Source organism: Ochotona curzoniae, unplaced genomic scaffold (genome assembly GCF_017591425.1).
Source record: "Ochotona curzoniae isolate NIBS_2020 unplaced genomic scaffold, NIBS_Ocur_1.0 scaffold_3835, whole genome shotgun sequence".
Classification (NCBI taxonomy): Eukaryota; Metazoa; Chordata; class Mammalia; order Lagomorpha; family Ochotonidae; genus Ochotona; species Ochotona curzoniae.
In genome coordinates, this window is record NW_024467114.1 from 9573658 (window position 1) to 9645746 (window position 72089).

A 72089-nucleotide genomic window follows, 5' to 3' on the forward strand; every position below is an offset into this window, starting at 1 on the left:
GAGTTACATTTTCCTCCTGTTTTGCGAATAGCAGCAAACGTGAGGTCAGTTATAACCTGACTTCTGATTAGCACTGCTGAATCTGCCTGGAAAAGCCAGATCTGGTGAAGCGGGTGGAAGGCAGTTAATGAACTTCGATGGAGTCTTTTAATTACCAGTCTTAAGTTCATCTTTTACTGCTAAATAGCACCCAAGGGCAAGAGGTAATCTGCTTTATAAACCTTGGAGTGATTCGCTTTATAAGTCCTGGAGTTTAGGAAAGTGGAAAACTTTTTTTAAGAGAGCATTTTCTTCCACAAAGAATGACATTTTTGGCAGTTTTGTGAAAAATTTAGTGATGGATTCTTGGTGACCTCTCTGTGTAATATACGCAACCCAAGCACACGCCACATGAGACCAGCTCCTTAGAGCAGTCGGGGCCCGTCCAGCGGACAGGCTGTCTAGAGCTGAGCCGAGCACCTAACGCCACCAGCACATCGCGTGAGTGTCTTCCTGTCACTGAGAGCATGGCATCTCCCTGCCAGTCGCAGGTCTCTTTCCCCACATGCTTAGTCCTCTTGGTATCAGAAAGCCACTTGGTGTGAGGTCATTTCATTTGTACAGTTTCCATGGTACAGATGGTAGAACACCTCAATACATCAGAATCAAGTGAAATAAAAAGCTTAAAAATCCAGATCCATAGCCAAATACAGAAAGTCTAATTCAAAATCTAGAGTTTAAAAAGAAAGTGATATTGACAGTGATTTTGAACTTTTCAAAAGTATAAATGGCTCAAGATTAACAAGGAGCACCCTATGGCTGAACTAGATGAAGCTGCAGTTTTCTTGGATACCTTGCTTGCACGACTAGGCCTTGGCATCTCCGGCTCGGATGAAGGATGGAGTTCACAAGTTGCAATGGGAGACTCCGTTCCCAGACGATCTCCCAAAGCAGTAGTACCAAGAATCACTCTCTCCAGATTCACTATGGACAAATTCACTGAATAACTCTTCACAAATGATATGCTCAGCTCCTGGGAGGGTGGGGAGTCACTTGGAAACGCATGGTCTGTCTTTCCCCCCCAGGGAATGAAGGCTCAGTGCTCACGAGGCCGCCGCGGCGGCGTGGTTCAAGCGGATGACTCTTGCTCGATGGCGTGCAGCGGGATGATCTCGGCACCCTCGTCGCCTGCGTGGTAGGCCGGGTCGGGCTGGGGCTCCTGATGGCAGATGTAAACAGGGAGGCTGCCCTCCTCGGCTGCCAAAGTGGCTGTGCGTGACACGGTGCGGTGGGTGGGACGCCGTCCCCAGCGCTGCTGCCATTGGGTTTTAAATTGTGTCCAGTGGCGCTTCACGGTGGTCTGGACCTGGGAGGGAGGGAAATGAGTTAGGTGTGATGGCTGCAAATGACCTACGTGAACAGTATGAGCACGCTCTTGACAGCTGCCATAGGCTAAATGAGGCTGACTTGTAATCTTGAGTCCCAGGGCTGTGCTGTGGGTGCCTTAGCCTGGCACAGCAGCCACTGGGAAGACGACTTCGCCAGGGACAGCACTGGGGCCCTTGCTGAGTTGGCACGGGTAGCGTCATTTGGTATTTTTGAGCACAGGATGCTTTAGATCTTAGCTCCAAAGCATGAGAGTTGGTTTGGTTTCCTAACGTGGCATTTCTGTCTGATCAGGCAGGAGGGTGTGGGAACCAGTCTGAAGGACCGAGTACCCACCAGTTACTCCCATCTGAATCCAGTGTTGGTCATGAAGCACACGTGGATGGCACAGCTCTGCGTGCTACGGTAAGGGTTCACCCTGTGGATTTTCTTTTTCAGTGATGTAGTGTGCCAGGTAACTCTGTAACAACAAAATCTATCTCTAAAAAAAGATTTCTAGCCCATAAGCATATTTACTTGTCCTGTAAATATGGAAAGCTACACATCAAACACAAGAAGTGATGATGCTAAAGTCAGGAAACTCTGAAATGCAGACAATCACAGCTGCATTTCTGCTCAGATGTAAGTGGAAACAGCAATGAGAACACTTGTGTATTTCAGAGTTTCTAACATGTTCATATCATTTCCATAGTTTATTTCTGCTGTCAAACAGTTCCCTGTAAGGGATTCTGGGAGGAAAAGAGGTAAGTTATGTGACTAATTGTAGGAAACCATTGTATATGATATTGCATGCATCAAAAAAGAGAAATGAGAGGAAAAACTATAGGTGCCATAAAACTGCTTAATGTAAGGCTGAATGTTTCTGTGACAAATAGACTTTTTTCTGTAGAGAGTGGGGTGGAATTGTTTCTGGTCAGTTTTAAAGGTCTTAGGGGAAAGCAAGTCAGGAGGCTTGGGGTTTGCTGTTAGACGGTGTAGAGTAAGACTTAAGATGGCAATCTTGGTCTGCATAATCTGGCAGATGAACATGAGCAGTTTCAGACTCAACCTGCGGTACTGTAGGAGATATTTGCTCAAATTTATATCTGTTGGAGTGTGTTACAAACAGATTGTCATCCCGTGAACCTTTCTGTAGAAGTAACCGGGAAATGACAAGAGGCTCTTCACCGTTCAGACAACTTCCATGTGTAAGTCAGTAAGGAAATGCAACACAAAATGGTTTTTTCACTTTGGGAAACTAGAAGCCTGTTAAGCCCTGCTAATTAGATGCTAAGGGATGTTTTGACTGCAATCTGGAATTGTACCTCATTTTATTTAAGAGACAAAGACAAGGAGTGTCAGTGGTAAGCAGTGAGGTAGGTCCTGCAGCTGAACTTGGCATTGACCTCATAGAAGAACAAAGAATGGCTTGAAGTTCAGGTATAACATGCCGATTATGGTATACCTTGTACAAGCACTGGGTTTGCATAGTCCTAAACGGACTATCTCCACCATGTCTAGCAAGACTGTTCTCATATCTAACGTTTGCACAGGTATTTAGAATACCCAGGGTTGACAGTGAGTTTAGAGTTCTCAGAAGTACTCAGTAGGTGAATTTCTATTTCTCACATGTCTTTTCAAAGTGGTTCCCACCAGAAGATGTGGACATGTTAATCCTGAGTACAAACGGTGAGGCGCCTATGGTAGATTCCCAGTTACTTTAACAGAAAGTGTCATAGGCTTCTTTAATTGCATTCCAAAATTACAACCCATCTTTTTGTGTGGGGATGACAATCTGTTTCCATTTATAGCATGCTCTTTCTTACAAAACCAGAGGTTGAGCCTGAAAGTGCTTAGGTGACAACAGGAAGGGCACTGCATTTACTGGACAAAGTGCCAGGGAGATGTCCGATGGGATAGGAATAATACACAGTGATGTTCACCTTATAAGCACCTATAGTTATGCACCACTCAATGGAAGATAGTTTATCCGAGGAGATTTCAGCTAATGAAAACGTGTAAGTCTTGCTGCTGCTTCACCTCACTTTCTGCCAGCAGTATTCCAGAGACTTGGTGCAATCTGGGTTTAATTTAAAAATAATTTTAAAATAATTTTTAAAAAGTACTCTACCATTAAATGAGTTTAGACTCTTGAAAACTAGATGCTAAGAGATTTTGGAGTATTTACAAAATTGTTATTTTTCACCTTTAGGTGAAAAAATACCAGCAAAATCCCTACTGCTCTTGTTTTAGGGAACTTATATGCTCTGTAATTTGTAGTGGAGGAGTATGTAAAACAGGCTTTTGATTCCTTTTTATTACCTAGCTTTCCATAGTTATTCTGAGAAATAAGTAAAATGTTAAAATTTGTACACAGATCATTTTAATCCTAATATTTCTCTGGACCTGCCCCATTAGGTGAAGATCATTAATTGCTTGAAAATGTTGGATTCTATATAGAAAAATGGTCTTTTAAAGTGTTGGGTCTAGACCAACAGCATGCATACTACTTTGGGAACTGGTTGGAAATGCTAATCTTCAAGCCCCATCCCACACCTGATGTGTTTTGGGTTTTAACAAACCATTCGGGTGAATCTGGCACGCACTTGAAGTTTGAGAGTACTCATCTAGAACAAAAAATATTGTTTGGGTTTGTCTATGAAAAACAATATGAAGGCTCTCTATGCATATGTATTAAAAGGCTCACTGATCTGCAAATTGAATTTCACTAAAATCCAGGATACAGAGAACGGGTATGGTGTGACTTAGGTACAGTGTTACATACAGGAAAGGGAAGTGAGACCACAGAGCCCTTCTGGTCCAGAGAGAAAGAAGGCAGGGAAATGGACATGACCTGGCATTTCTCACGAAGTACCAGGGAACGTGAAAACAAGTCATCTACTTATTTATCCCATTGGAGCAGATTCTCAAAGCCCAGCAAAGAAGCCTGTTAGTGTCCCTGGCTCTAAGTCCAACGTGGTTCCCAAGCAATGGAGGGAGACCATATTCATAGAGACTGCATGGAAGAAAGAAATGAACGGAGTTTCCAGGATCTCCTGGTGGTATGTGGAAAAGAACTTGGGAACTGGGAGAAGACAGTGACATAGTCAAAGAGGCTACAGAATTAGGGGATACTGACATTAATATTTTGTAATATATATAACATAGTGGCTCAATGGCTTCCGAAGTAGCTTTGTATTTACTTTTGTTGCAGAGATTGTCAAACACCAGAGGCTGGTAGACTGGGGGCCCTGAAAGTAAGAAAGCTTTCAAATTGTGTCCCATGAAAACTTGGAAGAGTTTCTCAACTATACACAGTTCTATCTTGAACACCTGCAATTCCACAAATTGGGTTTCCAGGTAAGATTTCAAGGATATTGGTGGTTACAAGTACCAGGAGAACACTGGAAACAATCTCTAGTGTCTATTACTCAGAATCCTTGGAGTCTTACTTTTAGGTCCATTCTCAGGACCTTAGAACCCAGCAACTCAAATGCCAAACCATAAACAAACCAACTGGATCTTGGCCCTGCCCTAGCAATCATGTAAGTCTGTTAAAGGGAATTTGGGACATGCCTGCTCTTTCAAAGGGGAATGCCAAATAGCTTTCATGATTGCTCTTAGGGGTGCTGACCAGTTCAAGATGTTAGCTGCCTGTCTGGATAAGATTAGCTCAGAGTGGTGGAGAAAATACACGGCCCTCACATCAATGGCAGGGCTGAGACAAAGGTGTACAGCAGTCCCTTGGGAACCGTACAATGCCAATTTCACATTAAGTTCTTTTCCACATAACACCTGGAGGTACTGGAAACTCAGCCCATTTCTTCACACCCTGCAGACCCAGTGAATGTGGTCACTCCATTGCTTGGAGTAACAGTGTGACTCGGAGCGATTCCTTACCTCATTGTTGCAGAAGCAGTAGATAGTGGCCACGAAGAATCCCTAAAGGAAAAATAGAATCAGTCCTTTCTTTATGTACTAGGTTGTTCAATAATCATTAGACGTAGATTACCTGGCTAGGATCATCTCCCACTGCAACAGCAAGTCAAAGCTTGATGAAATACAAAGACAAGGGGAGGATGCTTACTGCTGGTAGTCAGCAATGCATCGCAACAAAATTCCTTTCTAGATGTTTGTATTGTTAGAATCCTGCTTGGCTGTGAGGACAGTTCTTACCTGGCTGATTACTGTTCCCTTTAACAGGAAGATTTATAATGGAATATGCTGACTACAGTGGATTATATACTGAAGAACTTGCAAGATTGAGATCCTATAGAGATCAGCAGAGAAGGATTTATGAGCAAAAATATCACCACAGGTGACTAGGGGCCAGAATGTCCCAGCGTGTCATGGTGGGCTACAGCAGTCCTGTAGCCATGTCCATGTTAAAGACATGGATGAAGTAATCCTGGAGGTCCTCCATCACCATCTAGAAGGCTTCACATGTCCCTGCTTAAATGATGGGTAAAATGTGGGGCTGGAGTGGTGGCCTAGCATGCTGATTATCCAGCTGCAGTGCTGGCCTACCACATAGCCACCGGTTCTAGTCCAGATGCTCCAGCCCGGGAAAGCAGTGGAAGATGGCCTGAAGCCTGTGCTTCCGGGTTTGGAGTACCCCAGCTCTGGTGGTTGTGGCCATTTAGGGAATGAGCCAGTGATGGAAGCACTCTCTCCCTCTGTAACTCTTTCAAGTAGAAACTTTTAAAAAATATTAGAATAATAGGTTAGATTATTAAAAACAGATCTCAGATTTTCCTTTTAGAACTGCATTTTTATCACCTTCTCATATTAGTGGAAAATAAGACTAGTAAGACATTTGAAATTGAGTCAGCAAAACTTTGTAGCAGAGGTGATTCTGCTATAAGCTCTGAGGCCAGGCCCCAGCCACCGGCTTTCAGCAGGGCGTTGTATTTTGGAGACTGCACAGGCATGGAGCAGCCATTCGACTCTGCAAGCGAGAAGACGCCAGCTGGCCCAGCACAGCACCTGACGGCCCGCCCACTCCTACTTGAGGACAAATCTGGGGCCAGTGTTCTTCTCCAGGCACTGGATGGACTAAGACAGCTCTGGGCGGGTTCATTCTCCTTATCAGAGCCACTGCTGATTTATGAAAAGGTTTGACAATCCCTGTGTGGGTAATAAGATCACTAAATAAAGTGTCTCAACAAAATCTGGTGTGCTTTGGACTGCTGCCTGGGCCTGCTGCATTGGAGGCTGTAAAGTACTGCAGCATGTAAGGTCGCGGGCTGCAGAAATCAATTGGCAATACAAGAGTCAATAGTGAGTGCAGCCCTACCTGGAAGTGAATCAGGGAGTGCATGAGGTAATCGTAGATCTTCCCAAGAATCTTGTTGGAGGGTCTCCAGGGGAAGACGACGAACTGGATGCCCAGCAGGGGCACCAGGATCATGGTGGCCTTCACGGCCTTCAGGTACATGTGCGACTCGGCCTCGTGGGTCTCCCTCATCTTGGTCACTAGCACCCGGACGATGTTGAGCAGAAAGAAGAAATTGACCTGCCAAGGGGTGGGATGATAAGCCAGTCAGGCGAGCTGCACCATACTCATGTTTAGCCAGTGTCTGGGGGCAGAGCTGGCAGGGACCAGCTGTCTGCCAGCGACACAGCTCGCTCAGCAATCCTGCACCTCACCTGATGGGGAGCCACTCTCTCTCCAGCCCTGGACTCTTACCTTCTTAAAGAAAATATTTTTCCTGTACTGTGAATACACTAGGTTGGGGTATATTCCTTCTCTTGATTACTTTTACAAAGGAGCCTAACACATGCTTTTTGTTAGCAAGGCTTTTCCTCTGGGGATGAGTTAACTGGCACAGAAATGAAAACTGACAAAAAGTAACTTTGGTACAAAACAAATTCCATCTATATGTGGAATCTTTAAAGAGTTCATTAAAATGTATGTCATGGAAAATGCATTGATTTATAAACATTTCACATTAAATACTATTAAACAATGTATATATTTGCTTATTGATTTTCTTGATGGAAATTGAGGTTCTTTCTGTATTTTGTTACAAATAAGAGTGCTACAGACATGTTTAGACAGCCAAGTCTTGGGGTTCTATCCATTTCTTCTGAATAAATGCCCAAGTGAAATTACCTGTTTACATGGGTCTTCCTCGCATCTCTCTACTTGCCAGCCTCTTACTATTCTTTGACTTTGGGCAAGATCACCACAATCTTTGGGTATAATTTCCCTACATAGTTAAACCTCCTGATGGTAGAGGGTGGCCGTCAGGAACACAGGGAGAAGTTCAGGAGCTGGCTGACCAGTGGCCCATGGAGCAAAGCTGGTTTAGGTTTGCAGGACCAGGGGAATAATGCATGATGATAGCCATAGCTCTATGGTGTCCTGATTTTTTTTTCCTTTTTATCAGCAATACCTTTTATAATTCCTTTAGCCTTGGGTCTTCACCTTTAAGAATCTAGTCAAAGATTTTTAAAAACTAGCTGCAGAACTGTTGTACTGTGGCTACAATTGAATTTACGGTAACCTAACCACCCACATGTGAATTAGACATCTTTCAAATAAAAGATATTTTTTTAAAGACTCTAAAATCAAGTCATTTTTCTTAGTATAGAATACTTCTAATAGAACATCATTGAATTCACTAAGTTCTAAGACATAATGCTATACAGAGAAGTCCCAACCAAGGGACAAGGTTAGCAGTAAGGAAATCCAGAAGCGGTTCTCACCACCAGAGCTGCCATCACTGGGCCGTGGATGATGTAAAGCAGGTGGGTCTCCACACTCATCCAGCAGCTGGAAACAGAAGGGGACACAATGCAGGTATCTTCCTCTGCCAAAGATGCTGACTTAGGGACCACAAGGATACTTACTTGTCATTGAAGTAGAGTGCTCGAGTAATGGCATGGATCGTGGTTGGCACCAGTGGGAACCCTGGAAACAAACAATACGTGTCACACTTGGTCTCTAGGTCACAAGTTGTACTTACAGTTACATGGAACATGGCAGGGTACTTGCAAAAAGGGTCGCCCACTCAATGTTTCTCCCCAGACTGTTGTTTGGCACAAATTTTCTTTCCCCAAGACAGATGATGCTGTTCCCGGTTAGAAGACTGTGGGCTTTCAGGGTCTGGTGAAGAACATCCAATTTAAAAGCCTTTACCACGTGACCCAGCGGAGCAGTTGCTGTCTTCCTCTCCCTATGATGTTGACCATGGTTGTGATGCCCATGATAAAGACCGAGGTGATGAATATATGGAGCTAAAACCAGAGCATCTTTCTGCTGTGGAAGAACATGGCTTTGCCCTCAAGAGAAGCTGGGGACCTCCAGATGGGTGATTTGGAACAGCAGAGGGAGCCACAGGCTGTGGCCCCTATGCCTTGGTTATTTTTCACATGATTCTGGCCTTTTGACTTTTGCTTCTTTCACATGCATGAGTCCTGTTTCTTTGTAATTCAGATGCTGCAGAGCAGCCAGGGTCTTCCTCACTGTGTCATTCTGCCTACTGAAACGCTGTGGAGGCGTCTAGCTTAGTGTCCCCTTCCCTGCCCGACCCAGAGGCACCTTAAAAAATCAGCTCTGAATTAGGAACTTGAACAACACAAGAGCTACTAGCAGTGTAGCCTGTCCAATGATTACTTTTTAAAAATCAGTTATTCTATCAATGTAACCTACAGTTGTAATTTTCATAAAAAGATCCCCCTTGCTACTCAGATGTGCCTTTGTCGAACTGAATATGGTCTGATTGCTCCACCTGCAGAAAGATTTGGTTATTGTTATCAGATTAGGAAATCCCGAAGAAAGCCAAACCTGTATGCTTTGCTAAAAACTGGGAAAAGGCTTCAATAGCTAGAGTTTTTAACCTAAGAATAACTACAGCTTTAATTTATATATATTTTTTGAAAGTCAGATATACTGCACTGATCCAAAGCCAGGAGCTTCTTCTGGGTCTCCCACATGGGTGCAGGGTCCCAAGGCTTTGGGCACTGCTTGACTGTCTTCCCAGATCACAAGCAGGGATCTGGATGGGAAGCGGGGCTGTTGGGATTAGAACCAGTGCTCATATGGGATCCTGGTGCTTGCAAGGTGAGGACTTTAGCCACTAGGCTACCACGCTGGGCCCTAACCACAGCTTTTAAATTCACCAAGGTATAGCCTACGATACCTTCAGAGTCTGTTCACATAAAGCAGTTGTGTGGTCCACAACGCTTCTAAAATACCACTTCTTCAATTCAGAAATAAACTCTGCAGTTACTCTGAAAGTCATACTTGGGAATGAGATGGCAAGAGGCATATAGAACTCTCAAGCCCACCTTGTAGTTTTGTCAGAGGGAAGTTCTGTTACTCTTCAGGGAGAGGAGCGGAGACCTGTGTGTGATGACTGTGATGAGGGGTGGGGGCAGGCAGTGCACAAGCCTTTGCTTCCTTCCACCTCTTTGCAACGGTTTGCTTTCTTCATCTTTTCCCTACAGGCCCCAAGGCCAAAGGAGTCTGTTTCAGACAGATGAGACCAGTTCTGTCTGTTCAATGTAAATGTTCATGGGGGAATTTCCTGCCTTTTGGAACAAGGAGGAAAATGGCAAAGTGGAGCATCAATCTGAAGGCAGCTCTAAGAATCAGTGATGTTTCTAAAGCTGCTGCAGTTGTAGAGATCAGCTACTGCGTGGTGCCCTGAAGACTCAGAAGGAAAAACAGCCATGGAGAGAGGCATTCTTTCATTCTGTTTCACTCACAATGTGAGGTTTACGATGCCTCATAATTCTTGGCAATTCTTACCAGACCCTGGAATTGGTAGTTACAGCTAACATTGGTAGCCCTGGGGGGGGGTGTTGGAAATTGCAGAGTCTAAGGGATCTCCACCCCCTCCAATGTGGACAGAGCATCCACAGCCTGGACATCTCAACACCTGGCTTCTTACTGCTCGCCAGGTAGGATGCTGACAGCAAGTCTTGCCAGGAAGTGCCAACGGCTACACTTGTCCACCAGACTCTCCTCCCTGGCCTCTCATTGGGCCGCCCTGCTGCTGCAGCTACAGCAAATAACAGCCTCACATGGGTAGTAGGGCCAAGGTCAAGGAAGCCTGTTGTCCACACAGTGAGATTCTCCCAAGCTGCACAAATGGGTGACCCTCGCTCCCTCGGGCCTGTGTCCATCCGTCATCTGGGTTCCTTGGCTGAAGACACTCTCGTAGTCACATCTTCCCTTCTCTGTGCTGACCCTCAAGTTCCTTGTGGCTTGATGGAGACTGACCCCCTAGCAGTATCCACATAGGATCATCCCTTGGAGATGCAGAGCATGATCAACACTGGACCCACACAGACAGAAGCTAACGTGGCTCAGAGATCAGCCAGCCTAGGGACTTACCCCAGCCCAGGAGATAGTACCAGCGCAGGTGCCGCTGCTTGGCAAACACAGCCACCACGATCAGCGTGTGCAGGTAGATCCCTTCGCAGAGCATCCAGAAATAATTGCACGACATCATGTACTGGTGGAAAAAGTGCAAAACCTTGCAGCTCACCTGGCAGAAAGAAAGGAAGATGCTCAGTGGAAGACACAAGTGAAGCACTGGCAGTGAACGAGGGTCAGGCGTCTTCATTAGGCTGGCAGGGCCAGTTCCTCCAACTGGCCAACCTGTGTCTGCATGTCAGCACAAGAGTGCGTAAGCCAAACAGAAGCCCGGTCCAAAAATGTTCTTTCCCCATTATATTCTGGGGATTAATGTTGAGTATGCAAGGTCGTTTTCTGCAATGCAATTTTAAATTTAGAGGATAACTGGTGAGTTGTCACATGATTTTTAATGGCCCCTTTCTGTCATTGTGATAATGAATATGCAAGACTTCTTGAACACTGGTCCTGAAGTGCAGTGCTCTGTTGATGAAGTCTCCTTAGCAACAAAAAACCAAATCAGGCAATACATTTCTCATCTGTGGACCAGGAGCTTTGCTACTAAACCTAGCTGCTGAAGCTCATGGTTTTATTTTGCTGTTTGAGTCTTGGCTTATGCATCAGAATAAAAGTGTTTGTCAAGTCCTCTCTAGGCACTGGGGTTTATTAAGCTCAAGCACTTAGCAAAGATGTGGGAGCTAGCCTCCCCCTCCCACCCCGAAATCAGAGTAACAACATATTGTCTTCTATACAGAGTTATTCAAATGGCCTAACAGAGTGTCCAATATTCTGTGACACTCATTTGAAGTCTTCTGTTTTTTGTTGGGTTGTTTTAGTAAGCACATGCGGCCAAATCTAAAATGCAAATCCTCCGTGATGCTGGCAGTCATTTTACATTATGCCATGCTTTTGGAACGATTTGCCATCATGTAGTTAGGAGGTCAGCCAAAGACCAGACTTTCTGAGACTTGTCCCCTTAACTTCTATAATTACCCTACATTCTGCCTTCTGTTCATTAAATTGAGTAAAACTAAGGATTTTTGATCAGAATTTTGGATATCATAGAAAGGGGGCAATTGCAATTAATCAATGGAACTCCATCCTCAGCTGCCATTGTCAGGCGTTCTCTTCCTCCCAGGATATAGCTGTCTTGCACTACTATTCATTTTTAAAAAATATTTATTTCATTTTTAATTAGAAAGTCAGAATTACAGAGAGAAGCAGAGACAGAAAGATCTTCCATCTGCTGGTTCACTCCCCAAGTGGCTGCAATGGCCAGAGCTGAGCAGATCCAAAGCCAGGAGCTTCTTCCGGGTCTCCCATACAGGTGCAGGTTAATAAGGCCTTGGACCATCCTCTACTGCTTTACCAGGCCACAAGGGATCGCTGTGTGTGCAAAGTGAGGATTTAGCTAGGTCCGTGCTAGTATTCATTTGATAAATAATATATGAGGAATAACCAAGTGGTTTTTAATTTTCATAGCTGTAAGAATAGTCCTTCTACCATCTAAGGAATAATCATTTGTTTCCCAGTCACTTGTCATTTTTCATTTCTGAGAACATGTCAGGTTTTCATGTCTTGCAGATCATTGGAATATGTGTCTGGTGCTGCCATAAAGTTCAAATAAAATATTTAAAAATATAGTGCAGGTGGATTAATTTTTAAAACATACTTTTTTTCACATTCAAACAGTGGCTTCCATTTTCCTGGTTATTTACATTCTATGCAAATCAGCCAGAACTTCTCAAAGCTCTTGAACTTATTACATGTAAAGTTCATAATCACGTTCTTTCTCATGGAGGAGAGATGTGAGGCTTATTTGTCAGTGGAATTCAATCACATGTGACATGAAGATGGATGGCTTCCACTGAAGGACTAGTTACATGTTTGTTCTACCCTGGCCAAGTTTAGTGCAGGTTTCTTGGAAAACACGCCTTCTTGCTTTTCTTATTTCAATCAAAAGAAAACAAGCTTTTGTTTGGATCAGATATGGTGGCTCCCATTCCCCACCTTCCCAAAGTATATCTCTTTCGAAACAGGAAAAATGCTAGAGAAAACTGCCCTAAAACAATTACTAACGAAGGTCTGACTTCAGGGAATCATCAGTTACTGACCTCCCCTGTTCTTCCCCTGCCTGTGAGATTTTTGTTTTCAGGATAGTTTTAAGATGTTATTGGAGAATAGAATATTTTGGCATTAGTTTTTATTTATACACACAGTGAGATGCACTCACGGAGTCTATGGGTGTTTGCCACATGGAAGTGTGAGTATGCCATTCATTATAAAATCACTGATGCCAGCTACAGGTCAACGATTAAATGGAGTTGTTGTCTAGAAAGAAACCATCTAGCAATAGCAACTAATGAGACCCCTTAGAGTAATGACAAGAACTACAGATTTGCTGAAACCAAGTACAAGGACCTAGGGAATTAGCCATAGGCAGAGATTTAGGCGCAGCCTCATGGAAAATGGTTTGCAATAGTATGCCCTTGGGAAATGTTAAGTGTTATGTTACTTATGGACTTCAGACAACGCTGTGGAAGTGAGCAGAGCAGTTTTTGTTATTCTCATTTGATGGGTTTAAAATGGCTCCTAAGATTTAGTAGCAAATTCAAAACCTCAGTGCAGCCTGTTTCCTGAAGTCCAAGTTTGTGCAGGATCTCCCTGTGGGCTATAGCAGAAGCAAGCTCGAAGCATCAGAAACGTAATGCCTTCAACAAGAATGGGAGAGACGCTTTTTAAAAGACTTAGGGAGGGAAAGAAGGGTAGTGGGGAAGCCCTATACCTGCAAAACTATTTAATGAAATAATAATAATAATAATAATAATAATAATAATAAGGCATTCACAGTACTTCCTCATGACATTTGTTTGATCCTGGCGGCAGCTTATCTAATACCTAGCGTGCCGTTTCGTGACTTACTTCTACAGATAGTTACTTTCTCAGGATTTCCTCCCTTGATGGAAAACAGAAAACCAACACCTGATTATTCTCCACCATGACATGCTTAGTGAACCTCTGAGAGACCTGTTTTAAACTCTGTTGGATCAACCTCCCCACTGTAGTGTGCCTGGCCCCCAGGGACAGTCACCACTTTGCAATGGCTGAGCCTGGTTAAGAACACATCTTCCGGAGGCAGCCAAGATAACCGATGGCACCCTGTGGGACAGAAAGGAGAGGCTGGCTTGTGTGTGACATGGCTGGGTGACAATCCCAGCTCTACTTATCTGCCAGCACTCAACCTCCATTTTCTTCATTTTAAACTCCCTGGGATAATATCTACCTGAGCTGAGTTTTGTGAGGTTCAAATTTAACATAAAAATGCCAATTTGTCAAGGTGAGCCCATCGGAGTCATTATTGTGCATCTAAGACCAGCCTTTGCCTCTGAGAGCAAGCATCCTGATTTTAAGATGGATTACGATGTCTTTGTGGACATAATCACACTGCAAAGATATTAACACTGTGGATCCATCACAAGCCAACTGAAGCTGCTTTCTCATGCCATGCCAGTGTCACGCAGAAAGCATGCTCTGGGCAGATTCCACGCATTTTTGTCACTGAGTTGGCAGAATTGTCAGGTGTCAGTTTTGAAAGATGAGGCTATCTACAGATGCTTGCACAACACAGCTGAGCAGAGAAACAAACAAAAAAGCTATCCCTTGGCCAGTCACTATGAGAGCTTCTGTTGTGCTTTTGGGTGCACTGCCAACTACCTCACTTCCACTGCCTGGGCCCAGAGAGACATATCTGCCCGTCTCCACAGAGCTTCCCTGTCCTTCAGCTTCTGGTTGCACCTGGTTAACGAAGCCCATCAGTAGAGATGGAAGGATGGATGTGAGGGTACAGCATGGCATTTATTTCTGCACTTACTATGGTGGGGCTGCAGGAGGCTTCCAGTGTCTCGAGCCCTGAGTTTCTAAGGACAATTCTCACCACAGCACCCAAGAAAGCACTTTCTGGCACAGGTCCTACTGCCTGCAAAGTCCTTCGCAATCCTTTGGGAGAGGATGCATCTCTTGTCAGGTGTGTGGACATACAGCAAGACATTTATGCACCTCATTAGAGGAGGTCCATAGCTGTTCACTGCTGCGGTGACTGGCCCAATCCCAGCCTGGCCCTGGAGCACCAAGTTCAACATTCAGGCACACCACAGACACTGGGGCCACAGCACAGTGCTTCTTAGACACATCGTGTTGTCCATGTCCGTGATGTGCTCAGTACACATTTTCATAGATGTTGCTAAATTATAAGTTAGTCATAAAAACTCATAGTTTTGGGTTGGTGCGTGGCACTGCAGGCTAATCACCTGCTGGCCACACTGGCATCCCTTGCGTGCACCAGTTAAAGTTTGGGGTGTTCTACTTCTGATTCAGCTTTTTGCTAATGGCTTGGGAAAGCAGCTGAGGATGATAAGGCCCTGGGTCCCTGGATCCACACAAGAAGCTCCTGGCTTCAGACCAGTACAGTACTGGCTGTTGCAGCCATCTGGGAAGTGAACCAGAGGATGGAAGATCTTTCTCTCCTTCTCTCTCTCTCATCCAAATAAAGTGAATCTTTTAAAGAAAAGCCTAAGTTATCACTTTCATTTTTATCATGATTCTAATATTCCCAGGCTTTTACCAAAGGAAGTAACAATTACTTTCAAGAATTACTAGGAAATGGAAGATTTGGCTTACTACAAACTTCCACCGTGACAGTCAGCATAATCACACAGCTAATCAAATCCAACAGGAACATCATTGTCACTATCTAGATATGACATTCTTCAAAAACCTTAAAGACAAAACCACGCATGGCTTACCGGGTCCCTTCGCACCAGCTCTCCGTTGGGCACAACCTCCACCAGGTGGATAATGATAATCATCGAGTTCAGAATGTAGGTCAGAAACATGTTCTTGTGCAGGGTCACTCGCTGACAACCAAGGCTCCTGCGACCAAGAGAAACAGGATTAGTCCCTGCCCAGATGCTGATGCCTTTGGTAGAAAGCCATTGTAGTAGTAATCTTTCTTATATTTTCCTCAGCAACAGATAAGGGAACGTATGTATTGATGCATGGGAAATATGAATTAGGAATCATTTCCTATAACTGACATGAACCCAAGTCATAGCCTCCCACTGTAACGTTTTGAGATTTCCTTTGTCTAGGCATCATACCTCGTTCACAAGGGAAATGGAAACTGAGGAAAGGGGATGATGAAAGGGACTAAATATACAATAAACTGCATTAGCACTGCTGCAGATATTCACAACACAGCCTATGTTCTATCTTTCCTATTGGAAAGGGACTGCAAACCTTCAGACTGAGCACAAAATACAAAATGATTAGCCTCAAGGAATTTTCTTAATTTCTATTTCTTTTCCTCTGACCACGATGGACAGTTATCTTTTGTCAATAGGAAGTTAGAACAAAGGCTGCCATTTTTTGACACAACTAATTTAGCAGGTTCCCTGGAAGAACAGAAAAGCAGTCAGAGATATGAAATGGGGGATTCAACACCACCTGTTCCTTCAGTGTGAAACCAGGACTGAATGGAACACTGATGGGGATGTGGAAGACTCTAGATGCCCTGCTTGAAGCCCTCTTCTGTAACCTCCAAGATTACTTTGAGGTTTGCCAATACATGTTTTTGCAACTTTCACATATGAGTAAATGGGTATTTAAAAAATATATATCAGAAAGGCAAGAGTACAATTGGTCATGAGGAATGATAATGAATATTATCCTTTTCTTGAAAAGAACACAGTGGGATTTGTAAGTATTTATGATCAGTTCATAAAACGGAGGGTAAATTGTAAGTGCCAGTCGTGAGGTAAGTGGGGTGCATGGCTCCTGAGAACGGTCAGTACCACAGGCCAGTCAATGTCCATTCAGGTCACTTTCTCACAGGATCTGCATCTTAGTCCTCTGGGTGACATTTTGGGTCGGTATCTAGTTGTGAGGATTCTTGCTAAAGATGTACATTTACTCTTTGTCCATATTATTACTTTTTCCCCCCCACAAATGCCTGTATAGCAAAGATGCCGTCTACTATGTTTAACTTGTGGCCCAGAAGTAACTTGCTCACCATCCTGGGGAGCACTTTGAATTTTTATTCATTTAAGGCCTTGAGTGTTGCCTTTTTTATGCTCAAAATCACTGAAAATTCTTTCAATGGGTGGGAAAAAGAAAAGTTCAAATTATCAATAACAGACTTTATACACACTCTACATTAATTCTTTTAAAGTGCAGGGAGCATACTTCCTATTTGTTTCAGGTTATAGAACCATGACTTTTAGCTTCCTTTGCATACTTAGGAATAAAACCTCATTAAGATTAAAGGTGTGCTTTAATGAGCTCATGTCGAGCAATTTTCCAAGACTTCTAGTGAAACATTGGCCATTCCTTAACCTCCTGTATATTCAGGGACTTTAAATTCTTCTGCAGGCCTCCTCCACCTGCTGGCTGAAGGACACCTGCAGGGTCTCACCTTGTTGGAGACCTTCCAAGGACGATTTGAAGGGTTCTGAGTGAGTTTCAATGGGATGATTACAACTGCCACAGCAGGTCTCAGAAGTGAAACTACACAGCCTCTCATTTTCATCCATGCAAATTTTATGAAACTGACTGGATTTTGCAAAATAACAACCCAGGAAATGCAGAAGTAAGCAAGAAAGTGCTGATTATGTGTTCGCTCAGGTTTCATGTAAATATCATTAACTACACAATACAGGAACCTTCATTATAATGCACAGGACAGATCTTAAGGGTGACGACTGTGTCTACAAAAATTCTTGGGAAACTTTGTTAATCAAAAAATAAAGTCAGTTGATCAATCTGAATAACCTTCTACTTTAGCAATTACATTTAATATTACTGTCATCCAAATAATAAAAGAAAATTGAAGAGTCAAGAACATCCTTTCCTTTTTAGCAAAAGGGAATCCATGGCATTTTTAGTTCAAGTAGGTTTAAGAACAAAGAGAGAGGTCAGTGCTGTGGTGTTAAGACGTGTGGTGTCAGCATTCCTTGTGGGCACTGGTTTGAGACCCTGTTGCTCTACTTCCCATCCAGCTCCCTGTTCGTGTGGGAGACCCAGAAGAGGCTCCTGGCTCCAGAGTGGCCCAGCTCTGACTGTGGATAGAAGTTTTCTTTTTCTTTTTCCTTCCTTTCTTCCTTCCTTCCTTTTCTTTTTCTTTCTCTTCTTTCTCTCTTTCTCTCTCTCTCCCTCCCTCTCTCCCCAATCTTCTCTCCTCCACCCCTACTTTGCTCCCTCTCCCTCTAATAATTCTGCCTTCAAAATAACAAATCATTTAAAAAGCAGCATAAAATCAAATCAGGCTTCCTTGGGGTTTGACTATTTGGCATGTATTGTGTCTTACTTGTCTTTTATTGTGTCTTCTATGGCGATCCTGCTATTCAAATTTATATATTCTCATTGCATTCAATTTATAAACTGATGAAGCTTTCCATTCTTTCTAGATTTATGATATTTTTGGTTGGCACTTGGAAGTAAGAGATAACAGGACAAAGTCAGGTACTTCCAACACGATCTCCCCCCTTACTTGACCAAAGTCTCTTTGCTTGGAGGACAATTGTGCTTAGACTTGTAAACACTCATTCTCAGAGGCTTAACAGAAAAGTGATGGTTGGGAAAAACATTCCTGTTAGATACGTGCATCTTCTCACGACTCAGTGACTAGAGAACTAAGGAGTTCAGAAACGCCCTCTTCATGTTGGCTTAAGGCCTGGCTACATTCATCAGTTGCGAGACTATAATTTTCAGACATTTTTCTTATAATTAGAAAAAATCCTTAAAAATGGACTTTTAGCCAGAGGCTTTTTAATTACGGTTATGTGGTGATGTGTTTATTCATCATGGTGAGGTACAACTGAAAAATGGTCCACATCCTGAGACCAAGCATGCTCTGTGATCACACTGTGTCCTGATCACCACAGTGCAGCATACTCTCCTTTGCTGATTCTACTCATTGATAACCTGGGTTTTGTTAAACCAATTATGGGAAAATCTCTGCTTGTGTTGTGACTTGATATTCAGCTTTGTTGCTTAGCCAATGTAAGAATCTTGACTAAGATGAAGGTAAAAATTTAAACAGGTTTTAGAAGAAATAGTAAATGTGCCAAATATATGTTCACAGGTGATTATTCTCCCTTGGGTTTGATTTTCTTTACTGAAGAAGACATAAACATCAAATTAAGATTCTACAGATGAATCACTGCATATTTGCCTTATATAACACATCTTTTAATTAAGGAGGAGGATTTGTAGCAGCCTGAACCAATGAATCCTTGCTTCACCACTTATGTCAGGCCATCACAACTACCATTTAGGCCAATAAAACTGTTGATGATAATTGTGATATCAAATCATTACGTTTCATATGTCATGTGTCAAACACAAATCCAGTCATTTTGTTTCCACTGAATCTAGCTCAAGTTCAAACATAATTCCTGACCTGTGGTACAACTGTGAAGAATGCACGCGTGAGTACACTTCCAGAAGCCAGTATGCACATCTGAGTGCTTGACTTTTACCAAAGTATGCTGTGATCACAACACCTTTTACCACTGCTAACTCAAATGGATAGCTGGCCGGAAAGTTCTGCTTTTTTGCTCCTCTAAGGATGACAAACGCTTTAAAGTGTTCAAGTTATTCTTACGTGTTGTCTCATCTTTTTGCTTTCTAGTATAATTATGCACATGTACATCCTGCAGAAGTCCCCTGTGAATTAAAGTTTGTAGAAACACACTGTCATGGGCTTGACTGTTTCTAGCTAATTTCATATCCACATTGAGAAAGCAGACTATCCAAACTACAGCAGGCCAAGAATATAAAAGTGAATGGAAGAAGATACATTTCAGCAGGTAACTCAGTCTGCTTCTGTAAGGCGTAAGCTCGCCAGACTTCTCATTTAAAGACACTGCACTAAGTTCACAGGACCATGTCACTGCCCCACATAATTCAGTCTGTCTGGAAGACATAGAATCACCTTTCTAAATTCTCCATTTCTACAAATCCAGTGTCTACATTAGCTTAATCATTTTGCCTTAAACAACATGTCAAGCATATAGGCTTAGCCCCATCAGAAACCCTCGCCGGAATTTTATTCTTCATTGGGTCTTTTAAAATTTTTTGTTATTATAAAAAGAACAGATTTCATGTATTTTACAGATGCAACTCTAAGAAGATAACCATATTTCCTTCCCTCCCTTTTCTCATTCCCTTTAATATTTGCATAACCTAATTTCAGTCCAGTTTACAATCAGGCTTATTAGCGAGTCTTAGAAGGTAACTAGCTAACAATGACAGGCTTGCAAGGGCAAAAAATGTACTCTAGACAATGGGCCAACTTTCAGAAATTTTCCTTGACCTTGGTTGTGTGGGTTAAGGCCAGAAGAGATGCTCAGGACTTAGCTTCGTATGTGGCCTCTGTCAGGGCCTTTCCAGCCCCATTTCTTTTCTGTCCAAGTTTACTTGTGGTAGAATTCACAATTTGGCAGGATGCATTGGAACTTGTGATTGTGGTTTTCCTATATTTGAGTGGGGATATTTGAGTTCCTTCATGGAACTTTATTCATGGTAAATGAAACTTTTACACTCTTACGAGGGCACTCGCAGGCCCACAAGATTGTATTGTTTGGAGAAGAAAGAATATTGGCTCAAAGATAAGTTAAACCCATGTGCCATTTTACTCATTTACCACCACTCTGTCCTCCCACCGAGGCCCATTTCGCATGATTTACAGGTGATTCCCCCACACCATGCCTGCATAATTCAGCATTAATTTCAATAAGTTAAAGAAGAAAATAAAAAAGCAGAGGCTGTAAATGTACTTACGGGAAACACATAAAAATCCCCAGGGAGATCACCAAGGTGATAATTGACAGAGAATGGCCCACAATAGCCAAGTAGTACAGAACATACGCATTCTGGAAGACAGAAAATGGTTAAAAGCCACAGATGAGGAAATAACTATAAAACGGGACACCAGTGTGTTTCTAAACACAATAAATATAAGTAATTGTTTCTTCCTTTCAAAAAGGATACTAAGGTTACAACAGATTTCAGAGAATAAAATTCATAACAATCTGTAACATTTCCATTCTTGTCAATCAATCTTAGGAAAGGTCAGAGATGGAAAACCAAATTCTGCTAAAACATTTCCAAGGCTCCAAGAACTCCACGGGTGTGTGCATTCCTGTGTCCTGAGCTGCTCATCTGCAGGCGTTCACAATGGACCAATCAACTTCTCCTGAGCCTTGCGTATTACAGTGCGACTGCGCAGGCCCTTGTTGCCTGTGCTCCCTGGCACTGTATTTCTAACAGGGCTCTCAGTCCTCACAAGGCATGAGAACAGAGCTGCTTTGTAACTGGTTCTGGAACAAAAATTCCGACAGTTTCCTTAAGAGTTAAGAATCTTTGCAACTATTTTGAATTTGTTTTATGAATACTACGAAAATTCATATAGCTTTATTCTCGCTACTTTTAAATGATGACATCTATAAATTACCTCATACGGGTTCGGGAGACTTCAGAACACCCTCGCTTGAAAACAGCACATACTGCTCTCATTCAGAGCTGTTTGAGCGTATAGGATTACAGCAGCTCAGAATTTAGTTGCCACCTTTCTGTCACTTTTAGAACTGAAAATATTTTTTAAAAATTTTATTCTAGATTGGTTTCTTCAAACTTTGTTATCATATTTATGTGGAAATTTTATGGAAAAAATTTTAATCATCACAGTCAGTGCATGGAAGGGATCATGTCTTCTTAGAGTTTTTTATTTCCTTCTCTGATGCGACCAGTGTGAGAAGGTCAAACACGGCAACACTGGGAAATGTTTACCTGAACTTCACCATGATCAGGGTTGTGACTTTCTGTCAGATCACATCCAGTAGTCATTTGGGCAAATTCTTAACTCTGACATGTCATCCCAGTCAGGCTTGAGTGAACAACTCCCCACGAGGTTGTAAGTGCGCATTCTCAAGGTGGAGTTGGCGATTTGGGAAGAGGTCGCTGGCTTGAGTGTTCTCAATCTGGGCTTGTGGCAAAATGTCCTTGCAAACCGATGGCATCTAATCTAGCTGCTCCTCTTTCTTACCTTGTGTTGTTGCTTGTTATGTTTTGAATAAAAGAGAAGCTGTCTATACTCTGGGTCCTTCTTAACAGCAAACAAAAACATGCTTCTAGCTTCCAACTTGGGAGTTCACTGACCTATCTTTACACAAGGGCAAACTAGCTTCAATGTAGAGCGCAGCCAGCGGGCAGCTCAGAGATGCCTGAAAGGTAAACCCTGACCAAGTGCCCTCCCACCCAACAAGGCTCTGAGAGGAGAAAGCTAATGCAGACTTAGTGATCTGGTCAGATTTCTGATACATCTGATGGTGATTTGGAATTTTCTTCCCCATAGGTTTGAATAAATATAAGCAGAGCTGATATTTGATGCATTTAACTGCCAACAAGATATAAGTGCTATAGGATTGGAATGCATTTCTTCTGGGCCTAATGTAAATGGTGCACTGGCCCTTGGGAAGCCCCATGTCAAGGGTGCCTTTGAAGTCTGATAGCCAAGCTAGATGCCTGTCCAACACAAAGAGGCATGTGTTAGCTTGTGCCTTGTGATGAAGCTGTAGCTGTAGGAATCTTCCAGAAGAATGGAGACATGAGGGATTCCCTTGAAAATGCTGCCTCCTTTCTGGCATCAGTGAGAATCCATCCCCTGCACTCGAAACTTCCACCGACCAGGAGTTCCAACTAAGGAACACCAGGTTGTTTTCCCTCATGCCATTTCAGGCAGAACTTAGACCTCACAGGCCCTCCTCCACTTTCCTTTCCTCAAGAGCCCCTGGATCCAGGCAGCAGCCACGTGACAGTGACACATTCATCTCCATGCACACCCGCAGGCATCCTCAGGCGACGCCGAAATGTGAAATGGACCCTACCTGCAGCTTCTCGGGAGTGAAGGCATTGCACATCGTATAGTTGGACCAGGTCTGATTGTTCCCAGGGTGTTTAAACCAAACGCCTGTTTCGTCACAGTATTTTGTAACCTTTTCTGTTAAGGAATTATAAGAGTTGCATTAGGATTTGAAAATTTTCCAAGAAGGAAAAATAACAAGTGACATCTTAAAAACCATCCCAAGGGCCTGATCCCTTGACTGTGACTATAAGTCACTGGAGACGGCCTGACTAGTGCATTGTAGCAGGTGTTTCAACAGGCTCATCTTCTCTCTTCAGCAGGGTCAAAGCAAACAGATGTTGCCAGCTGCATTTTACGAACAGAAAGCAGGGAGTGGGAGAGGCTATGGAGCTTGGAGATCTCACTCAGACTGAGCCAGAATTTAAATCCAAAGCTGTCAGACTCCAGAGTTACATAGCTAGACCTGCATTCATATTTTTAACAGAAACGTTTCTGATTACAGAGGGAAACTAAGTGAGAAAACGAAAATCCTAGTTTACTTCATTTGTATATAATATCTTTCATTATATTAACAGCATGAAATTAGTTTTTGTGAATCAAATAATCAAAGATTGGCATTCCATATGGTTAGACCCAAGAAAACAAAAAAGTCTAAAACTAAGATATATCAGGACGTCCTTTTTTTTTTTTTTTTGTCTGAAAAGGATGTCATTTAAATCATCTCTTCCATCTCACAGAAAATATACTGGGATTTGTGAAAATCTATCTAATTTTATTTTGCAATTTTATGTTTTTAAGAGTCATTTATTTTGGGCCCTGCACAATAGCCTACTTGCTAAACTCTTTGCCTTTCATGCACCAGGATCCCATCTGGGTGCTCATGTCTTAGCTGCTCTACTTCCCATCCAGCTCCCTGCTTGTGACCTGGGAAAGCAATGGAGGATGGCCCGAAACCTTGGGACTCTGCACCCATGTGGGAGACCCAGAGAAAACCCCTGGTTCCTGGCTTTGGATCGACTCAGCTCCATTGCAGCTACCTAGGGAGTCAGTGGACAGACAATCATTCTCTTTGTCTCTCCTTATTTCTGTAAAATCTGCTTTTCAAATAAAAATAAATGACTTAAAAAATGTTTATTTTTGGGCCCGGAACGATGGCCTAGCAGCTTAAGTCTTGCCTTGAACATGCCATGATCCCATAAGGATGCTAGTTCCAATCCCGGCAGCTCCACTTCCCACCCAGCTCCCTGCCTGTGGCCTGGGAAAGCAGCCAAGGACAGCCCAAAGCCTTGGGAACTGCACCCATGTGGGAGACCTGAGTTCCCTTGCATTTTTGTGTCAAATCTTGAGTTTAACATGAGAAAACATAAAATATGCAGAAAAAGTGCTATACAATGACAAACATTCATTTACAACTTTTACAATGGAAGTGAAATTGGCACCACTTGTTTACCTAACTCACATGTGTAGCAGCTGACACAGAACTGTGTGTTGATGTGGTTAGACACCACAATATTAGTCTTTTTTTACTCACTAAATTTTGCTATTCTGCCACCAGGCCAGAAATGTTGTATCCAGAGCTATTTACTTGCCCTTAAACAAAAGAGCTTCATTTGATTTTCAAGGTTATTTGAAAATTCCATTGTGCATGTTATACCAGCACAATTATAAACAAACTTGTTATAAACAAGTATTTGTGAAAGTCACCAGAAATGACAAATACAACTAAAAATGTTTTTAAAGTCCCACATGTAAAGAAAGTCATTCATAGTATTTTAGGAGAATGGGTTTTAGAGACCAGAGTTTGATAACCACAGACACAGCTGAGCAGCCACTACTTGTAAAACAAAGACCACTTGCAGTGTCTGTACAACAGGACGCTCTCTCAATGAAGGATAACCTTCAGAACATGCTAGAACATGGAGTGTGATTAGAGGAGCACATCTTACACCTGGTTTTCTTTTCAGACTCATGAAAACTCTAAAAGCTTCAGATCCAAAAAATATTAAGTGAAAATCAACACTCTACCTGTTGGATCAAAGTCTGGAAAGTAATCAGGGCAGTACTGGTAGGTGAGGACTCCGGCCGGAGTGTCGTCCCAGCACAGCCATCCGTCCCAGGTTCGGTTGCAGTATGGGCCTGGTGGTTAAGAAGGAAGTCAATGTCAGAGGGATGTGGCTTTCCCGGGAAGACTGACACCTTAGTGCGGCAGGACCCTCTGTTTCCCTCATGATTGCCCACATTTCAAAGTCATTTATTTTGGAAATCAAGTTTCAAATTGCCTTCAAAAACCTAAGACCAAATTATCTCACTGGGTAACATGCAGCAGTCAGGGCCTACTTCGGAAGATCCCAAACCTGAGCTTCTCAACAGTCAAGGGCCCCAAAGATTGCATTTTATTCTGTTCCCCTTTTCTCAGATGGTGAGGTACATTTGGGGTATAGGCTGGCTCTGAATTGGCAGCTCCAACCATTGAGGACATCTGGGAAGTGAATCAGTGCATGGAAGCTCCTTTCCTCCCTCCCTCTCCCCCTCCCTCACCACTCTCCTTCCCTCCGTGTGTGTGTGTGTGTGTGTGTGTGTGCGCGTGCGCACGCGTGTGTCTACCTCCTTCCCGAGCACAGTGCCCAGGTTCTAGCCTCTAAGCTGACTAACATCTAAGGCAAAAAGAATGAGCTCACTCGGTTTCTGAAAATGGCACTTTGAGTTCTCTTTGTTCACGATAACGTGATATTAGCAGAGAAGATTTGATGTAGTTCACAGATATGATTCTAATAACAACATTCCCTTTCTCCTTCTCTCCTACTTTGTGTTTTTCTTGTCTCATTTGCTTCACAGAAACCCTCTGGGTGTTGTGGAATTCAATGCTTTTTCAATTCTTGATAACCACTGGAACAATTGCAGACTGAAGAATAATGGGCAACTCTTTCCCTGGATGTGAGATTTAAGAAAAAATGCTAAAAATAGATGTCACCAATTTAGACTGTTTGATAAATATAAGAGTTACAGGAGTCCCAGAAGGTGCAGAAAAAGAAAGAATTGAGCAACAACATCCAGGAGGGACACTAAACTCCCAAATGGGTTGACCAGAAGTGATCTTCATCAAGACACATGATAATCAAGTTCTCTTCAATTGAACACAAGGAAAAGACTCAATAATAATAATAATAATAGAAATGAATCTGTAAAAAAAAAAAAGACTATTTGAAAGCAGACTACTTAACCATGTCCTCTCTGCTGAGTAGGGCTAGCTTTACATGTTTTAAACAACAGAGAGGAGACTGTAAATGGACGCTGCACTCCTTGGACATCATAGCTTTTCCTTGTTTTCCATTGGCTGGGTCCCTTCCAGTGAGTATAGTACACTTAATTCTGAAAATGCATGGTCAGTCACACTGAGCATTCTAGAGAAGGTCCCAGATAAATGAAGTCTAGGCAGGAGGCATCTCCCTCTAATTTTCCTGAAAGAGGGGAAGGAATAATCCGGGTTGCTGACTGACTGACAGTTGCGGAAAGGTATTTCCTAATGAACCCAAACACGAGTGGGTATCATGGTTTCACTTTGGGAATACTCACTGCCCATCATTTTCTGCTTTCTCCTTTCCTGAGTCCTCTCTTCCTCCTGCTTCCCAGGTACCAACACTGAGTTGTGCATTTTGTCCTGAGAGCAGATGTTGGGTGGAGGGAAGTTGGATGAGCCCGCCAATGGGAAACAGGCATTTCTGCTGCTTGATACACACATGTACATTGCATGAAAACCGCTGGCCTATTAAAGGTATTCAACATGTTTCTACCCATTGAAGAAGCCAGAGCTTTAATGATGCTTCACACACAACCCTTCTCTTTACCTTCTCCCTCGTAAGGGGGCAGCTGCTCCATCCGGTTATAGCATCTGAACTGGGCATCCAACAGCTTCTTGCGTCCTATGACATACAGAAATGGCTCGGGCTCCAGGGTGGACTCGGTGTCATTTTCGGAGGCAGGATTCACTGCCGTTGGTTGCTGTATTAAAATGGAAAAGTAGTTACTTGTAGGGAATAGGCATGGGTGTTTGCATCAGTGAAACACAATTAAAACACTGAAAATCCATGTAGAATACAGTTCACTTCATAACTACAGAATATTTACATTTCATCAACAAATACTTGTAAACTTAGTGTTTGCATTCACTATTAAAAATATATAACATCCACACATACTCACACAACTCTTCAGCATCTAAGAACTGCCTTAATTTTGTTATCCTTGCAAAGGTTAGAATAATCAAAGCAATCTAATTTGCAAAACAAACAAACAATACTACGTTCACTTTGGCTTGTTGGAATTTGAAAGAATCATGGGTCACATTAGACACCGACATCATGTAGAAAGTGTGCCTTGTGATTTTTTTCAGCTAAAATTTGTGCCTGAATTGCACATACTGCCAGAAAGAGCGCCTGTTTGTTCCCCGGGGGGCGCGGGAGGGGAAATGCTTTGAAGAATCAATTTTAATCTCTTTGGTTTCATGAGCACATGACCTATACAGGATAATTCATACTCACTGATGCCAACCAATGTAGCTTTTCAGTATTTGTACTGCCTCATGTGCACCTTCGGGACAGACATGAGCTCTCTCCATTTCAGCCATCCTCACCGTCACAGGTCTGCTTATGGAAGCAGGTGTGTGCGTGCACATGTATGTGTGTGCACATGTGTGTGTGCATGCAGGTCCCTGCCCCACACGCTGTCCTTTCCAACCTGTACTCATACCAGCTGATGACTTCTGAGCTGTGACTGATGCTCTTAGTGGTGCCCATCAATCAGTTTTTAAAATTCACATTGTACACAGCTGTTCTGGGGGAAAGCCTTGCCGTCTCGGCCTTCTCTAGCTTTTCTTTATCAGATGTCGGAATATGGCTTGCTCTTAAGCACACCTACGGAGATAACCTATGCATGGAAATCTACATGGTGGGAAAAAAATTATTCTTTGCATATAAAAAGGGAAAAAAGGCATAAGGTAGAAAATGTGGACTTAAAAAGCAACAAAGAGAACTAGAACTACATTTGTGAGTGCCATTTGCCATTTTCTTCTCTTATAAATGAACTCATTTAACAGGTGACCCGGAGGAGAAAGAATGGCAGATTAAATGGAACCTCAGCTACACACATGCGCAATCTGCTAGGAAGCCATCGGGGTTGGGGGACACTCGCGATCTAATAAACAGCAAAATTTTTAAACAAAACGCATTTTAAAATAATACTAAATTGGAGAATGAAAGCAGATGAGACAATCATTTATAGATTGATGCAGTTTAATACGGCTTTGCTTCTTTTTCTTTGTTGTTTGCATTCTAACAAATACACTTTTCTATATTTACTTATTTGCTTAAAATCAGAGCCCAAATATTTTTACTTGACTGATAGAATTAATGTTTACAATGCTAATACATTTGAAAGAAGTCAAATTATAAAACTGTAAGGTTTAGCACACCATCGGTTAAAGAAATCTTTTTTGGTTTGTCTGACTATTTGAATTGTTTTTAGTGGCTCTTTATGGGGTCAAAATATTAGCTCTTGATCTCTTCTACTATTTTTATAATAACTTCATAATATACAGTTAACTTTATAAAACTTTATAATAAAGTTGTAACAGAGCTATTTGCTCCATTATTTCCTCCTGATTGTCTTAAGCACCTTTCTCCACATTCATTTCAAAATGGCTATCCATACCTATGTGCGTTCTTTGGTTCTTTGATTTGCATGCTAACCCAACAGGTAGTAGTATAGAGTAATATTGTAAAATACTATAAGGTCTTTTGTAATAGAAACAGTCACTGTCAGTAGAAGGAAACATAATTGGAAGTAATCTTCAACTGTAATGCCAATATTGAAGGCAGTATAAAAAATACTCTTGAGTTGGGATCAGAGTTCTGGCTTGGCTCAGCCGCCTGCCAACTGATTTGGCCCAGTAGAAATAATTTAGCATTTTTGTAGCAGCATACACTAGTTAACAGTAATTGTTACATAATTGGAATCTCACTCAGGCTAAGATGGACAAAAGGGATGGCAAGTGGACAAGATTGTGAAGCCAGTGTGAGATACCCTTCATCCTCTTGGATGGTGGAGGTTTGAATGAGATGGCAGTAAAACTATGATTAAAGGAAGGCCTGTGCAAGTTATTTGCTACATTTAAATCCTAGATTTTCTACTTACCAAGGGCGCCAGATTGAATAAGTTAGTTGCTTATTCTCCCTAAGCCTTGGTTTTCTTTTCTATTCTGTACTTGAAATAAAAATCTTTACAGGATTGTTGCCAAAGAACAAATACAATACATAAACACCCACCCCTCCCCCCAAAAAAGAAAGAAAGAAATAACACCTAAATTTGGCCTGTAAATGATTCCAAGATTGAAGTTTTTCCATGTTGGTTTCTGGTAGGATTCATGTGCAGTCTCTAACACAAAAATAACCCCCACTGGGTCGGCCTGCCTACCCCAGGCCAGCGCTGGTGGAGCACACTGTCTCCCAGTGCATCACATCGTTGATGTTCTGTGTAACAGCACATCACTACTGCTAACTGACCAGCACAAAACCCAGTGAGGAGGGAGAGGACAGAGCAAACTGAGTTCGGGAGAGCTGCAGACACAGGCAGGCCCTGGCCTGGACCTGGGGGTAAGTCGTGTCTGAACGTGGACAGGAGAAGGCAGGCTTTCAGAAGGAAAGGACACAAATGCACACACATCTGGAGCCTTGGGCCAATGCGTGTGAGACCAGGAGGGAGCCACCTGGTGTAGCAACTAGGGGGAAGCAATGTGCTTAGTGAGAGTCAGATGGCAGAGGGACGTGAATGCTTATAAAAAGAAAAAAGCATTAAAACTCGTCCCTTGGAGCTGAGTAGAAACCAACTCTCCCCATTTGTTAAGCAAAAATAGCAATATTAGTATTTATCCTTTATGGATGTTATAAGAATTTTAAAAAAAATGAAGTGTCTGAAACATGAAGAGCTCAACAGCATTCAACTAATATTACAGGTGGTATTAAAATGAAGATGCTTTGCAGATTTTAAATTAGTGAAGAGAAGGCAAGTGTGCATAGGAAGAAGTGGGCAAGCTCCGATCAGGGAAGGCCAGCCACCAGCTGAGTAAGGATGACTTATCAAAGGTGCCATTGCTCACTACCTGTAGAAGACTTGTTCTAAGGGTTGCAACTTTATGAAGTATCTAGGGTATTTCTGATTTCCATGCCCTTTGAATATTATGACTAGAGAAAGAGAAATGAATGAATAAAAAAAATGGACATTGAATCCTTGGCTGGGATAGCTGAAGATAATTGTTGCCACTTGGGTTTTCCCCACTGGCCCTTGGATCCATCAGTCGGCCAATACTCCTTGTATGGGAGGATCCCAGAGGAGAACACAGCCCTGTCAGCCCTGTGATCACAAGGCTCACATACTAGCAAGACTGGCTAACTTCTTCCTCACTCAGGCCATTGTGAATAATAATGAATCAATGGCAGCCATGAAAGCCAGAGTTTCACTTATGAGCTGGAACATCACTTAAAGGAAAGACAGGTAGTCTCAAGAGGTCTCACGCTAAGGCCTCCTTTTGTATTTTGAGTGGACATTGGCATGGATATGTATGAGCCTGCTGTTTAAAATTTCAGCTGAATGTCACATGACCATCAAAGCTTGGAGCATTGCAAGGCTCTCCACAGTAGAGATAGCAATGGCTGGTTTAGTGCGAGCATCAAATTAGGTTGCTGTTTTTTAGCTGTATTCGTAGAACCTGTAGTTCATCTGAGAATTATCAATAAGTGATTAATTTCTTGACTTCTTTCGCATCATCTTCAAGTTACATGAGAATGGTGTACACAGTGTCACCTATAAACCTCATCTGCCAGTTGGATCATGTATTTTAGACAGCAGGGACTGTTTTGCTTAGGTTGGCTTTCTTTCCAGAATTACCATTCTGAATTTTGTCTGTATACAATCGATCAAAAACTGTTCCCGGAACTGCAAAGCAGCCATTGGGAAACAGTCTGCACAAGGAAAGCAGGTGAAAAACTCTATACGTGTTTTCATTCACAGGTTTATTTGGTCATTGCAGTCTTCACGCAAGAAACAGGGCAGGTAGAAACATCTGTGTAAGCGTAAACCTGGTTCGAACCGATGACAGTAGCTTCCATCTTGTCATTCTTGCAATATTGAAACAAACTCCAGTGAACTTGGTTTAAAGCCTGGTTCAATAGAGGTTGTTTCAACACTGAAGGAATGAGAAATCAAACTCTGGTGTTAGAAGAGCCACAGTAATCTGAGCCCACTTCCGGTCTCGATTGTGTCTCAGCACTGAAGATGGGATTTTCCTGGTGGTTCCTGAATGCCTCAGTGACTTCCTCCCTAAAATAACACACACACTGGAACACTCCTCCGAGAGACAGACATAAATACATACAATCCCAATTACAGAATTACTAGTGCTAAAAGTAACACATAAAATTTCATAGAATTCTTAAACATGTTACATATTTTGCTGACAATTTAACACACATCAAAATTGCTAGTTAGATAACAGTATTTTAATCAAAAAGAGATAAAGGAGCATTAGCAATTATATACAACTACCAAGCAATGTAAAAGACATACATATTCCACTGATCAAATAGAATACTACACATAGCAGTCCATGCTATGTGTTTAAGAAATTAAATAAATACATGATTCTGTGCTAAAAACAGAAATGAGACATTAGGGACCTACTGCTTGTCTGAATAAAACCATGCAGTTTCACATGCAACCCATCTTACATGCTTCTTCAACACACACACTTACTTGTTGTCCCTTGCAGCAGTTTAGCTGCCGTATATGTGATGTCACTCCTAAGGGTCCAAGTGAATGACACCACACATACGACCACCAAGCTGCCACCAGCAGTGGGAGACAGCAGCAGGAACATCACACAGGTCCTCTGCACACCAGACTTTGAGCGCCTTCCATACACCAGGAAAGTTCTGGAAATTCAACAGAGAGCAAGACTGACAAGGTCCCTGCCCCACAGAGCTTACAGTCTATGCTTCATCGCCATGAATCTTGAACTCCAGAAGAAAACAACAGGGTCGCACATCCCAGAGGCTTTGGGAATCCCTTAGGTTCGCATACCACAGGAAGTCTGCTTGGCATTACTAGTGGCTTCCAGAGGCACAAAGAACAGGCATAGAACGGTTCTTCTGGAACTTGGAGCAATGGCCTAACCCTTCAATGGGCCAAGCCCAGCGAGTGTGCAGGGCCGACCTGTGCCAACGCACCATCGGCAGAACTGCTCTGTAAGAATAGGAATCAAGAATCCACAAACGATGTCGCCAACGGGATTTCTATGTCACCGTCCTTAATGTTGGTCATTATAGTAAGAGAATTATTTGTGGTATTCATGTATTTACATGTTTCAAAACTACAGCAAGGATAAAGTACAGCTTTGTGAAAGACTAGCCCTGGGTGTCCCTGGACATGCAGCTGCCTGGTTGGTGGCCTGTGTGCTTGCCAGGAAAAACAGCAAATTGCACCTCAGAAAAACCAAGGTTTGGGTTTTGTTTGTTTGTCTTTGTCATTCTGTTGTCTTCATCACTAGCAGTTTTGGTGCTGCCAAAACTTCCATCAGCACTCTAAGTCTGCTGTAATATCTCAAAGAAGGGCAGGAGGTGAGTGAGTAATTGTGGAAAATGGAGAAGCAGCTAACGAACGGTGACAGCTGAAGCTGACATATGATAGGCCATAGAGATATCAAATTAATAGGATTTAATGAATATACTGGTAGTGGTTATTCATAATAACGTGTTATCTAACAATAATATTTAAAATTAATTATGGGAGGAAAGGTGACAGCTGAAACTGACATATGATAGGCCATAGAGATATCAAGTTAATAGGATTTAATGAATACATGGGTAGTGGTTCTTTATGACAATGTGTTATCTAAAATAATATTTAAAATTAATTATGGGAGAAGTGTCATGTTTAAAATTTACTTTTGGGGGGATGAATATCAATGTAGAACATAATCAAATGTTTTGAAGGAAATTTGTGCATTGAATTTTGGCTTCTGAACAAGTTCTTTAAGTTGAGTATGCTACTCAAAGAAACAAAATTCTCTCTGTTATGACAAAGGCCGCACATAGCCGCTTAATGTGCCATGTTTAGTTACCTGTACTGCTATAAGCTGCCCACAAGCCAAAGCAAACGAAACAAAAAAACAAACAAACAAAAAATGCTGTTCATGGCTCATGCAAATCTGACGTTTTTCAGTTTTTAAATTATGACTCTAAATGTGTATTCTACTCTTCACACTAAAAGTTACTGGATAATTCTGTTTTGTTTAGCAGTTTCTTTTTCTTCTATCATGTCCCATATAAGTATTTGCTTTATTAAATAAAATTATTTGGGAACATTTCTATATGCTCAGAATGTACCTGAATTATGAGAAATAACAATATAAATTTACAAATACTGTGTATCTGTATTTTTGCATCTACAGAATACAAGGCCTGGGCATTTATGGAGAAATTAAAATATTCTATCAGTTTACATAATTATCTTGTGTAAGTATCTATTATATTTCAAATGTTATGCAGTGACCACAGTTCCAAACACTGGATTAGTTTTAGAAAATTATACTTTAATTTATCTAAAGAAAAATATGATGATATTCTCGGAGAGTAAAATGAAGGTAGGCCTTTATCTAAATGGGTGTAAAAGGGTTGCATTAACAACTATTTCAATAAACCACTTACTTGGTTACACATTACAAAAGAAGAATTCCTGGGTCTGGTACAGCAGGCCTAATGGCTACAGTCCTCGCCTTGCATGCACTGGGAACTCATACGGGCGCCGGTTCATATCCTGGCTGCCCCACTTCCCATCCAGCTCCCTGCTTGTGGCTGGGAAAGCAGTAAGAGGACGGCTCAAAGTCTTGGGACCCTGCACCTGTGTGGGATACCTGGAAGACTCTGGCTCCTGGCTTCAGATCTGCTCAGCTCTAGCCATTGCAGCCATTTGGGGAGTGAGCCAGTGGATGGAAGATCTTTCTGTCTCTCCTTCTCTCTCTACATCTGCCTTTCCAATAAAAATAAAATTTTTTAAATAAAAATTCTCTTACAAATCAAATTACTATTTATAGAAAGTAGTTAGTGATTTTTTTTTTGAATAATGTAAAGGAGAAACAGGTTAGTTGGACTAAAACAAAACATAAATGAATAATGGGAAACCTAGCATCCTCTGAAAACTTTGCTTGGGTCAGTTTCACAATAAAAGACATTGAGTGATTTTTACAGCCAGCTGTAATTCATTAGTAAATGCTACGTTGATGGGTCAAAAGGATGCAGATCAAGAAAGTGACAAACTGATTTACGCAAAATTCACTCCTCTGATTCCTGTTAGTGAATTTGATGTGAGGATGGCAGGTTAATAATGTTGACATAAATAAGTATCAATAGTTTTTTTCTTCAATAGTAACACTTTAAACCAGTTAAGCATCCTCTTGAAATTAAACAATGTAAAAGCACATACGTTAAGCACTATTCTAAAGACCGGAGAAAGGGTCGTGAAATGATAGTGGAATATAAAGACGGAGACATCTTTATTACTGAAATCAGAAATAAGACTGACTGAACACAGATATTTTAAGGGACTGAAAGGTCCAGAAACTATGGTTCAAATATACATGCCAAATACAAAAACAAACAAACATAAAAACCCTACATTTAATCCAAGGCTATCATTAATCACCTATGGTAACTTCCAAGTCAATGTGGGGTTGTCTTAAACAAATGCTCAATTTCTGTTACCAAAAAAAAAAAAAAAATCAGATTTCTGCGTAAAGCTTCACAACTTACCTAAAATGGTAAAAGTGCAGAGATTTGTTAATAAAAGAGAAAGGAAAATGCCTGACAAAACTGAAGTTTTGACTTTCGAGAGCACAGAGCCTACCCTGCCAACGCCTACCCCTGCCAACGCCTACCAGCCACACTCCAAACACTCTCCCCCACTCAGCGTGCTCAATGACCGTGACCTGAGACAATGTCGTCTTACTTACACTCAGAAGCAGGAACAGCGCAAAGCACCGACAGGTAAGAGTGAACCTCATTTTTGGTTTCTGAGGCTCTCTCTTTGTCCTAGAAAAACAAAAAAAAAAGTAACAAAGACTGAAATTAATATAGCTTGAATCTCAGCTGTGGTTTCTTCCCCGTTTCTTTGTATGTGGCTTAAACAAGACCCCCAGGCATCTTAGGAGATGCACTCACGGATTCTGTCCTTGGAATGCGGACACAGCAGCAGGTTTCACTGTCCTCCTAGCAATAAGACCGTTTTGTTCATTCTACCCCCTTTAAGAAATTCCAGAGCTACCGCTGCTCATCAGGAGGGAAATGTAGGAGATGGGAGACATAAAGAGTAAGTCATGCTGACTTCAGTAAGTATGGGTTAGCCACAGAACTGTTGACACTGACTATGGATGCATCCACACTAAACACCTTGCTGAACACGAACAAGTTCAATATGTGAGTTGTGAAGGATTAGTAGTTGAGCCGCATGTATAATCCATTGTAGGCATTTAGCCTCGTGGTTAAGATGTCAGTTAAGATGTGTGCGGCTCATGTTGGAGTGACCAGCTTTGGTCCCCGGCTCCAGCTCCTGCTAACCTAGACACTGGAAGGTCGCAGTGATGGCTCAAACAATCGAGTCCCTGCTACCCACATGGAAGACCTGGACTGAGTTCCTTGGTATGGGAGCAATAAACAGCATGAGGTGAACAGGCCAAGAACAGGAAAAAGAAGAGGTGGTCATTGCTTACCGAGGGACAGTGATGGGAATTGTCACCCAAGGCTTAGAGCAAGTTACAAAATCAAACGCTGGTATTTCTATGACAGCTCTATTGAAGGTGCTATGGTAGATGTACTCTGCATGAGCAGAAGTCAGTGTTGGTGGAACCACCACGGGGCTGGCTTGCGGCCTTGGCCAGGTTGGATTTGGACAACTTCTTAACTATAGAACCTATTTGAAAATCTTTCTTCATCATGACAGAAACTAACTTGTCAAGGCATAATGTGCAGGCCAAATGGAACAAGTTCATGGCTCCCATCACGAATTTACACCATCCTTCTGAATGCAAACTCCAGGTTTAGTTGAAATATTCTAGCATGCCTCAGTATTGGAGAACTGCTTGGAGTTAACAACAAGGCACACATGTATGAAGAATAATTCAGATGATAGACGAATAGGATAAAAATGATACCTTCTGTGAGAAACAAGACTTTCTATATAACATACATCAACGACCTGATTTGGCAATGGAGTTTTTCACTAGCCGTGTTACCTTAGTTGCGCATACAAACCTGATCACTCCCCCCTTGCATTATGTGTAAACATTAAACAGTTACTATATTCACCTTTTCAAAAATGCTAGGTCATTCTGTATATATTCTTTGATTTTTGTCCAAGAAAATCATGTAGATTCTTCTTATAAACTCACTTTACAGATGAGCAGATCAAAACTCCAGGAGGTTAGGTCTAGGGTTACAGTTATTTGATTGGACAAGTCAGCGTCCTCACTGCTCCATAGGGCCCACCTACCACCTCAGAGTTGTTTGTCCAACTACTAACCCACACCAGAGGCCACGGCCCATGCCCTAGTGATAACCTGAATCACAGAGTCCAAGCTCATCCCCACCAAGAAAGGAAGATGGAACAGCCACACCCTTCATATCCTCTAAGGTCCCTAAGGCCAGCTCTGGTCTCCAATCACTCTTGATTTTTGCTAGAGCAATTCATCAATTCAACAATGATAATTTTCAATGTTATTTTTGAGCACAAAGATGGTCTTTCTGTTACCTCTACCTAAAAGAGGACGAAAAGCCAAGAACGCAGACATTATTGGTGGGAGTATTACAGCATGAACATATTTTTTTCTAGTTATTAAGAAGCCAGGGACAGACAGTACACTGTAAAGAACCAGACTAACCCTGGTTGAGACAGTATCAATTATTTCACAAAATTTGAAAAAGTTACAGATCTCATTTCCTTGGCTCTTTTTAATATTTCTACTCTGGAAATCTATTTCTTTGAGTGCTTTTAAACATAATTATTATTGAGAAATAAAAAGGATTTAAAAAAAACATATGATTAAGCAATGATAAATGATGGCTTGATGGAGGCTTTGGGAGCATAATCAACCCTTCCTTTTATTTTAGGTTTCATAGTTAATGTGTCACAGTTAATGTAAGGCCCAGAAGAGAACCTCACACGTAGTAAGCACTCAATGAATTTCCGAGTGAAATAGACACATTAGCCTTAAGCAGTTGTCTGGGCTTAAGAAGATCTTAGATAAATGGTTCAGAATCACGGGCAGTTCAGAAGTGTGCCATTAGTCAAATTGGTAATATTAATAGATAACTAGCTGAAATTTCATTAATTAAAACTAATTTGCGGAAGGGCACTGTAGCCCTGTGCGTTCTCGCTGCTGCTGGCTCCCTAACGGCAGCTTTGAGAGAGAAAGGGGAAACAAGGGCCACTCGGTTTCAATCAGTTTATTAAAAACACAGCATGCATTCATTGTAAATGTTTCAGCATCACCTCAAAAACAAAGCTGGCCTTGTCATGTGAGATATTGGGGTGCAGGGAGATCACCAGCCTACAGGGTTGTCATGAGGAAAGAGGCAGAAAGAGGCAGATGTGGCATTGCTTGAAAACTCCCAGTGGGCAGATGCTAAAGCCAAGGCTCTCGGTGACCACATACACGCTGTCCAGTAACAAGAAAGCCATGTTTTGGATAAATGGAATTTGAACTTCTAGGTCTTTTGCTTGGAAAACTTACAACACTACAATCCTCTATATAGATCTTTGTGTTTAGCATGTCTTGATGAGACATGTTCGCAGTCCACTACGGCAAATGTGGGAAGAGGAATCAGACGGTAAAGGGGGAGGGAAGCAAAACAGAAGGTGAGGAATAAAGGACCCAAATCCAAATCCAGAATGATCTCGTCATGTGACTCTTGAACACGTCATCGGACTCTGTCAGCACCCATTGCACAGTTATGAAATTAGACAACTGAGTCATAACTTTTCATTCCATATGACTCTACTTTGATCAATAAAATATAAAAAAATGGATACTATAGCAGTTTGTACTACAGAATTTATCTGATCTCCTAGTAGAAAATAAGTGAAGACATTTTCTATACTGCGTACTCAAAAACATGATCCTTGCTCCAATAAAGAACAGAAAAAAGAGAGAGAGAGAATTCTTTGCATAAAAATGGAGACCCATGCACATCATGTGATCTCTTCTGGAAATTTCGACATAGCTGTGGATACTGATGGTTTTGCAGCAATGGATCCTTCTAATGAATTGTTGTTTCTAATGTTGTTTCTAATTATTTTTATTAATATGGGTGTATAATCAACACTAAGGACTGAACAGGCAAGCTTGGTCATCGCTGAGTCACACTGATTTCTGGGTATTAAAGCTTATGTTGTTCTACTGATGATCAGAGTAGACTGTGATAAAATATGCATGTTGTGCACTTACTTTTTTTATTACCCTGGAACAGAACTGAAGGACGCTGTCATACTTGTTTGGCTCCTTGCAACTCTGAAGAAGATATGACTGGTTTAAATAAGAGTGCTGCCTCCCCTAATGAGATGTGTGGAGATCATTCCCTTCGGCCAAGGATGCTGTCTGAGTAGTATGGTGACAGAAACAAGTACCGACATGCTTAAGCCAAATTTTAAAATATTTATGAAGTATTCCATTGTGCACAGACACGAAAGTATGCTGCAACTGCCAAGAGGAATTTCCAGCGGTGGGAGTAAGATAAAGTCTTACCACAGCAAACTGTGTCCTTGCACAGACATGAATGATGAGAAAATCTCTCAGGATAGCTGATTCTGTCAGATGATCAAAACTAGGAGGGATCATAAAACTTAAATGTCCCAACTTCTCACATGTAGAACTGGGGAGCCCCCCCCCGAAATGACCGCTCTCATTTCAGTTAGGAAGTTAATGGAGGAGATCTGGTCCATCTCTATGAGAGGTTCAAACCAACTGCCTTTCCCCCACCAAGGGCTTTTCCGAGTTGGCTTCAATGTTCTGCAACAAAGCCCTGAAAGTTTGGTCTAAATGAGACAGAAGTCACTGTGAGCACACCTGGCCCTCTTCCCCTCAATCACCTTTAAGAATTCAGTTTAGCTCTGATTCCAAGCACACCTTAGCAGAGAAGGCCCTTAGACCTGAACAAAACTTGGGTTACGTAAAGGGTTGCTGTAGGATGCTAACATTTAATGATTATCACTGCTGAAACCTCCACCAGGTCCACAGTGGCTGTCCTGGCTTGCTTTCGTTTACCCACCCTAAACCTTGTTCTCTACTGGTGTCTGCAGGTGCCAAGGAGCCACCGAGGGAGGCAGGGATCACTCACTGCGTTTGCATATTCACATCTCACATATCTGCTGAGTCAGACGCAGCGCTTACACTTAGGGAATCTGTGCACTGCAGCAAAGGCACAAGTGGGGCCACCCTTGTCACCTCAACATACACACCTCCTGATCCTCCCAGCATATGTGGGATTCCACACAAGGCTATTTCCCTGAGACTCTTAGACGGGACTAACTTGTTCCTACATGTGCAATACAAGACGCATATAGCTATAAACAGAGAAAAAGCCCCATCAAGTGTGACATCAATTGAACTCGGCTGTTCTTCCTACTCAATGACCCATTTTCCCCGAAATCTGAAAAACTTGGCTATGAGTCTTTCTGCTGAGCTTGCAAGCAATTCGAAAGGTTCTGCAAAATTAGCTGGATTCCCCCGAAAAACAGGCCAACTAAGCGGGATCAGTGACATCATGGCCAGCCAGCAGGGCTGGCGCTGAAAACAGCTGTGATGCAAATCCAATTCACCAGAGCGCAGGTGTCCCACCATCACGCACAGAGAACATTCCAGCCCCTCACCTGACGGGACCTACAACAATAGTGCCGAACTCAGTTTCACTGTCAGTTCAATTCTTCACATGAAATGAGAATCCTGTCTTATTGATAAGGAACTTGCCCCATGATTTACCTCGACAGCTCACTTTAAAAAAAAGTTTTGAAGGGCCCGGCGCGGTGGCGCAAGTGGTTAAGTCCTTGCCTTGCACGCCCGGGATCCCATATGGGCGCTGGTTCTAATCCCGGCAGCCCCTCTTCCCTTCCAGCTCCCTGCCTGTGGCCCGGGAAAGCAGTCGAGGACAGCCCAAGGCTTTGGGACCCTGCACCCGCGTGGGAGACCCGGAAGAGGCTCCTGGCTTCGGATCGGCATAGTATCGGCCCGTTGCGCTCACTTGGGGAGTGAATCATCGGACGGAAGATCTTCCTCTCTGTCTCTCCTCTCTGTATATCCGCCTTTCCAATAAAAAATAATAAAAATAAATCTTTAAAAAAAAAAAAGTTTTGAAGAAGCTACATAAATCAAGATACAGCCAACCACAAACCTAACTAGGGACGCTAAATTAGCAATCTTAACTGATGTGACTTCCTGGATGAACATGGCACAGTGACTAAGAACATAGACTGCTAAAGTTCAGTTATGTCAGGGTGTGTGCAGGGGCCACTGAGGGCCCCTAGATCCGCTGGCAATTCCCATTCAGAATTCCCTGTGACATTCTGTGTCTCCATGCCGCCTTCTGGTTGCAGCATGCATTCAGCGACAGGAGCTAAAGGACAGAGTGCTAGTACTCCGTGCTGGATTATGCAGTCCATGAGGCAGAGCAGACTGACCACTGGCCACAAGACAGACATGAGAAGCAGCAATCTCAACTGACAACACCTCTCCAAGGACTAAAGGAGACAGTGATGAAAGCTCACTGTGTCTCTACTGCCGCCTGCAGGCAGCCCTGAGAACGGCAGGTGGGTGAACAGCATGGGAACGCTTCCCTCACACTGTGTTCTCAAGCCCAGGGAAAATCTTGCTGGTTTGCACCAAGATGCTGGGACAAGCTAAAGCTTAGAAAGAAAATGCGCCTATTTTCCTGATTAATTCGCATAGAATGTTGTAGGGTGATGTTTATCCAAATTCTACTACATTAAAATGAATTCCTTTCTCAGAGGGATGACAGTGGAGGAATCTAGTAGGATAGGAATGAAGGAATGAAACGAAATGTGTAGAGAGAACTAAGCAATTCATACACATTCCATCCCCTCTACCACTCCACCTCCCACCCCACTGCTGCTGCTGAGGCATCATAACAGTTAGTAGAATATAAATCACTAATGCCTGCACACCATACTCCCACCATCCTTCCAAAGATCTGTGGGAAATAGAGCTAAATGCTCCCTTCTGCCCCATGTGAAATACTATTTTAGAGTTGCTTTAGTCAAGGAATGGCGAGACAAATGTTGGAATAATTTAGAAAGGTGTAAAGAGAGCAGTCTGTTAGAACAAATCTATAACTTGATGGGATTTTAAATATAAAAAGCGACATTCTTAGGAGTAATTTCCTCATACTGTCATCAGTGAATTCTTCGTATAACTCTGTGGTGGCACAGTTTGCTGGATTGATTGCAATTTAGTTTGTCTTTCTAGAACAGAAAGCTATTTTTCATGAGGCTCTATGCCTGCAACAAAGATAGTGCTTAAAAAGGGCAGCACAGCAGGGCCCAGCGTGGTAGCCCAGTGGCTAAGATCCCATATGGGCGCTGGCTCATGTCCCAGATATTCCACTTCTGATCCAGCTCCCTGCTTGTGGCCTGGGAAAGCAGTTGAAGACAGCCCAAGGCATTGAGACCCTGCACCTACATGGGAGACCTAGAAGAAGCTCCCGGCTCTTGGCTTTAGATTGGCTCAACTCCAGACATTGTGGCTACTTGGGGAGTGAATCAGCAGATGGAAGACCTTCCTCTCTGTCCCTCCTCCTCTCTGTATATCTGACTTCCCAATAAAAATAAATAAACCTTTTTAAAAAAAATCTTTAAAAAGGCAGCAAACAGGGCCTGGCATTGTGGTGGAGTGGGTTAAACTGCCACCTATGATGTTGGCATTCCATAGGGGCACCTGCTTTAGCTTCAGCTGTTCTATGTCCAACCCAAATCCCCACTAATGTATTTGGGAAAGCAGCAGAAGACAGCCCAAGTGTTTGGGTCGCTGGCACCTATACGAGTGACCTGCATGGAGTTCCACTGTCCTGACGTCAGCCCAGACTAGTCCTAGCTGTTGTGGCCATTTAGGGAATGTACTAGTGGATGGAAGATATCTTTTGGTCTGTCACTATGATGTATAAATAAATAAAACAAACCTCTTAAGGAGGGTGCATTGTAAAGTGTATTCTACCACCTATGCTACCCAGTGGGGCACACACACTAGACTGACAGCACAGCTAACCATGTGACCCCACAGCCTGGCAGCATCTACGGGCATTGGACACAGCCTACACCATGCCCTGGAACTTACACAGCAGATAGGTGTGTATCACCACCCTACAGAAAGGTCTTTAGAATTGCCTTTCAATTATTATACATCAGTGTTTCCTGAAACATAAATGGAAGTCTTATTTTGGAAAGAGAAAACAGCCCAGAGCAGCCTGATGCTCACATCTTTGAGTTCTAGAACTCAGTTAGTGTGTAGTTCATGCGCTTCACTGCTGAAGGCCTCAACTGCCACAGCCCCTCAGTGACACAAAACGTGCTGCTTTCTTTTGTCTTTCTAAAAGATTGATTTATTTTTATTTGGAAAGGCAGATCAGATTTACAGAGAGGAGAGACAGAGAGAAAGCTCTCCCATCCACTGGTTCACTCCCCTAATGGTTGCAATGACCACAGCTGAACTAAGCTGAAGTCAGGACCTTCTAAGCCCTAAGTAGGGAGCCGGGTGGGAAACTGAACAACCAAAACATGAATCAGAACCCATACGGGACCCCGGAGCTTACAAGGTGAGGATTTAACCACTGAGCCATCACTTTCAGCCCAACACACTTTTCCTGGTATCACAATAAACATCAATTACTCTGTGAATAAGTCAGATTATTATAATAACTTAAGGAAGGAAAAGTACTTCAATGTAAGGAATATTACTTTCATATAATTCTTTTTGCATTTTTGCCATTAGGAAGCTTTAAACATGGAAATTGTAGGAATGGAGAAATGTATCCAGTATTCCGGCCAACTTCTGCTTTACTAAGCTTCTAAGTTTGTCAACTGTGATTTTATTTATAATAGATGTCAAAATTCTTGCTACATCTAGACTATCTGACCAAGATGTTTTCCTTCGTATATAATTATAAACTGGTCCATATTGGGTTGTAGAAACATTCGTTATAATAGCAACTACCATAGTGGCATTCAGAAGTAATCTCAGTGTTTAAAATAATGAATTAAATAAACTATGATGTACCTGCACAATGGAATACTCTGGGATCATTAAAAATTGTGTTTTATTTAATTACCTAGACTAATGTTCATGATATGTTATTAAAAACAACACAAAGAAATTACAGACTGGACGTACACCATTATGTCAATTTTATAATATGTGTTTATGTGTGTTGGAGAAAAAAAGGTTTGGAGAATATCATAAAATTAACTGTAAATATTCGTTACACATCCAGTATTATTAGCCCGTCACTTCTCAATCCTTTCAGTGGACTTTCCATGGAGGCACTACTACTGTTACTTTGAATTCTTAGACTGGTGAGTTGTGGAGAGCTGGCTAAATTTTGGTTAGCTTTGCTGTGGAACAAGCAACCCAAATAACTAGCGGCTTAAATAAGATGCCCAGTTTTCACTAGGGCCGTAGGTACCTGTGGGGGCGCTGAAGCTCACACCAGGGACCTGCTCCAGATTGACGGGGCAGCCCTGATCCAGGGCGTGGCATGCTCAGAGTAGAGGACCCAAAGACAGCTGAGCAGTGTCAGCTTTCCTGGAACAAGGGGAGACCCCGTCACTCATATCCCAGTGACCTCATGATGTCAAGGCCAACGGTGCTGGGTTAGGAAGACAACCTCTTTCTGGGGAAGGGTGAAGGGAATGCCTGGATACGAAGGAGAAGTGGGGGACAGGCAGGAAGTAGTGGTGGTAGTAGAACAGTCGTTATTGTTGTTTAAGAAGCTGGAGGAGGAGGAATTACACAGGTCTCTACAGCAGAGGACCAAAATGGCCTCGGGCCTCTCTGCTGACTTTATTTTCTCTGCTTGTTTGTGTTTTCTGATTTTTTTTTTTATATATATAACATGCAAGAATTCCCTTGCAGGAAAGGGAATGGGGAAAAACAAGACAAATGACCTCCGTTTCCATCGTCAGTGCCTGATTCACCTGTTACTGACAGGAATGTTCCTGGGATTTGATGGAAGGAGAAGTTACACTGATCTTGCCCATGTCCCATTTTTGGTTTGTCCTAAGGTAACTGGAAGTAATGATGTAGGCTTATTACATAAATATTTTGTCTTGTATAACTAATATAGAAGATATAGATGCATAAAAGTATAATATGGAAACTGTAAATCATATAAATATATATATAAAAGATTGATTTGAAAGCCAGAACAACAGAGAGGAAGAGGAGAGAGAGGGTAGGAGGGAGGGAGAAGCCTTCCAGCCGTGGTTCCTTTTCCGAATGCCTGCCATAGCAGGCCTGAGCAGGGGGAAGTTAGGGGACAGGTACTCCGCTTGTATCTCTTACGTGATTGGCAGAGACTCAAGTATTTAACCAACATTTGGTGCACTGGTAGGAAACTGGATTTGGAAGAGAAGTAGTTAGGACTTGAACCAGATTCTCCAATACCAAATGTTGGCCTGTATTTAGCAACATGTATGATTTTTTTTAATGTATTCAGCTTAACTTGATGTACTAGCCGGTCCCCAGAATTCTGGTTTTTTTTTTTCATGTGACAACAATTCTCAATAAAAACGAATGCACAAATTAAAAGACAGCACTTAAACTAAGGGGGAATGCCGTTTCAATGAGAACCAGCTTCTGTAATTAAAGCTTCATCCATGCCATCAAAAGGAAGGAGCAATTTAAAAATGACTTGGTACTAATTAGCAAAGCATTTAAGATGAAACGTCTGGTGGGTTTTCCCAATGCATCTCTTAAGAGCGCCTTCGCTGTGCTGAGGTGTTAAAAATGTATTGCGTAAGTGAAATTTCAAAAACTATAAAAGGCAACAAATCTCAGGGGTCAATGAAGGATCGCCACAATCCCTTCCAACAGCAACTCCCAACAAGACCGTAAGCACTGCTGAAGGCGTGCAGGGACCTCACTGGGAATCACCCCGGCTTTCCGTGTTCATCCTCATCGCTGTCTTGTTTCTTTGGGAATTTCCAGCAGAGAAACAACCAACGAATTCTATCTCACATTTCCCATTTGCCTTTCTTACTGTACACTAAGATGGTAACACATGTAAATATGGCAGGATCGTTACATTCGGCAGCATCTGTGCTTCAAATAACGAAATCCCTAACTGGAAAATAATAGATCATAAGCTACTTGCACTATCTAACCTCAGCAATATTTGGTGCTCAGAGGATGCCTGCAGCAATTCTCCCACCAGCTTATTTCCTCTGTTCAGCAATGTTTTTTTTTTTCTTTTTCCCACCGTATGCAAAATCGGTGATCTGCCCTCTTTGCATAGACACCAACATATTACTGTGAAGAAGCTCAGTGTCCATGACTACTGGCAGCCTGAAGAGTTTAAGATGCAGGAGAAGTAAACGTCCAGAATGTTCAGAATCCACAAGGGCCATTTCTTCCCTTCACTCTCCCACTAAACCTTTATACTGTTTTCTCATCTACTACTAAAGAAAATTTGCTTCCCTGGAAACGAGCAATGCCACATCCTAAGAACAGAGGAAAGCTTGCCTTCCTATTCCTCACTGGTATTCTCTTGAAAAGACTGAGACCATTCTAAGTTCACTCAAGCAGAAAAGGCCATTTTACAGTTCAAAAAGGCCTCCAGGATTCTTTCAAATCTGAATTGTCCATCATCTACTCCCTGTCCCAACAGCTTAGCTGATAGAACTACCTCAGAAAAGGCGACCTATAAGCCAACACCAGCTTTACATTTTACTTGTTAGTAGTCACCTGATTAGTATTGTCAGTTCCTCAATATCAATAAATGGTTCTGTATCTTGAGTTTTTAAAAAAGATCCTACTGGTGGGGTAGGGCTAAAACATTACGGTTAAGCCTCTGCCTCTGTGGTGCTGGCATCCCTTATTGGCACCGTTTCAAGTCCATCTGTTTCGCTTTTGATCTAGCTTCCTGCCAATGTGCCTGGGGAAACAGCAAAAGATGTCCCAGGTTCTTGGACCCTTGTACCCATGTGGAAGATCCTGGTTTTAGACTAGCCCAGCTTCGGCTGTTGCAGCCACTTGGGAAATGCACAGACAAATGGAAGACCTCTCTCTATCTCTCCTTCTCTCTCTGTAAATCTGCCTTTCAACTATGTATTTTTGAGTGTGTATGTTTTAAGATTTATTTTTATTTGAAAGGCAGATTTAGAGACAGAGAATGAGAGAGAGAGAGAGAAAAAAATCTTCCATCAGCTGGTTCATTCCTCAAATGGTCACAACTACTAAAGCTGAGCCAATCCAAAAACAGGAGCCAGAAGTCTCTTCTTGATCCCCATGTGGGTGCAAGGACTCAAGGATCTGAGCAATCCTTCGCTGCTTTCCCAGACACTGAGCAGGGAGCTGGATTGAAATGGAGCAACCAGAACATGAACTGGCGCCCATAAGGGATGCCGGTGCTAGCAGGTGGAGTAGCTTGTTGAACCTCTACACTGGTCCCCAAAAATCTTTCCAAAAACCCTACTAATGTACCTCCACTACTTGCTATTGAATCTCTCACCAAGAGTTCATTTTATTATTTCATTTCATGACAGAATTGTTTTCTTACATTCAACAAAACTCTGAGCCCTCAGAACGTGACTGTTTTTGAAGTTAGGACCTGTAATAATGGATCGGGATTAAAGATCATTAGAGTGGGCTCTTACTCAGGTATGGCTGGTCTTTAGGAGGAAAGTGGAGACACAGAGATTATGGAAAGGAATACAGATACCCTCAGACAAGAGGCTGAACACCTTGATCTCGGACAAAGAGACGTGCTCAGGTTTGATTCTGAGCCTGGACCTAGCAAAGGTTCTAACTGTGAGAGAGGCGAGTAGGTTTGGCCAGGCTGCAGCCAGGAGCCTGCGACTTCATTTGTGCCCTGTGTGGGCAGCCAGGGCCTCATTCCTGGGGCCACACATCTGCCGCCTCCAGGCTGAACAGCCCAGGAACCTCAATCAGAAGTGGAACAGCCAGGATTTGAACCAGGGTTCCTGAGGAGGGCTGCAGGTCCTCAGGCAGCACTGTAGAACTCTGACACACAACTGTCCTGTATTCACTGTTAATGGTTTCCAGAGACCAAGATAAAAAGGAGGGACGAATCAAAGGCAGAATACACATCCTATAGTTCCATATCCTACAGCCTACAGTGTGGCCACCTCGGGGCGTGTGAACTCACGGAGAAGGTAGATTTTTTTTTAACACAATGAAAGCATTAAATGGGATCATTTTTAAATGTCATTTCTTTGAATTAAAACCTTACTTCTGCTTCTACTCACACTGAACTTTTATGTAGCAATAAACAAACTGAAAGTCGTGATTATAAATAGTAGCTGATAGGGTCACTGATTCATTTTTCAATAAAATTGTTAAGAGGGAATGTTGAGTGAAGAGCATTAAGGTGGACAGCCAAGTTTCCCAGCCCAGGCTCTTTCGCAATGTCATATTCGCTATTATACAAGCTGTGGACCCAGAGCAGTGTTTAACATCTGCTCTTGCATCATCTAAATTAACTCTCTCTCCAGCCCTAAGGGAGGTTTGCATGTGAGAGGGCAGTGAGCTGGATTTAAATGACAAATATCTAAGATCTTGGGCTCACTGTTCTTGGTGATTATTTCAGTAATTTCTCCCTGATTTAAAAAGAGTAACTTCTAAGCAGGTGATTAAAAATCGGGAACTTGGGTTCTCCTATTCTCTTGCTAAAATTAAATAAACTGAGTACCGAGTAAGCGCATGAGTAAAGATATTATTGAGTAGGTGATATGGAAGACGTCCCCACTCCTTCCAGTTTACCATGGAAGCTGGCTGTGTGAGTCCTCAGGCAGGAGCTGCCCCATGAACTTGCCTTTCTAACCACTACACACCCGGTTGGCCTCAGTTCCTGGCCTCTCGGATTTGAAGCTTCTATCAGTTTATTTTGGGGGAAGGGGATTATTTTTCTAAACATTAAGAATTACAGCCCTTAAATTAATAAATGTATCTGAGACAATACTTATTTGAAGTATCACTAATTGATTAAATTGCCAACTGAAGAGTTCTTTTACTTCAACTCTAAAATACATCCCTGAAGAGGTATGTGTGTGTTTGTACATAAGTCCATATATGTGATATTTAATTTTATATGATTCCATAGATTTCATAGATTTATCATCACAACTATATAGTACATCCTATACAACATTCATTTTCAGACAGGAGGTGATGAATTCTTACCTTGCACAGGACCAAAAATCTAATTTAGGGAATCGTTCTCTCAGAATCTGGGAAGTCCTGAGGCTCAGTGTGAGTATCTGGGAAGGCAGAGTCCGACCAGGTGTGTAAGAGCTGAGGCCCCCAAACCTCAAACCATAAACACAAGCCTGGAGTCCTGCTGGACCTTCTAGCACACAGCACAAACACAAAACAAGATGAAAAAATTTCAGGACAACTCAGCAAAAAATTCCAATTTAGAATCAATCTCACACTTTGGAGGTCAACTGCTTTCAAAGTAAAAAGTAGCTTTATTTTCTTTCACTTGGACTAAAATAACATTTTGAATACTTACATTTGGAGATTAACTTTCTCACTGTGACTCTGTCTTCCAAGTGAATTAAAATAAACCAGAGAGAGAGCAAGTATTGTATATCTACTCAAAACAACATATATGCCAATAAACACATAATAGGATGAATCGATATTCAGGAGGATTTGAATTCCACTCTTAGAAGCCTGTATCTTGCCTTCCCCTGATTTTTATAATTGATTCATCAAGCTTAGGGAATGTATTGGTGTATGCTGATAAATATGATTATTGATATATACTATAAATGATTAGATTTGAAGAAGCAGAAAAATGTAGTTCATAATTAAGAAGAAAATCAAGTGCAAGTAGACTCATAGACAATGTGGCTGGTGGACTTCTGAGGCAAAAACTTTAAAACCATTAAATGTATGTTATGGGGCCCAGCGTCATGGCCTAGCGGTTAAAGTCCTCGCCTTGAATGCGCCAGGATCCCATATGGGCGCCGGTTCTAATCCCAGCAGCCCTGCTTCCCACCAGCTCCCTGTTTGTGGCCTGGGAAAGCAGTCAACGACAGCCCAAAACCTTGGGACCCTGCACCCGCGTGGGAGACCTGGAGGAGGCTCCTGGCTCCTGGCTTCAGATTGGCTCAGCTCTGGCCATTGTGGCCACTTGGTGAGTGAGCCAGCAGATGGTATATCTTTCTGTCTCTCCTTCTGTCAATCTGACTTTCCAATAAGAAATAAGTATATCTTTATTTTAAAAAGGATTCTATCAATAGATACAGGAGAGAAAAAGTCAACCCTACAACCCTGTTTGTCTTGGAGAGCGCTAGCTACAGCTGCAAATACTCTGATGGGAAATGCAGGCTTTTTTTTTCTAATATAAATTGTTCCATTTCTATTTACTTACTGTACGTGGTACAGGCTGTCCTTTTTAAACTTCGGTGTGTCTAATTTTCTCGTGGGCCCAAGTTTAAGCGGCAAAGGTCAGAATTTGGCAGGTGTTTCAGCATTTATATTATTTATGTGTCCACTTTAAACAGTGTTAGAGTCCATTAGCAACGAACACTTGCAATTTGAGAAAGGTCACTATGACTTCCTGAAAAATAGAGTTTATTAAGAGGCCCAGCTATTTAAAAAAAATGTGGTCCTTCTTGGTCGGTCCCCCGCCAGGGAGGTGCAGTTCCTTTTTTTGTATTTCACAGCGAGGGAAAGGTCTGCACCCTTAACCTGGTAGATGTAAGGTTACAGAAAATGCCCGACGTGCCACATTTAGCTCCAGCTTAGTAAATAGCTCTAGGGTCTCTGTGTTCTAGCACCTCGGAGATCCAGTGCCTCTCTGGTTTGTTGCCACTAAGGCCTGGCCTGGCTCCATGTAGCCTGGCCCAGAGCTGGCAGCTGCGGCCATGTGCGCAGGGAACCAGCACACCTGTCTGTACCACTTCCTCCTCTCCGTCTCCCACTCCCTCTGTCTAAACGTTTATAAGACATAGGCAAATGTCTTAGATATTTCTAGGAAATAATGACATGTCTTCCTTTAATGAACTACCAAGTAGGTGTTGTGACATAGGATGCATTTCAGGGGATATTTACATAGCTCAGCACGGCTGGGGGAGCACATGCTTTGGCACTCAGTCTTTCGCCTCCTCATTTCATTACACGGACACTTTTCCTTGGCAGTGAAATGACTTCAGACAGCGTCAAGAGCCGGGTGCCAGTGCTGACGTGTAGCGCTACCAATATTGATTTTAACTACATTTTTTTTTTAATCACAAAGATTTGTGTATAAGTTATTTAACTTGTCATAATGGATGCTAATCAGCAGGCTTTCAAGATATTTTAGACTACAAAAAAATAGTAAAAAGTGATTAACTAATGGAATTTTAATCAGGCGGATAATATAATTACGACAGAGTTATTGCAAAATACTATGTATGTGTTTTATAGAGATGCTAATTATTAACCACAGGAATTTTAGAAATATATTTGACAACACAGTTCCTTAAGATTCCAACTTTGTTTTTAAATGAGAGATTCTATATTTAACAGCATTTGATTATGAAAAACCTTAAGATACCAAAATTCTAGCTTTGAGTCACTCCACTCTGTGAATATATGACATTAGCTTAGCTATTTTTTTCATATTAAGAAAAACAAACTATTCCATGCAGGATAAAATTAAGAATCCTAATTAAATTGCTTTGAAGGAAAAGTCTATTTTTCCTTATGCCTATTTATTCTGTCAGCTTTGTCTATTTATTCTGCAATATATGCAAATCTATACATGTATTAAGAAGTAATTGTGTGGAAAATATATTTTTAAAGGTCTTAGGATTTAAGAGAACTTCAAATTAATTTAATGACATGTCTTCCTTTAATGATCTACCAAGTAGGTGTTGTGACATAGGATACATTTCAGGGGATATTTATATAGTATTTTGGTATTTTATACTAAATATCCAATGATCCTTATGTATGCAAACATACATTACATATAACTTTAGGAGTTAACATATAATATACTATATATTTACTGAAAACATAATCTTAGATTATGTTACACAATCTGGGGGCCCAAGGGCTGATTGGCTTTGTTTTGTCTAACTATTTTTTTACATTTTAGAAGCTATGTTGAGTATGCAACTATTCCCTAATTTGCCATTAATACCACGTCACATTAAGAGTGTTGGCTCAATTTCAATTTTGTGGATTACTATATTAGAAGGGAGGTCTATAGGTGTCTAAAATCATGCACAAATGGTACATTTTAGAATTCATTACCGAAATTCACCTGGGCTGCTATCTGCATACCTCCAGAGAACATAGGTGACAACCAGCCACGCAGGTGTTGCTGGCAACCCTCATGAACAGAGGAGAGCAGAATGGCCCTCGAGAAGATTCTCTGACTGTGGGAGCAGGCTCTACCTCAGGGTGCAAGAGGATCCTCTAAGGCAAGGGTTCTTCTTTTAGTCAGTGTGGTCCCCAGACCAGCCACATGGGCAACCTGGGAATTGGTTAGAAACACAGATTCTCTGACCTGGCCCCCAGAACCTATCCAACTGAAGACTGGTGGCAAACCCAGTGGTTGGTGTTTTTACAAGCCCTATGGATGGTTCCATTAAGTGAAGCTTTGAGAATCTTCCCTGGTATGGTATTTGTTGGTGCCCAGAGTAAAGGCTCTCTAGAGAGACTAGAATGCAATGTACAAGACAAACTATTTTCATAGTTTACAATCTATTTAAATTATAAAACTATCTGATCCTGCACAGGATGTTTATTCTGCCCTTTATTCATTTGAATTCATTAGAATTAATTGAATTAGGAATTCATCAACATGCATTATATGGGTGCTAAATGGGACTTGACTGTGGGAAGAATTTGCTGTAGGCAAGAGAGGAATTGGTGCTAGAAGAGTATGAACCCTGGCTGAGGAGCTGCTTACAGCTTTGCAAGGGGCCAGGAACCTGAATTCCTAACCCGGGACCTTCGGTGGTGTTAAGTGGAAGACTAGCCAATCTGCCATGCCTAGTGATTTCAGGAAAGTTTCCTTCAATTCACAGTACCTTTACATGTCATAAAACACAGCCGAAAAACAAAACATTTTGGAAGGTAAACAATAAGCTTTCTGTTTGGAGAACCAATAATGAAAACATTTTTTTCTTGCACTTACTTTGCTACACCCTTCAGAGGCATTTCCTAATTCCATGTGAATGTGAATATATGTAATCTCCCAATTATATTTACATTTTCAACACATTACTTGATCTGTATTCTCATACTAGCTTCCATGTCAACAATGCCAATTGTGATTTTCATATCACTTATAGCAGAAGCTTTGAAACAAACAAAAATCTAACTTAGGACAGCTGAAATCACAGATTTAGACAAAAAATTCTTAATCAAAATTAAACATGCACCTAAAATTTTAATATGAGATCATCAATGAATTATCATCATAGAACTTGTTTTTAAATCATAATTGAGGGCCCGGCGCGGTGGCGCAAGTGGTTAAAGGTCCTCGCCTTGCACGCCCGGGATCCCATATGGGCGCCGGTTCTAATCCCGGCAGCCCCGCTTCCCTTCCAGCTCCCTGCCTGTGGCCTGGGAAAGCAGTGGAGGATGGCCCAAAGCTTTGGGACCCTGCACCCGCACAGGAGACCCGGAAGAGGCTCCTGGCTTTGGATCGGCATAGTATCGGCCCGTTGCGCTCACTTGGGGAGTGAATCATCGGAGGGAAGATCTTCCTCTCTGTCTCTCCTCTCTGTATATCCGCCTTTCCAATGAAAAATAATAAAAATAAATCTTTAAAAAAATCATAATTGAACATTTAGAGTGCCCTATATATCAACAAGGCTTATAACATACTCAAAATTTAAAATATTCTGAGATGAAAAACAAAAGAATCTGTAAGAACATGGGTTTGACTAGTCTGAATATTCCTGAATATCCTAAAATACTATTGAGTGTAGAGCGATTATCATAATTCTATGACATGCATTTAAAGAAAATCGTAGTAGCATAAGCAGTTTTCACTACTTCAAACGTTCCTCTCTCCTTTTCGGGAAAGACTTTGCGTGGTGAAGTTTGTCAAAAGGTGAGTACATGTTATGTAATGAAGAGATTATGTCCAGAGTCGAAGGGTTCGCCCCACAGGGGTGATAGTATTGGTGACCAGACGGGCACTTGCCTCTCGGACACTGTCCACTAATCACTGTTTCATCTCTGCAACTCCTTTCATTGTGTGTCGTGATGTTTGCTGCTCCTCAGCTAAAGGTGTTGCAAAGATAAAGCAGTGAAAAATCTACATTGTGAGCCTTGATTAAGAAAAAGCTCAGGGCCCGGCGCGGTGGCGCAAGTGGTTAAAGGTCCTCGCCTTGCACGCCCGGGATCCCATATGGGCGCCGGTTCTAATCCCGGCAGCCCCGCTTCCCTTCCAGCTCCCTGCTTGTGGCCTGGGAAGGCAGTCGAGGACGGCCCAAAGCTTTGGGAACCTGCGCCCGCGTGGGAGACCCGCAAGAGACTCCTGGCTTTGGATCGGCATAGTATCGGCCCGTTGCGCTCACTTGGGGAGTGAATCATCGGATGGAAAATCTTCCTCTCTGTCTCTCCTCTCTGTATATCCGCCTTTCCAATGAAAAAATAATAAAAATAAAATCTTAAAAAAAAAAAAAAAAAAAAAAAAAGAAAAAGCTCAAAAACACATTCAGAAGGCATGGTGCAATAGCCTGGTGGCTAAATCCTTGCCTGCATGTGCTGGGATCCCATTTGGGTGCCAGTTTGTGTTCTGGATGTTCCACTTCCCGTCCAGCTTCCTGCTTGTGGCCTGGGAAAGCAGTGAGGATGGCCCAAAGTCTTGGGACCCTGCATCTCATGGGAAACCTGGAAGAAGCTCCTGGTTCCTGGCTTCAGATTGGCTCAGTTCTGGTTATTACCTCCACTTGGGAAGTGAACCAGTGGATGGAAGATCATTCTCTCTGTCTCTCTTTCTGTTTATTTTCCTTTCCAGTAAAAATAAATCAATCTTTAAAAATGCATTCAGAGTCACGTCTTTGGTGTAAAAGGTAATTTACTGGCCAAGGCAGAAATGCTTGGCAAGCTAGCTGTGTGGTTGATTAACTCACTTGGGTGATGTGTTTTTCAAAGAACTGACATGCTGCCGAACCACTGGGAAACACGGTTCTCTTCCGTGTCCATGACACTGTTACCTATGGAAGCCACCTAGCACCAAGGTTTCTTTGAATTGTGGTTAAAACGGGAAGCTTTTACTTATCATTTTCCATGTAGGCATTTCGCTGGCGGATCACCAAGAATTAGGGTTTCTGGGCTGGATAGTGCAAGTAGGGGGAATCAGAGGCGCTCTCAGCAGTCAGCTCATGGCAGAGGTGGGATGAAAGTTTGCATGACCCCTTGAGCTCCATCCAACTAAGGCAAACAGAGGGAACTTCTACAGTGCCAAAGAGGAAGGGCCAGCCCGCTGAGTAGACGAGGACATTGATCACCATGAACACTCGGTTAGGAAACATGGTTTAAAACACATTTATCAAGTGTTTGACAATGACCATATATTTTCCCTAATATTTATAACAGCTCTAAAAAGTGGCTGTTACCACCTCCGGTTTAAAGAATAGAAAGAAAAGCTGTATGTGATCAAAAAGCATGCTCCAACTCACATAACATGTAAATTGGTGAGCTGAAATTCATGACCCAGGAGGGCCTGCTACCAAACTCACCGACTTGCTTCTCTCACGTCCTGATCGCTGTGGTTACAAATACACAGACTTGTTTAAAGATCGCAAGCCTCACTCCTTCAAAGATAAGTCATTTTTTAAAAAATAAAGATGTAAATGTAATTAAGTGTAACTGATTTCCAACAAAGTCCCATAATCCTACTAATTATAGTAGCAAACTAAATCATTATAAGAAGCCTTTGTATTTATCATAGCAAGAATGAGGAAGTATCGAACTCTGACGTAGCAGTGATAACAGGGACCAGTGTGGTGGCACAGAAGGTTAAGTCATTGCCTGCGATGCCAACATCCCAACTGAGCATCTGTTACCTCAGTTCTTATCCATCTCCCTGCCAATGAACCGGGTAAGGCAGCAGAAATGGCTCAAGTGCTTGGTCCCCTGCCACCAACCCACAAGACCCAGATCGAGTTCCAGGCCACTGGCTTCAACCTGGTTTACGCCCTGTTACTGTACACATTTGGGGGGTAAATGAGCCAACAGACCTGTCTCTCCCTCCTTCTGCAGTTGTCTGCCTTGCAAACAATCAAAAAACTAAAATCTTTAAGAAAAAGTTTTTGCAGAACTGAAAGTGTCAATATTCTTATAAAACAGGAGTTCCATTACATTTTCTGTTCCTCTTTGTTAAAATTATGCTTCCTCAAGGCTTTATTGAATAAACACACAGCTGCTACAAGAAATATTTATCCTTACACAAGTCCGGAGAGCCAACAGTATTTAGCAACATACAGATAATCCCCTACAAAGGTATTCAAATACTCAAATAAGAGACAAAACTCATTGACTTACAGTAGGTATTTTTATGTACAGTATTTAAACTACATAAAAACCAAGAGAAAGGGACTATCACCTGCATTTTACAGATTCACAGAATTTAGAAAATAAACTTGCCCAAGATCATTAAGTTAGACAGTGAGCAAGCTGTGCTGCTGATCTTCCTGGCTCAGTAAACCACCCTGTCTTTCAACATTTACAAATTGTTTTAATTAATAATCCTCTCATTTTTCATCTGAACATACAGAAAGATGGATATAAATTTCACTATCACTAAATCCTGTGGCTTCATGGTGTTTAATTCCATACTTACTCTGCTTCCATGTACTACCAGCATTTCCTGTCATCACAAAACATGATGTATCTGAGACTCTGCTGGGTAGTCACATGGCTGAAATCTATTGGGTAAGATATCCCAAACAAACTTGAATCCATATTTGATTGCTTATATCAGGCAAATTCCATGCACCTAGATACTGCTCTGGGTATCCTTACTGCCCTAAGTGTCTGAGCTGCTCAGCTCTTGAGCGGGATCTTTGTGCCTCCCTTTAGACGAAAAGCAGAAGAAGTCTGGGAAAGACTGTCTGCTGAGGTCTTTTATAGAACATCACAACATAGCAAATGGAAAGAATTTCATACTGAAAACTAGAAGTAAATGTGCGCTTATCTACTTGGGGAAGTAGATTCTCTTTAAATTATTGTTATGTATGCAGTTGAATGGCAGTCTCTCTCTTTCTCTCTCTCTCTCTCTCTCTCTCTCTCACACACACACACACACACAATCTTCCATCTACTGGTTCACTCACCAAATGCCTGTAACAGCCAGATCTTGGCCAGGCTGAAGACCCATTCCAGCCCCCCAGGTGGCTGGCAGAGACCCAAGTTCTTGGGCCATCATCCATTGCCTCCCCAGGTGCATATGAACAGGAAGCTGAATTGGAATTGCAGTCAAGACTTGACCCCAGGGACTACTATATAGCATGTGGGTGTCCCAAGTCATCACTTAATCAACCACACCACAGGGTCCTCTCCAATTCTGGGCAGTGGTCACTCCTTGAAAACTAGCCCTTGGCCCAAGGGCCAGTGTGGTAAGTCCTCTGACCCCACCACAAAGTTAGGTGTGGCCCAAGCCAGCGTGAGACTTCTGGAATTAGTCCTACTGACTACACTCTCCCACCAAAGCTCTGGTAGGCAAAGATCAGGAAACAAACCGGATTTGCATGTTTTAACATTTCTGACCTTTGAATTAGCCTGTTGCGTTCCTTAAAATTGCAACCCTTTTAACCTGCATCCTGTTGAATAACCGTATCTACTGACTTAGTATCATGGTGTTGACACCTATATGCCAATGCAGAGAATGCATTCTCATTGATATTTAGTATTTGCTCTGAAGAGAAGTAACTTCATTGAGGAAACCGTCCAGAAGTTCTTGTTCCCTTCTAAGTCAGTGTACGCAGTTGTGGGTGCGTGTAGACAGTACGAGAGCATCCTGAAGGTGCCGAATGAACCCGGACAGCTGCTTTCTATGCTCTGTGCTTCTTGGCTTCACACAGTTTTGTGGAAGTTGGTGGCATGCCCTGTCACCGGGCCTAGGCGTTAATTTTGTTCCTGGACTAATGATCAGCCTCAAGAAATTTATGTTATGGTACCATACACTCCTATTTAGGAAATGTTATTGTTTCCTGTTGAAGAATTTTGGGGAAAAATCCAGAAACCTTGCAAAGAAAATTCTGAATTCTTCCGGCATTTTGTAAAATGACATAGTAGCCAGCATCATCACTCACGCTTTTCCCCCAGGAGAAAAGCTTTCTGCTTCTTCCGTATGTTTACAACTGCTCACTTTTCTCTCGAAGTTTCTTGTGTGTCATTCTGAATAGCAGACATGAATGGTAGTATTTACATATAGACTGTGGATTAAATAATAGTATCATAGCACTGGTAGATTTCCAAATTTTAAGAATATAGCCATGGTGATGTAAGGGGATAGATTTCTAAAATAATATACAGGGATGAGGCATTTCAGGGTAAAGCCCCATGCTATTTCCATTCACTATTTTTTTAAAAAAAGACTTATTTGTTTTTATTGCAGTCAGATTTACAGAGAGAAGAGAACAAGAGGAAGATCTTCCATTTGCTGATTCACTCCCCTAGTGGTTGCAATGGCTGGGACTGCGCTGATCTGAAGCCAGGAGCCTGGAGCCAGGGGCTTCCTCTAGGTCTACTATGTGAGTGCAGGGTCCGAAGGCTTTGGGTCATCCTCCACTGCTTTCCCAGGCCACAGGCAGGGAGCTGGATGGGAAACAGAGCTGCTGGCACATGGACTGGTACCAATATGGGACCCGGGTACATGTAAGGTGACGACTTTAGCCACTAGGCTACCACACCAGGCCCTTCCACTCACTTTTATACCATGTAGGAAAAAGTAAACGTGAACCACATAATTCAAAATTCAAAATAAAAACATTAAAAATGTTATTTCAAAAGTGCTTAAAAAAAAAGTAAACGTGAAGAAAACTACAAGTGCAGTGGGCGCTGGAGGCAGCGATCAGGTCGCCACCTGGCATGCTCACCTCCCACCTCGCAGTGCTGGGACTCAGGGCCCACCTCCAGCGCGGCCTCTCCGTCTCTGAGACAGGAGGAAGGAAAGATGTGCCCCTACTGTTCCGTTGGCTTTTCCAACAGCTTGACAGTTTATGGAGATAAAAAGTAAAAGAAAGGACGAGTCAGGATGCCATGTGGGACCTGATCTCCCACACTAGAATGTCTGCGTTCAAGTTCAGGTTCTACACCTGACTCCAGCTTCCCGCTGAGGCGCACTCCGGAAGGCAGCAGGTGCCAGCTCACGCACATGGGCCCCTGGCACCCACCTGGGAGACCTGTACTGTGTTTAAGCCCCCAATTCTGTCTTGGGGTAGCCCTGGTTGTTGCAGACATTTGGGGAGTTTATTAGATGGGAAAGCAATCAATCCATCCTACTTTATCTCCCAAGTAAACAAACACAAATATTCCTTAAAAGTAGAAGGAATAGTTTCGTGCTACTTTTCTTCATTTCAAATAAACATTCACAAAACAAACTCTCCAGTGAAGAAGTGCAGAGTCTTTTTCTTAAACTGCATTTCAGGTAAAGGTAAAATTTCCAGGACACTTACATGAGTGTAGGGACCCAAGCCGTGTGCAGCTGCTTTCCTAGGCACATTAGCAGAGAGCTGGATTGGAACTGGAGCAGTCAGGACATGAACTGGTACCCATAGCTAGTGGGTTAACCCACCAACCAGCATTGGCCTGCCCAAATTCCAGCATTTGCCCATCCACAAATTTCAAGAGCTTTCTGTGTGAGTGGAATTGGGCACCCTTCTGAAAGGGGTTGGTCTATGACCATTTATTTACTACAAATGAAATCTCAGGTCTTAAGTAATTTCTAAAGGGGCAGGCATTTCATGTGGCTATTAGGAAGTAGCATGGCGCATGTGCATCCCAGCTCGGAGTGCATCGGTTGGACACCTGCTCTGCTACTGTGCAACCTGGGAGGCAGCAGGTACGGGCTGAAGCATCTGAGTCCCTAAGACTGAAACAGGAGCACCAGATCGAGGTCCCCGTTCTGGCCTTTGCCTGGCCCAGTCCAGCCGTTAGAGACATTTGGGGGAAGAGAACCAGAATAAGGAGGACTTTGTGCTTCTCTCCAGTTTTCAAACAAATTAGATCACTACATCTTAAAAAAGACTTTAAAATTGCAATCCCTACAGTCTGTCAGAGGATGTTAGAAAAGATTTTCTGATAGAATCTTTGAGAATTTTTATTAGTCATGAGGTGCTCAATATAGAAAAGTTGGAAAATTAGAAAAAAGTGTCTAGAGTGAAAGTCACAATAACTGCTAAATAAGTGGCAATCGCTGTGGCCGCCCTGACATGCCTTGGAGTTCAGCTTTTGCACAGATGGGATCAGACCCCAGCTATTTTGGCCAAGCTTTTCTCACACTCTGACTTTTTTTCCATGCCAAATTTTTTCAGTAGAAATTTTAACAACCATATAAAATTAAATTATTGAAGCTACTGTATTTAATATTTCATTATTTTTCTTGCATTATCTTTTGTAATTGTAACAATTTAGTGCATAGGGTATAATTACATATGGTAATAAAGCTCTAAGAATTTTTACTCTTACATTTCAATAGAAAAACAAAACAGACTGCAGACAAAAAATATAAAAACTGGGAAATGCACAAATTCGTGAACAATCACCTTGCTTGTGATAGAAAACACTGTTTGCATATACACAAAATCTCCCATTAAAAAAAAAACCTTATTTTCTTAAATCCTTTAAGTATGTCCAATTTACAGTGTTAAGAACCTAAATAGCGAAGAAATAAAACAAGAAAAATTTAAATATCGAAATCAAATGGCACAGTTTCCACGTCCTGAGGCTGGGGTTATAACTGAAATTAATGTCTTGCAGTGTCAGAAGTGTCATTATTAATTTACAACACTGCAAAAGAACTTGAACCTTTTTCACATGCATTGGTCACTTGAGTTCCATTTGATTTGCATATTTTCATATCAAGCCACTTTTAAGAAAAAAAATTTTAAAACATCCTAAATGGCAGTACAGCTAGTAATTCGTTATCTTGATTACTATTTTGGCCTGGCCTTGGTGAATTTCGCAAATAACGGTGTTTTTATTTTAATATATAGAAGGTTCTCAGTGTTGTGGGTCAAAGATCTCCGTTTTGTACTTAAAATTTTTCTGCTTTTTCCCTCCTCCATATAATTGCCTGAAATAAGTATTCATTTACCTTTTTAATTCTTTCAGTGGGCCTTTAAGGAATAATTAATGATCAATTTGAGAGGGAAGAAGGAAGAAGGGAAAAAAGGAGGAACAGAGGAGAGACAAACTAGGAAGCAGAAAGCTCACATCCGCTGGTTTACTCTCCAAGAGGCCACAATGGCCAGCACTGGGCAGGTGTTGAAGCCAGAAGTGGGAACTCAACCCACGCCCCATGTGGGCGGCAGGAACTCATGACCTCAGCCAGCCCTCGTGTTTATCCTGGCAAGAAGCTGGCATCAGGAGTGGGAGCCCAGAACTGAACCCAGGTAGGCCAGTGTGCGGCATGGTCACCCTGTGGCATCCCAACCATTTCGCCCAACACCCGCTCCTGTAGCAGCCTTTTAATCGGAAGCTGGCCTGAGAATCACCAGGGTCCCTGGCCGGAGTGCAGCCCAAATGACCCTTTCTTCATAAAGGCAGTCTCGGCCTGAGGCAGCTTGTGGCAGATCTTCCCACAGCCTTCCTCCAACTGCTGAACAGCAAGGATATTTATGTCACAGCGACTCTCCACACCTGTGCTCAGAGATTTCGTGCGGCTCATGGTCCATTTCACGCCGAGTGGCAGGAAAGGCTGCTCTGCAGCTTTCCCAGGCTGCCCATGAACTCATCTCCTCGTGAGCTGGCACGCCACCCCCCCCCCCCCACAAGGCTGCCTGGGGTTTTCTGGACCTGCTGCATGTTCAGCTGGCGCTACAAGAGTGCACACTCAGAGGACACTGTATCCCAATCTACTTTCTAACCTGGGAAGCCCTGTATAAATGCCATTCCCAAAGGTACCAACAGGAACAAATGGACCTACGTGGCTCTTCAATAAAATCCAATTCTGTGCATATGGTTGCTTTTTATACCACAGAGATGAAAAAAATCACATCTCTTTGCTAAATCTACACTGGTTGTTTAAATGTAGATTAAGAAAGGCAAGAGGATTTTGATGATAAGTGTTAAAACAATTCAAACACAATACATCATACATTTGCCTCCACTGGATAGGTTCAAACCAGCCAATTTCAGTTACAAAGTTGCCTTTAACAGAAATTTAACATGGTATCTTCTGGAACTGAGATTACAATGAACTGGAAAATCCAGGTCCAAAGCTCCTGCCTGCTGGACTTTGGTGCTGTTTTGCCAAAGAATGATGGAAGCCCCCGCTCCGGGCAGCTGATGGGCAGCTGGCTGGCATCCTGAGAACATTCTCCAAAGGCCCTCTGCTGGCAAGAGCTACAGGGATGACTTCATGGGACCTGGGAGGCTGCGATTTCTCTGTTTCTAACACCAATTATTTTGGCTGGACTTTTTTTTTAAACCCAGTATTATTTATTTATTTTTGACTCTCAATGAAGTTAAACAAAAATAAATTGTCAACTTCCTGAAGTTAAATGGTAGCCCGGTTGTTAAAGCGGACCTGACCTCGCATCACCCCTCCGCCATCTGACTCGCATAGGGCGTGGAGCCAAAGCAAGGGAGCTCCTTGGCGCTCTGTTTGGGCTCCCCCCGGACAAGGCGAGCTCTTCCCAGCAATGGTGGCCTGATGAGGGGCCACCCGGCCAAACACACCAAGGGACATTGTCTTCTCTCATTCAAATACATTTAAGAAAAAAAAACCTGCTAAACATTAATGAACTCAGAGCGAAGGTGAACAGAATGCCACAATCTGAATAGTTTTCACTATAATTCCTCAGGCAATATTAATATATTAATGGGATGTCAACTGCTTATTAACTCTAAGAAGGTCCAGTATTTCATGACAGGGCCACCCCAAGAGCAGAGCTTTTCAGGGAAGTTCTGGCTCCCTCCCATTGTTCTTATGCAACTGTCAATTACATCCTAGTCAATCAGCAAAGGGCTGGCTTAATTGTTAAGTTATATGGCAATACAACATATGTGACTTATCCTTTATCCTAATAAGAACTATGATAAAAAAGAAAACTTTTGACAGATGACAAACTGATTTACACAATGGTTACATAGTGGAGTAGCCACAATAACTCAACTGACTAATCTTCTACCTCCAAGTGCTGCCATCCCACTTGGGTGATGGATTGTGTGCTGGTTGCTTCACTTCCCAAAGTGAATAGGAAACGGGGATCCGAAGCAGAGTAGCAAGATTGCAGCAGGCTCCCTGATATGGAATAGTGATGTTACTACTGCTTATGGCCTGGCGAAGCAGCAGAGGATGGTCCAAAGCCTCGGGACCCTGACAACCATGTGGGAAGCCAGGAAGAAGCTCCTGGCTCCTTGCTTTAATGGTATGTACCTCTCAGTATATATGACTTATGGGACTCAATTCTTGAAGCATTAGTAAGTAACCTTGGACCATACCTGATGGTGAGTAGGGCACCCACAGATGTGACCTGAAGCTATTATGTGTCGATTTGCACAATACACTCTTGTATAAAAGTTTTACATTGCATATACTAATATAGCATTGCATTTTCTTCATTTCAACTGCTTAATGTACACAATTCTTTAGAGTATTTAAAGAAATATATGGAACCATGAAGTAATGTTTATCTTAAAAAGTTTGTTATCGGGCCAGCACAGTAGTAACATCACTACTCTATATCAGAGAGCCTGCTGCAATCTTGCTACTCTGCTTCGGATCCCTGTTTCCTATTGCTGCAACCCTGGGGGACAGCAGGTGATGGCTCAAACACATGGGCTTCTGGTGTCCTTGTGGGAGACCCAACTTGAGATGTGGGCTCCTTGCTCTATACTGAGTCAGCTCTGGCTGATGCAGGAATTTAGAGAATGGGTCAGTGGGTAAAAGGTAGGTCGGTCAGTCAGTTGGTTTGTCTTGGTCTCTTGGGGTCTCTCTGTCTTTTGTTTCCCTTTGTTTCTGACTCTTGTTTTTCACCACTGCAACACATTTTCATCGATTCTCACATAGTACAGTGTCTAAAGCAGGCCACAATTAACTACCCCCCGCCTTGGTATGAAAGCAGAGGAGTTGAAAGATCTACTGGAAACCACACGAAGTTAACCACGATGCGTTGGAATCAGAATGAGGGTCTTTCCACACCAATCACAGTCCTCCCTGACTCCCCCCATCCCAGCTTCCCACAGGCACACACAGCCTTGCTCAAGGTGGGAGACAGCCCCATGGATTCTAAGAGTTACGTTTCAGACTGTAACCTCAGGCTGATCTGCTTTGGAACATGTCTGGTTGTCTTCCAAATTCTTTTCCCCAACTCCTCTCAGCTGTGGCTTCTCTCCTTTTTGGAAATAAACAGACCCTAAAGGCGTCCTCTCCTTTATCGCCAGCATTAGCCAGTGCGCCTCTGGCAGCTCCACGCAGGCGTGTGTGCCGTGAGCAAAGCCAAGCACTCTGTGGACTCTGGCTGCATAACAAATCTTTGTGCAAGCCTGGCAGCTTCCGATTCCTCACTTTTGAGAGACTTGTTGGAGCATCTCATGTTACATTGAAAAATGTTAAGATGTAACTTTTCATCATTTTCATTTGTTTGATTTTTGACCTGTAACTGGAGAAGAATTCGAAGGTTTGAGTGAAATAAGTGAATTAGTAATGAATTAGTGTAGATGAATTTTTTTTCTGCCCCGAGTTCAAGAAAAATATGAATATAGCTGATGAACTCTGTATGTGTCTAATAATTTATAATCTCTGCCCCCGGGTGCATACACTAACTAAGGTAAGAAAAACAAGCACAGAGCACAAAAATAAAGAATGTCATTCACTATTGACACAAGCTATGCTATAACACTGTACTTTAGGGGACAGTGTTGTAGTGTAGCCGGTTAAAGCTCTACCTGTAACACCAGCATCCCAGACAGGCTCCAGTTCAAGTTCTAGCTGCTGCACTTCTGATACAGCTTCCTACTAACACACCCGGGAAAACAGCTAAAGATGGCTAAAGAGCTTGGGCTCCCGGACCTACATGGGAAGCCCAGAAAAACTGGACTCTTAGCTTCAGCTTGGCCCACACCAGGTCTTTGCAGTCATCTGGGGAGTGAACCAGCAGATAGAATCTCTCTCTTGTCTGTTCTCTCTCTAGAACACTTACAAATAACCAAATATGTTTCCTAAAAAGCTATAATATGCTTAATCATTTTTAAGGTTAAAATTCACAACATATGTGTTACAGAATAGAAATCTCAGAAGTGAACCCACTCTATAAGACACAGGCATAGGCAAAAGACTTCTTAAGAAAGACACCAAAAGCACAGGTAATCAAAGCCAAAATAAGTAATTGGGACTACATCAATCCAAGAAGCTTCTACACAGTTAAAGGTAACAACAAAGCGAAGAGGCAATATATAAAATGGGAGAAAATCTTTGCACACTCCACCACAAATAGGGGACTAATATCCAGGATTTAAAAAGAGTTTCAGAAAATCAACAGCAAACCAAAAAACCATGTTACGAAATGGGTGAAGACCCAGCATGGTAGCCTAGTGGCTAAAGTCCTCACCTTGCATGTGCTAGGATCCCATATGGGTGCTGGGTTGTATCCTGGCTAATCCACTTCCCATCCAGCAATGAAGTCTGGCACAAGGCCTTTGGACCCTGCATCCATGTGGGAGACTCAGAGGAAGCTCCTGGTTTCAGATTAGCTCAGCTCCAGCCATTGCGGCCACTTGGGGAGTGAACCAGCAGACAAAAGATCTTTCTCTCTCTCTTTCTGTAAATCTGCCTTTCCAACAAAAATAAATTAATCTTTAATAAAAATTTGTTGAAAGATAAAAGAGGTAAGGCTATTTTGGAGCATAGCTTTGTTCCTCAAACACATTTTCCATTAACTTTATGAAGGTGTCTTGTATGCATGGATTACAATTTTTTTTTAATGGAACACACCCATTAATGCAAAGTGTCAGTGCAGTGCTGTTTGTAACTCAACTGGGAGTGTTGACATAGAATTACGGTGAGTAGATTCAAGAGGGGCCACCCAGCAACCCTCCTACCCACAGGGACACTATGTGCTGACAGAGCAGGGCTTTCCACCATGCAAATGAGGCCATTCAACTTCAATAAAGAGAAATGTTATTTCCTGGTGAGATCAGGCTGGCAATATAATTAAATACGGCAGAGTTCATCCTTGGTTGCATTTTAGTTCAACGCAAAGATAGGTCAAAGTGAGGGGCACATTTTGCACACACACACACATACACACACACAGATGTGGTAACTGTGGTCATGGCAAAAAGGTATTAGGCAACACAGAGATGAGTTAAAGAGCAAAGTACCTCTTTGAATTGTTCAAATACGTATAATGCATCAGTATTTTTGTATGAACTTTCTGCATAATTTAAGTGACCTTCCCCTGCTTCCCCCACAGGCTCTACTGCTGTAGTCCTCTTGCAAAATACACAGAAGTGGCAGCAACTTCTAGCAACCCAACACTGCCAATCTTGATTCTGTGAATTTCCACTTCTATGAAGCTTGTAAGAAGTATCTGTAGGGCCTGGCGCAATAGCCTACTGGCTAAATGCTTGTCTTGCATTTGCCAGGATCCCATTTGGGCAACAGTTCATGTCCCAGCTGCTCCACTTTCCATCCCGCGCCCTGCTTTGGACCTGGGAAAGCATGGAGGATGGCCCAAAGCCTTGAGACTCTGCACCTTCATGGGAGACCTGGGAGAAACTCCTGGATCCTGGCTTTGGATCCTCTCAGCAATGGCTGTTGCTGCCACTTCGGGAGTGAACCAATGGATGGAAGATCTTTTCTTTCTATATATGCCTTTCCGATAAAAATGAAGTAAATCTTCAAAAAAGGAAGTATCTATAATATTTAAAATTTATTTTCAGTTTGTATCGTCTACCTATTTCTGAGGAAGGAAAAAAAAAATGGAAGTGTATTGTGTAAATACACGAAAGCAGAAACCAGGAGTTTGAAATTAAACAAGCCGCCAACAAGACATAATCATTCAAAACTCATGTTGTCTTAATCTGCATATCCAAAAATGAAATATGCCGAGTATACAAATTCAAACATTTTACCCATAAAGAAAGTCCATCCTGAGACTTTTCAACCAAGTTTTACGCATAAAGCCATGTAGGCAGTGTTAACACTGTGCCACCTACTGGACGGCTCATCAGCTCTTAAGAAATGCACTCAGGAACTTGAAATATATTTCACAGGAGAGGCTTCTTAGAGTACTTGGCAAGAACGAAGTTCTGGACTTACACAGGGTTTGCACTAGCCTCGACTCTGACCTACCACAGAAGGCTTTCTGCTGACACGATTCACAGCCTTGGCTGCAGTGCCTTCAGATCCCCAGCCACAGCAATTTCCCTCTCTGGGTTTTTCAGTGTCAGCTGTTTTACAGTCTACTCCCACAAACACAGCAAGTGCTTTATTTGTATGCACCAGGCCAAAAATGACAGCGAAAGCCACGGGGATTTTGGCAAGAGGCTATGACCCTTGCTATCTATTACTCCTTGACTTTTCAAGAAGCTAAATGTGAGGAGTGTGTGTGTTGCGAGGGGCACTCCCAGATGGAGGGGTAGATGGTGGCAGCACCTCTACCATCAGCATAAAGCACCCGTAGCCTCTGGTTGCAGGAGATAAATGACACGAGTATATATTTGTATCAGGATGATGTGGTATGTCATGCCAGCCCAAGCAGAGATTTCATAATTTAGCAAATGTAACTGACATAAATGCTCAATTACAATGAACATAATTAAAAAAAAAAAAAAAAGGTTTACCAGCAGCAAAATGAATGGCAAAGGAATAGCATGTGACCTCTAAACAATGACGCTGGGATCTAAGCACATTTAAGTATAAGAAAGGAGAGCAGGTGTAGCATCTCCTGTCTACAGATACACAAACTAAAACTTAGCTGAGAGAACTAGTGTCATGCAGAGAAAACCTGAGGTCAAATTCCAGCACTGCCACTTAGCAGCTAAGAGATCTTAACCTTGCCTCTCAGAGATTTAATGTCTCTATAAGATCCGCACACTATCTAACTTACAAGGTGGCTATTCAGTTTAAGGAGGACAAAATTTCTAATTTAAGTCCTCAAAGCCAATAGGTACTCAACAAATATGAGTTTTCTGAAGTCACCAAACCTGTTGGCAGAACCCAGCTGGCCCTGACTTGCTCTGATTGACCTTGCCAAGGCCACACTGTTTCAGGGCTGGCATTTAAGTTATTTAAAAGTGAATTCAGCTCCATTCGTATGCATATTAATGGACATATGCAGATGGCTTCAAGTAAACCAAGGTCAAGGACTGACCTTTGTGAACTGACTTTCTCTCAGCCTCCTCTTTAGAAAGCCACTCCCATGGCTTGCAGTATGGGTCAATTCAATTGGATTCAAACTTTTTTTTCATTAAGCTCCAAGTCTTCAATGACTTTTCTTTGGCCTTTTTATAATCCCTTTTAGAGGTCATGACTAGGAGATCAATGTCTTGGGCAATTTGCTAACGATGATCATACAGTATGTTAATGGACTGTTATATTTAAGAGAACTCATGAATCTCAAATAAGTTAATTGAGGATGATGACTGATGGCCAGCCAGGGCACTGGAGGCGGGACTACATCTGCTCCAGACCAGGCATGTCTCCCAGGCTTCAGCCCGGAACAGGAGGGTCCACAAGGGCCAGTTATGTCATTGACCTGGTGGGATTCCAGCCGACCAATGGCACAGCTGAACATTCCTTATCTAATTAGGGCATAGACAACCCCCTTGCCAGCCCATGTGTCTAAAGGAGTATAAAACTCCCCAACACATATCTCAGTGGCCCTTTTCACTTCCTCCTTCCCTCTGCTCTCTGTGAAGGGGGCCCAGGAGCGGATTTTCCAATACAGCTTCCATTACAACTATGGACAACTTGCTGATATTATTCCACCAGCGGGCGGGTGGTCAGCGGTCATCATCGAACAATGACAAGAAATGCTCCAACAGAGCTTCCCTCTTCCCTACTTGGGGCTTCTATCTCCAACAGGAAGAGGATTTCTTTCACCCAGTTGTTCATGGTGGAGCACATTTTCAGTGTGGTGTGCATGGAATAATACTTTTTCCCTATTTTTTCTACCTGCTATATGTTGATATCTTTGTCTACTGGAATGTTAAGCTTATGATTGCAAAGTAAAATGAAAATATGCCTTTGTCAAAGTAGGGGAAAATGGGGCAAGGGGATAAGGTAGAAGAGGGGTGGGGTGGGAGGTATCGCTTTGCTCCTAAACCTGCATCATGTAATATGCAAAATTAATTCACTTTGCATAAATAAATAGCTAATTTAAAAGGAAGATCCTGTTTTCCCGGGTACCTAATGGCAATCTGAACTTTAACCATTTTCTTCTTCTTCTATAGTAGTGTAGTAGAGGGGGTTCTTTTTTAAAATCTGCTGCTGCTTTTCTCATCAAATTTCACACACACTGGGGACGCACAGGCTGTTTCCTGCTATCCCATGGAATGGGGTGTACACTGCTGTGTGGCTCCACAGAAGGTCCAAGAAGGATCAGAGGTGTGGAAGACAGTGACATAAATTCTGCCTCAATCAAAGCCCTTTGAGGACTGCTTGGGGTGGGGGAGGGCTGGAGACGACCCAGAGCACTGTGCCCTCTCACAGGTGCAGGTTTGGCTCATCCTTGTACTACTGATTTTGTTTCAATGAGAGGCAGATCGATACCATGTTGTAAAGACACTTACTGTGCAGTCAACTTTCTGACAGTGTTGTCAATGGGTCCTGCTCACCATCACTTGTATAACTTTCCCAATAGTTCCTGTACCTTGATATCCCTACTGATAACCTGAGGTTAATCACAGCACATGCTTCCAAGTGCAGCGGGGATGGTTCAGGGAGCACATGTGAATATTTTTAGAGTTTACTTTCAGAGTCATCCTATGGGTGCTCCCTCCATCTCCAGCCAAGCTCAGCACAGTCACCCCCTCCTCTGCAAACTCTGCCTTTCATGTGACCATACGGAGGTTCAGACGTGGGTCTCAGGCTAGTGACCCTGGCCACACCCTCAACATCTGCTCAAAACACAGCGTCAGAACAGATGAGTGAGAAGTAAGCTATCTGCTTTTTCTGAAATGTTATCAGTATTTAAGAAATCTGGATTTAAATTGTGAATTTATCAGATTAGCTTAAGACTTTGCTTTTATATGTTTTTATTACATAAGCTGAACATTTAAAATAAAAGATCATGGAAACTGACTTTTTTTTAAATGGGCTTTCTTGGAAACATTATCTATTATAAGTCATTTATTTTGACAATACATTTCTCATGAAATTCTATTTTCTAAAAACTTGTTAGGACTTTTTTAGACACTTACCAAGAGATCTATTCCTATTTCTCATAGATTAGGAAACAACTTACACAGGCAAATTTTTCTTAAAGGAAGGAAACTCATATGGAAATAGACCAAAGGAGCTATACGTTAGATGGCATATATTTAACCACTTAGGTCACAATTCATTTTCAGTAACAAACATATGTTGTCCATCTTCCATTTCTGGTTGGGTTAACAAGGTAACTACTCCTAAAATGGGGGAGGGACATAACAGGGATAGGGGGTAGAGCAATAGTCCAATAGGAGGAGCAGAAAGTTTAGGACCAATTAACAATTTAAGCTACGCTGAAGCTAAAACTAAACTTGTAACTTAACAATGCTCTCAGGAGAAACCCCACCTATCAGGACAGGACAGGACAGATGGAAAACCCTGAGGGCAGGGATGGCAGATGCTTCATTTTCCAGGCTATGTACCTACTCCAATATTTGCTCATGCCATGTACATGACACCACTTGAAGAGCATGGCCGCCAGGCTGAGAGCATCGTCCATTCATCCCGTGTTGACTCTAACTCTGAGGGGCAGGCAGTAATACCCCTAGTGGGTGGATGAGCAAACTGAAGCACAAGGAAGGCTAGAAGGCTTGGCCCAGTGCAAGATGCCAGAAGCCACTGAGATTGGGGCTCCATCTGAAAAATTCTGGCTTTAGAGACCCCCGTCCTTAAGTACCACACTCAGGGGCCTGTGGTGCCGATGGAGGGCAGGCTTCCAGGGCTCATCTCCCTAGGACCTGAGGTTGACCAGGAACTTATCTACAGGTGGGTCCCAGCTGAATGACAGGACATGTCAGAAGATTGATACTCAGGCTGGGAGCACCCTGCCTGTGGCTTGAAGAACTGCTCAGATGGATACATACAAGGGAGTCAGGAGCTCGACAGAAGAGATTCTGCTTGGCCTAACCTCCAGCAATGCCCCCTCAATTCTGTGCTTCCAGTGTGGGCACTGTTATCATGGGGCTGTGGGTGGGTTAGAGACAAACTGACTCATGGTCTTCACCCTTGCTGTAAGGTGAAAACATAAGACTGGCATACTCCTGGGGTCATCTGGAAGAACAGGAATGCGATTAAGGCTAACAGTCCCAGATAAACTGAGAGAGATTTAAGCTGTAAAAACTCACTCATGGAAGATAAAAATAAGCATTTTGTATGATGGCTGCCTTCAAGCACCCTTGAAAGGATATACCTGCTCAAAGTATTTGTCAAAAACAAGGGGGACAGTGAATTACAAATGTGGTGAATGGTATGTTCATACAGGACAAATACCTACATCAAACATCACAGATTAAGCATAGCACTGAGTTTATCATAGATATACTGAAACAGGCAGAAATAGCAAGCCAACATATAACATCACATCCTGTCTTTAACACAATGTCCTGGGGAAGGACTTGGGAGCAGGAAGACTCAACGTGGGCTACTCTGCAGAGGGAGGTGTATCACATTTACATTTTTTTCCTATGTAACTTTAATATCTATATAAGCATCTCATGTCCACTGGGATCTTTTTCAATAACTTTGAATGGGACGAATTGACAAACAAGGCCTGGGATTCTTTCTGATCTCATTATGATATGACCTGTATGTCACCAAGTTATCTTGGGGATATTTGAATTTGTTTGTCCAGAGCAACTTTTTGTCAAAGAGGGCTGGACAGGGAAGGATGAAAACAAAGTTGAGGTGGATCTTGTTTGGATGAATAGCCTGATTATTGGTATGAAAGCCAAGCCCCCGGTGGCACCCCAGGCCAATGAGACCCTCAGGTCAGAAACAGGATGCATTTTCCTGCACTCAGAGATCCTTTTGAAGAATTTGCCCATACTGTTTGAATTGGAATGCTTTTTCTATATTATAAATTTTTAATTCAAATTGGCTTCAACAAAGTTTCCATGATATTTTAAAATGTCCTTTCTCAAAAGACACAGTATAAATCTTTTCTATACTTTTATTTTCAATTTTACTAAAGTTTGAGTTCTGGGGCCTGCATGATAGCCTAGCAGCTAAATTCTCACTTTGCATATATTGGGATCCCACCTGAGCACCGGTTCATATCCTAGCTGCTCCACTTCCTTTCCAGCTCCCTGTTTGTGGCATGGGAAAGCAGTTGAGGATGATCCAAAGTCTTGGGACCCTGCACCCGTGTGGGAGATCTAGAAGTGGCTCCAGGTTCTTGGCTTCAGATTGGCTCAGCTCTGGCCATTGCAGCCACTTAGGGAATGAATCAGTGGATGGAAGATCTTTCTGTCTCTCCTCTCTTTATATCTGCCTTTCCAATAAATAAATAAATCTTTAAAAAAGTTTGAGTTCTCTTATCTAGCTTCCACCTCCAGTATAATTCCTCAGAAGTCATATTTATTAACAACATGAGCTTTGTCTGTGCAGATGTGCTCAGAGGATGTAATTTTATAAAACAGATAGTTTGCTGGCTTCCTTTCTCCCCCAGTGTCAGTCCACACAGATCCGCCCCATCCCTCCTGGTTGGCTGGGCATCATTACACAGCATCAGCGTGCCAGCTCGTATTTAGAGACTCCCTTCCTGATTGGCAATCAGACA

The 72089-nt window shown here is 42.4% G+C and overlaps 1 protein-coding gene across 1 annotated transcript; it reads right to left on the reverse strand.

Moving 5' to 3' along the window:
* Positions 1 to 1108: 1108 nt before the first annotated feature.
* CALCR (calcitonin receptor) lies at positions 1109 to 34755 on the reverse strand. Its single transcript, XM_040964850.1, has 12 exons — positions 34687 to 34755; positions 26477 to 26630; positions 24657 to 24767; positions 22654 to 22766; positions 20549 to 20640; positions 15514 to 15640; positions 10691 to 10844; positions 8200 to 8260; positions 8056 to 8122; positions 6641 to 6859; positions 5245 to 5286; positions 1109 to 1345 (listed from the first exon to the last, which is right to left on the reverse strand). The coding sequence occupies exons 1-12, from the start codon at positions 34735 to 34737 to the stop codon at positions 1109 to 1111; spliced, it is 1428 nt and encodes a 475-aa protein (XP_040820784.1). The 5' UTR covers positions 34738 to 34755.
* Between the last annotated feature and the right edge of the window lie 37334 nt (positions 34756 to 72089).

Bases quoted from the DNA above. Each gene is read 5' to 3' on its own strand.
- CALCR (XM_040964850.1), bottom strand. From the start codon at position 34,737: ATGAGGTTCACTCTTACCTGTCGGTGCTTTGCGCTGTTCCTGCTTCTG. The intron at 10,845-15,513 runs GTAAGCCATGCG...TCTTTCTGCCAG, and splicing joins AGCTGGTGCGAAGGGACCCG to GTGAGCTGCAAGGTTTTGCA. The intron at 1,346-5,244 runs GTAAGGAATCGC...CCTCCCTCCCAG, and splicing joins ACTGCTTCTGCAACAATGAG to GTCCAGACCACCGTGAAGCG.